Source organism: Pelmatolapia mariae, linkage group LG5, assembly GCF_036321145.2.
Source record: "Pelmatolapia mariae isolate MD_Pm_ZW linkage group LG5, Pm_UMD_F_2, whole genome shotgun sequence".
NCBI lineage: Eukaryota > Metazoa > Chordata > Actinopteri > Cichliformes > Cichlidae > Pelmatolapia > Pelmatolapia mariae.
Window position 1 is genome coordinate 5404908 of NC_086231.1, and position 72089 is coordinate 5476996.

The 72089-nt window shown below is 39.3% G+C and overlaps 2 protein-coding genes across 2 annotated transcripts; one reads left to right on the forward strand and one right to left on the reverse strand.

The window, feature by feature from the left end:
• The first annotated feature begins 761 nt into the window (after window positions 1-761).
• On the forward strand, window positions 762-31102 carry LOC134627391 (serine hydroxymethyltransferase, mitochondrial). Its single transcript, XM_063473431.1, has 12 exons — window positions 762-839; window positions 10085-10276; window positions 12557-12633; window positions 16716-16916; window positions 17147-17228; window positions 20091-20213; window positions 26163-26302; window positions 26425-26587; window positions 26795-26894; window positions 28764-28919; window positions 29551-29658; window positions 29916-31102. The coding sequence occupies exons 1-12, from the start codon at window positions 807-809 to the stop codon at window positions 30041-30043; spliced, it is 1503 nt and encodes a 500-aa protein (XP_063329501.1). The 5' UTR covers window positions 762-806; the 3' UTR covers window positions 30044-31102.
• Window positions 31103-49750: 18648 nt separating this feature from the next.
• Window positions 49751-58447, reverse strand: LOC134627392 (cytochrome c oxidase subunit NDUFA4). The gene is made up of 4 exons (XM_063473432.1): window positions 58226-58447; window positions 54961-55046; window positions 52602-52665; window positions 49751-49937 (listed from the first exon to the last, which is right to left on the reverse strand). Exons 1-4 carry the CDS (start codon window positions 58265-58267, stop codon window positions 49881-49883), a joined length of 249 nt encoding a protein of 82 aa, XP_063329502.1. The 5' UTR covers window positions 58268-58447; the 3' UTR covers window positions 49751-49880.
• Window positions 58448-72089: the final 13642 nt, after the last annotated feature.

Genomic DNA, 72089 nt, shown 5'->3' on the forward strand with positions numbered 1-72089 from the left:
AGATCAGAGACTGTGAATCACAAATTAAAAATTAAGGTTTAACCTTAAAAGGATTGGAATTGTACATTACAATGACCAATTTATTACATGAACTTAAACTTAACTAACTTGCTATATATTACCATGAATCATTAATTAATCACGTTTGACAATTTTTAACCAATTGTATAGAATAAAATATAAGAGGCAAGAGAAAAACTAGAAAGATTCTACCTGACACACTGAATTAAGTTTACCTACATTTTATAGAAATAGTAGTGCCATGTAATTCATTCCAATACATGTATATTTTCAGGGAAATTCTCTTTTAAAAGTCATATATAAAATGTAGTATTTTATATATTTTATGTATTGCTGGTTCAGCTGTGATGAGCACAGAGCACTGTGTCCCTTTCTTTTCTTTAGTTTTTAAGTTGTTTTTATTTCATATTATGTTTTGTATTTTACTATATTGAATTATATGCTTATTATGCTTGTTTATATTCATAGGTTGTGTTCAGTGTTTTTTTCTGTTGTAATTTGACATCAATTAAGGCATCTTATCTTATCTTATCTGATTATTAAATAATTACTTCATGCTTTAGGAGCTGGACTGCAGTGCGACCACACACTCTGGGCACTTCTGTATATGGGCACTGTAGGCACACAGCTAGTTTTTGTGTTTTCTTCAGAGTGGTGAGCCTACATTTCCCATCGAACCTTTCGGTATGACGAAAGTGACTACCCATTTCTCAACAGCCTTTCGTTTCTGTCAGGGGTGTGTGCGCTGATGTACTGCTTCTTCGTCTGGTTTTACACCTGGAAACATGCGGCTATTCGCTCTGAGACAGCTCGCACGGGTAACTGTAATATATTTCTGCGCTATTTTGCCCCTGGGGGTAATGTTTCTTACTGCTGCTTAAGTAAAGTGTACTGTTTATATTTAATAAATAGAGTGCTCAGCAATAAACCGCTAGCTGTTTTCTTTCTGCCCTTTATGCACTGCATTTATGGAAACTTGAGGCTGCCAGCGGTTAAGTTAGGTAATGCAGCTGGTTCCACGTGATGATGCCACAGCGACTGCCACAGCTTACAAGCATAAAAAGTGAATTCATTATTATTATTTTTTTAAGTGTAAATTAATAATGGAGGCACAAGAACCTTGTTTAAACATGAGATGATATTCAGTAAAAACACTTGGAACCGGGATGTGTTATCATGCTTAGAGTTGTTGCGTGTTATACTTGTGTTTGTATGTTTTTGTGCTAGCTTGACAGATGATCACTTTGTAAAAAGAAAGACTGGATGACATCATACTGAACTGTGTATTGTCTACCTTTGGATTAGAATAAGAGAGTAAAGTAATACACACTCTTACAAAATCTAAAACAAGTATATAAAACAAATGAAGTTTTTAAAAAGAAGCTTCTTTTAAAATAAAAACGAAGCACAATAACTCATTAGCAAGTAGTGATGGGAATTCTGTCTCTTTTTAGAGAACCGGCTCTTTCGGCTCGACTCACTAAAAAGAGCCGAACCAGCTCTTCAGGTTGTTCTTTGCTTTAATTAATTTATTATCAACAACAGTAGAAAATTATGCACAAAATGAATTACTAATGTAAAAAAATGTGTTTTTTATTTATATATGTTTATTATATAAATATGCTTTTATTTATTCACTCATTTATTCACTTATTTATTACTCCATAATTTAAAAAATAAATTATAAAAAACAACTCTTTACAATTCTACTTTTAACTATTTAAATTTTCACCTTTTTCCTTTTAAACAAATTTAAAGTTAAATAACACAAAACACTACAAACCACAACACAATAAAATATAAATTAATATGCAAAACAAAAAGAAGATGCCCGTTCTCTGTCATATAGGCCTGGGATGATTTTTTGGGGTGTTTTCCTGCTTGGAATTGCATACATAGGATTCAGTGCATGAATAAACTTTCTGAATCCTTTAACATCCACAACTGATAATAGTCAGAAATCAAGTGCAATCATTTTTGCCAGGTCTTTATCAATTGAGTTCTGTCTTGCTGGGGTCACAGACTTCTGCAAAAACTGTCTAATAGAGCTGTGGGTTGGTTTAGATGGTTGTGGTGGTATACTGCAAGATGCTGTAGATTCATCTGCAGCAGCAACGGTTGCAGTAGACACACTGGCACCTTCATTAATATCACACTTAACTGACTGCGTTTTGTCTTCCCCTTGCACTGATGGGTGGACAGTTCTCAGGTGCCTGTGCAGGTTGTTTGTGGAGCTGGCTCTATATGATAACCTTTTCTTGCAGAATCTACACTCTGCCTATGTATCGTTAGTAAAATTGAAATGGTTCCAGGTTTTGCTTCTCCTCTTGGTGTCACTCATTTTCATTACTATACCTTTCTATACCTAATGTTGGCCCTGGCTTGTTATTGCCCCTGGCTCTCTTTGGCTACATCCACACTAATGCGTTTTTGTTTGAAAGCGCATTGTTTTCTCTCCGTTTTGGCCTCCCGTCCACACTGAGATGGCGTTTTCGCTCAAGGAAAACGCAGCCTTTTGAAAACACTCTCGAAAACGCATACATTTGAAAATGGTGCTTTCGCATCACAGTGTGGACAGTGAAAATGGAGAATTTTTGAAAACAATGACGCATTTTAGTCATTTTAGTCAAGTGACCAATTAAACTAAGATAGCGGAGGGCATTATACAGCAGTTGATTTGTTTGCTCTCAATTTTGACAGCCCTATTAAAGATTAATATCAGTTTGTACATGCTTCCAATAGCTTTTCTTCAAATTTTTTAATTCGCACTCGCTTTTACAACTTTGTACTTTTGTGTTACTTGCAGCAATAACTCCACCTCATTGTTAGTCCATTTAAAAAACTTGGTGCTTTTCCTCGACATTTTCAAAAAGCCGGAAAGTAAATAAACGGCAGACAGAAATGAGGCAGGTCGAATCGTCTTGCGTTTCACGCATGCGCAGTACTGGAACATAAGCGTTTTCGGCTGTTTCAATGTGGACGCACAACTCTGTGAAAACGACTGAAAACGATAGTGTGGACGCGGAGCGTTTTCAGGCACTTTGTCGCCCTCTCCCTCCTGCTCTGTTTCTGTGCTACTGCGAGTGTAACTACAGCCCTTCCTCCTTCTGCTCAGCAAAGATAAGGTTGCTTGCGCCCCTCCCCCCTCTGCTCAGCGCAAACTCAAGGCTCACGTGCGGCGTAAAGCAAAAAAAAAGTGAGAGAGAGAGGGTGAGAGAAAGAAAAAAAGAAACACGGCTCCGTCGTTCACTTCAAAGATCTGGCTCTAAGAGCCGTTTCGTTCGCAACCGACACATCACTATTAGCAAGTCAAACTTTGTTGCAAACCACCAGATTTGGCTTTGTTTTTATTTCTTCTGAAGTATTAGATTCATATCAGCATGCTTTAAAAATGAAAAAAACAAAACAGTGTATTCAAAGTTGGTACAGTATTTGTGGGAAGTCAGAACTGTTGGGACCTAGCAATTATATCTACATTATATCTATATATCAACAATTATATCATATGAAATCATGAATCATATGAAAAACTATCTCAGTTAAGCCCTGATGGCCTAGTTTTGTAAAGTTTTGTTCGCATGATATCTTGGCCTGCTGGAAGCAGTGAACAGGGGCATGGTTAGGTTGGAGTTGGATAGAGTAAAACGCAAAAGCACTTAATGTAAGTACAGTCTTAGATCATTTAGTCTGATAATAAATAACTGTAAATATTTTAGATGTTTATTGATTGCCATTCCTGCTGACAAAGGGTTTATGAAGTCAAGTAAAGACCTGATTCTGAAATATTAGGATGCCAAAAAATACCAAAGAGTGCCTCATTGTGTGATAGGAGTTGCAAGTCAGCTCTGCCAGAACTACCTGACATGTGAGAACTTGCCTGTGGATTGCTTAACCACATTCTTCACCAATTAATTTACAAGGAAACAAAGCTACAGCTGCTGTTAGCTGTAAATGTTAGTTACATTCAGAAAACTCATGATCTGAAATTGTGTGTGAGAATGCAACACATTTCATTTAAAGTACAGTTGGATTATTGAAGAATGTGTTTAACAATTTCAAATGGCTCTTAAATACATGCAGTAATTTTGCAGGCAAACATCTTCCATTAGATTGTGCTTCAATCCTAATATTTAGTTACTTTTGGATTAGTCAATAAGTCTGATTTCTTCTCCCCTGCCTCCTAGGCACCGGGACATATCACACATATTTGCACATTGGCATCAAACCTTGTTTCTGGGTATAATAAGGACAGGCACACTCCAGATTGAGCTTTTAAAAAAACACAACATTTTCCCAAATTTAAATGATCACATCTTTGAAAGAGCAACCTGTGAGTGACAGTCATGGAATTTGAATTTTGTAATTAACATTATTTTCAGATTTGATTTTCATCAGTTCGGGTTTTGCAAAGTGAGACGTGAGGTGTAGAGACAATAAGAAGATTGTTTGTGAAAACATTGGAGAGTGCTGCTGTTCGCACAGACTGTAGACTGAATCGTGTACATCAAACTTTTTTTTATAACCAATGGTTTTTGTGAGAGCTAGAGGTCATGTTGAACTAAACGTAGCTCAAACATCTAAACTTTTTGGGTTTGCTTTGCTGAACACTTGAAAATCTTTAGTTGTCAGCAAGGGATGTGGCCTCCTACAGATTTACTGATATGGCCGAAGGCCTTTAACAACTCGACCAGTAGGAAGGTCATCTTATCAGTGATGTAACCAAGAAACTGACATCAATTTACCAAATGAAACTTTAAGAAAAAACATTCTTTGTAAACTCTAGAGATATTTGTGTGGGAAAATCCCATTGGATCAGCAGTTTCTGAAACACTCAGACCAGCCCATCTGGCACCAACAACCAAGCCAAGCTCAAAGTCATTTAAATCACCTTTCTGCCTCGTTCTGATGCTCAGTTTGAACTTCAGCATGTTGTGTTGATTGTAAATAGGTAAATGGCCTGTATTTGTATAGCGCTTTACTTAGTCCCTAAGGACCCCAAAGCGCTTTACACTACATCCAGTCATTCACCCATTCACACACACATTCACACACTGGTGATGGCAAGCTACATTGTAGCCACAGCTGCCCTGGGGCGCACTGACTCCCATTCATATATGACTAAACATATATGTTTAGTCAGGTCTACTACAATTGCTAGACAACCTTTTTTTAATTTATTAGTATTTATTGTGAATTAAATGAAGAAAACATTTTAAAGTCGACATTCTCTCCTTTTAATTTCGGTAGAATCACAACTAGTGCATAGCTTTTCATTTTGACAGATTTACATTAATCGGATTAAGTTGTTGGACAGGATTAGCTGTATTGATAAGGTCCAAAGTAGCTTTTAGCTGTCCAAAAAATGATTCAAAAGATTTAAAAGCTAGGATGACTTGAACAAAAACATATTTCACACTGTAGACCTGATAGAGTTTATGAGCGGGATTTCAGAGGACGAAAGGCAATGAACCAGCCTTGAACCCAAAAGTGTTAGCAGTACAGTCCACAGCATGTGTCCGAGGCACTAGGAAACCATCTTTAAGAAGTGCAGTGCAAAGATTACAGCATAAATGTGCCGTTCCACTGCCTACGCCTCCTGAAGATTGCCTTTGTTGCCAGCATCGCTTAAGTCTCTGATTGTCACCCTGACAATCCTTTGATCCGAATGGAGTGTAGTCGTCTTGACTGTGCCTCTGTCCCTTTACGCCTCCTCGCCCCGTCCAGATTTTAGTCTAGATTTCCAGTCTAGTGTCATCCAGAGTGTATCACAGGGCAATTTGTAATGGGCAGCCCTGCTATTAGTCAGTGACAGAGGAAGAGGCAACTCTGTGTCAAACTGACGGATGCTGCTGCGCTGTTGACACTTCTTCTCTGCAACCTTAAATATCTGTTCTTCTGTAGGCTCACCCAGGACTGCAGCTATCGATTAGTTTAGTGATCGAGGATCGATTATTCTCTGAGTTAATTACATGATCGAATAAGAAATACTTCTGTTTTGTTAATGAGCTATAGTAAATATTAAGAAAAGAAAAAAAAGACAGCTCTTTTGGAAATGAACTGCTCATTGGTTTCCATTTTAGAGATTAATTTTGATAATTCAACTGCATACAGCATGTGGCATAAAAAAGCTAAACACTGTCACTGAAGTTCTATCTTTTAAATAAAATATTTCCTAAATGCATAAATAACTAAATTATCATAAGTACAGTAATGTCCTAAAATGTACTAAAAATGTACTAAAATGAGGCTTACATACAACCTGAACTAAGAGGTCAAATAAAATAACCCTGTCTTTTTGGAAGACTTCCTTACATTATTCAGAGGCAAAAAAAAAGAGTTCTGACAGTGCTGTATTTCCTAGATGATGTACATAGATACATACATTTTTTTTTCGGGGGGGGGGGGGGGGGTTGTGCGTGTGTCCGAGTTATTAAATGTAGTAATGAATAAAGGAGAAGGTGTGGTTTTAAGCCTTTAGAGGAACAAGCTGTGGCTGGAATGAAGTGAGGAAATCAGCATTGTCTGAGGTTTGCACTATGCTTCGATGCAACATTTCCTGCTGCGGAAAACAGCACTGAGTCAGTGAGTTCTGCTAGCCTATGTATATATTTTTACTGGCCTGCGGGTTGAAAAAAGCTTTTATTTTTATATTTTTAAATATTAATATAATTTAATCAGTATAAAAGCAAAATAATGTTACTAAAGCTTTGAAATAAATATGATCTAGTACATCCCATGCCCCCCTTTAGACTCACCCCTGCTCGCTGCATGTATCACTGCAATAGAAAAATGGGATGGATGGAGAGATAGATAGATAGATAGATAGATAGTTGTTCCAACACCAACACAAGGATATCAGATCGTGCGCACAGTGATTAGTTCTTATTTAGTGTTTGGTTTGTGCAAACACTACTGCTTAGTTGTCCCCGCCCCTTTTGTCCTCCTGTTTCCCCTCCGCTTCCCCTCCAGCGAGGAGTTAAACAGTTTGATGGCGTGTGGAACAAAGGAGTTTTTAAGTCTGTTGGTCCCAGACTTGGGGAGAAGCAACCTGTCGCTGAGCAGACTTCTCTGGTTATTAGTGACCAACATTGTCCATAATGTCTAGCAGTTTTTTGCTGCAGTGGATAGGAGCAGCTACAAAAACTTTTTTTCAACATATTGGATCTTGTAAAACAGGTTGTTCGATGCAGGACTCCTCCCCGGGTTTTTAACAGAAATGCTTTTAATGGTGATTAAAGTATCAGGTTCTGCTTCTCAGTACGGCTCCGCCTCTTTGTTCTTCGACGTGTGTATATGTGTGTGTGTGTGTGTGTGTGTGTGGACAGACTCTACATTAAACTACAACAGCGTCATCTTCACTGCTGCTGTTGTGTTATCAGTTTTTTGTTGGAAAACCCAGGGCAAAAAATTTGCGTTGAGGATTTTTTTTTTATAATCGAGTTATTTGAGTTACTCGAATCGTTGCAACCTATTTTCACCACTCTAATCCCATGTGTGTGTTTGTGTGTTTTTCTGGGTTGATTGTTGTTTGGTATAGCTGCTGATGGACAGCAGTCATCTGTAAAATTGACTCTCCTCAGGAGCTGCTTCAGGAAACGGGCAAAAACAATACAGAAGTAGGATTAATGAAATGATTTTCTTCCTTCCCTTTTCTTCTGCTTCGCAATTGTACTTTGAGCACAGATGTTTGACAGGGAAGGCAGAATGCCAACAATTACCTTATCATTGTCACGCAGATGTAGTGCATCTGTGACTCTGCCATTATTTTGTGCTCAGCACACAGGTTGACGCGGCCTATCCCGCCCCTTTTCTCACAGCAGAGTTTTCATCAAGTTCACCTTCAAACGACAGCGTAATCTGTCGCCTAAAAATAGTCCCGCTGTGACATATTTGGTGCTTGTATCTTGGCTCTCGCTTCTCTTGGATCAGTTTATTTTGTGTTTATTAATTAATCTCCCATAATGATCAAGGCTGAGAAATGAAGCAGGGAAACAGAGAGAAACACAACAGGGAGTAACCTGTCTTTTGGCTGTTTAAGCTCAGAGCTTTCCCATTTGGACACTGTGAAATTCATATCGATGACAAGAGGAACTAACAAAAATGCCACACAAGTGTTACTTGGTTGAGAGTGCTTAGCGGCGTAGGGTGACAGGATAGTGCGGGGAAAGGATGAAGGTGAAGGTGAAGAGGAGAAAGGAGAGGCAGCCTTGTCTGTTTTTCAGTCTTCAGTAACCCTGTAGCCACTCAGTTTGGGGTTTTTCTGCCACTGCGTTTCCTGGTGTTGGTGTGCCACAGTCGAAAAAGAGACAGCAAAGGACAGTTCCCGTCAAGGTTTAATGACCCGTGTGATTTTTTTGGCGAGAAATGTGTCCTCAGAGGCAGCTCGACCTGTCTCCCAGGCCCTGTCTTTTCCAGGATCCTGGGGAGGGAAATCTCCACCATCATAAATGCTACTGGTGACAGAAGGCCAGGGTAGAGACTATTAGAAATCAGTCATTAGTGTGCCAGTTGGCTCCCCTGGCGTGTCACCATTGTCTCTTTTACCACACTGGGGAGCAGAGGAAGAAGCAGAGTAGACAACCACAATGAAGGTGATAAACTATCTTTAGGGTATTTTATTTTATTTTTTTAAAGGGTGTATTGAATTATACTATAGCTAGACCTTTTTATATTTTAGAGATTATTTAGAATGAGAATATATAGATCTTAAAGCCTGTGAAAAGCTACACTGGTAAATGTTATAAAGCCATTTCAAATGATTAAAAAGCCGAACTTAATTTACACTGCATGGAATAAGCATAATTACACGTTTTTCATATGGGTGTCCTTAAAGAGTCCTAAGTATTGTGTTAATTGCTTTTTAATGGTGCTATTAAAGGGAGGCTGTCCCTCACGCCCCAGCACACCTGTACAGATGATAACTATAGGTTTGTAGTGGGGCGATTGATCTCAGCACAGAGTCATCATCATCATATTGCTGATTAAATGAAGAGAATGAGCCAATTTGTTTTGAGTGCAATCAACCTGTCAACATTTTATTTAACCTTACAGCTCTCCCACACAGTGCTTCTTTTTTGATTGAGAGTTATAATGGGAATCCACTTAAATAGAACACAAACCTTTTTTTGTGTGTATTCAGAGGTTTTCTGATGGTCCAAGCACCGTGTCGGTGGTGTGTCATACTAACAAAGAAAAGTGGGATCAGGATTCACTTTAGAAAAGAGCCAGTGAAAATTGTATGGAGTCTGCACTCTCACACGATCAAGCATTGCAGCAGAGGAAGAACTCGCCAGCCCCAGTCCAGATTAGATAAGCAGGAAGTGCTGAATCTGTTCTCTATATGCCTCCTTCTGGTACACTGAGGCTGTAAAAGTCGGTCCCAGTTTGTAGAAGTGCTGATAGAGGCATAATTGAACAACCATGCTGATTATTGATATCACGAAAACACGCCAGCTTCTAATTATACCAGACTGCGTTAGAGTGTAAGGGAAGCACAGTAGTTGAAAGGAGGCAAATGTCTCCTAATTTGTACAGGACAAATTAGGATGACACTTTAAATATATGAAATGATCAAATAAAGACTTTAGAGAATTGATGTTCTTTGTAATAGGACAGCTAGCAGCAACGTGGTGACCAAAAACTAAAAAATGTCCATGAAAATTCAGCAACTTTAGGAGATGACAGGGACTTAACTGAACCATGATCTGTGGCTACCAAGTCAAACTAATTTGATTTCTCAACTTTAAGATGATAAGCTTTCAGCAGACTACAAAGAGAACGACATGATTAGGTGGGAAATATACAAAAGTTTTACCTGGAAATCCAATACAACCATCTGTTAGCTGCAGGATGATTGACACACACACACACACACACAAGCACACTCTCACACTCTGGCAACTCATGTTAGTCCTTATGACCCAGTTTGGTGCAATGACACAGTTTTAGAAAACATTTCTACTGTAACTGCGATATCTGTGTAAAGCTGACAAACTCTAAATCAAACCTTTTTTCCTTTCTGTATCGTCTTTCCTCATATTCCCAACTCGTCTTCCACCCACAGCCGCTGTGCCAGCGAGTCCCTTCTTGTCTCAGTGCACGTGCCCACCAGTCTCACGCTGCCACCCGTGCAGCGGATGAAGATCGTCCTTGGACGGGTCAGGAGAGCCTGGCTCAGGATGACCCCGAGATGTGGTATCTGCTGCAGAAGGAGAAGGACAGGCAGTGCCGTGGTTTGGAGCTCATTGCATCTGAGGTACTAGGAGCCAGATTAAGTGGCGCAAAATAGAATGTGAGCGCAATCTCCGAATTTTGCTTGTGGTTGCAGTTAGTTTTCCAATCATAGACATGAGTTTGTTTAAATATCAAGTGTGAAAAAATAGCATTCAACATCAGCGCAACTGGCAGTAAATTGCAAACATTAGTAAATCAGTTTGTTCTCTGAGAAAGGAACTCCCAGAAATGTAAATGCAGCAGGGTCAGTCGCAAAAATCTCTGAGTTCCCATCTCTTACACACTGTAATCTCTTTGTAAATATGAAAGAATTTTTGTTTATACTAAAACCCAGTTTGAACTGGTGCAACTTGCTAGTAAATCTATATAGAAACCTACATTGAAAGTCAGAATATGTCAGCGCACACTTTTTATGTTAATGTATAAATGATTTTTGTTTCCTCTCTTCATTTTGATTGAAGCGGATGGTTATTTGAAATATATAAGCCATGATTACCACCTTAAAACACTCAGTTGAGAACAGGCGATTGAATTTTTCCCAGTCCTTTAAAACTGTTGTCATGGAGCTGTAAGGCGACAGACTCACTTGTTAAAAAAAACTTATTTTTAAAAGGGTTTAGTCAGTCAGACACTCGTTCCACTTTTTTGTATTGATTCAATTGTCTTTCTTTTTTTAATCAAAGATGGTCAGTGTAAGCAGTTATTCAGTGTCTCAGAGAGCTGACATGTTAGCAGTGCAACTGTCTGAGAATAACTAATCTCCTCTGATTAATGAATTAATGCGCTGACTTTGGGCTATTTATTCTAGTTATTTTACGTGTTACTGCTGGCTGGAAAAGTGAGGGAAAAGCCTTTGAGGTCTTGTGATAGATGTGCACACCAAATCCAACACATGATCGTGGGTATAGCATTTGAAATTCACACTCTGCCAAAGTATTTATTCTTGAATCCTCTTGCTGTCTGCATTAATGTTGTATACCTCTAAATGTTCTGTTTTAAATATTTCCATTGGCCTTTGAAGCTTCTAAAACTGAACTTTTGTCTCACACATACAACTCATAAACTGATGTCATGATCTCTGACAGGAATAAATTCATATCCAGCTTGCTGTTAATTCTTTATTCACTCACTGAGGAACTGTACACAGTAGGCTGGAAGTCATTCAAACTCGACTTCTTTAATAGTTAAAACACTTATAAGAAACTCTGCTTGTTGTAAGCGAGACTAGCTCAGTTATCAGAAAGATTCAGGCAGCTCTTTGTTTTCATTCCAAGGCTGGATGGACTGAAATGAAAAATTTTACTATTCAGAAGAGCAGACGAGGTTTTATCTTCTGCTGTTCCTTCTCTCTCCTCCTGTTTCTTCTTCGCCACAGTAGTTGTTCAGTGGAGTATGTCAGCCCCCTCTCAACACAAAGCCTGACCACTCTAGTGTGAGATAAAGCTGATATCTTCATTCTGCCTCCTCCCCAGCTCACTCTGCAAGTCACATCACAGTACAGCTCAGACAGACATTCCTTCGATGAGAAGACGTACAGTTTTGCACACACACACACACTGACACTAAGAAGCAAATGCGTTTCCTTTCTAATATATGCACAGTAGTTGGCATGACAGACGGATGCAGTAGAAAGCTGTTACTGGAGCTGTTATCTGCCTTGATCTCCTCTTGGCTCACAGGTGAAGCATTTGCATAACAATACACCACCACCACCACCCCATTCAGAGAGGCAGAATTCAGACTATATTTGTCTGTGTTCATTTTATGTCAGATCCTGTTACTGACCAGTGTGACGATATACAAAAGAGTTATGCTACACAGTCAGGGCTGCATCACTCAGATTTTACGATTTTGGTCAAGCTCTACTGTATTGCAGTAATTGCAGATTTAAAAAAAGGCAAAGGAACGCATCTACTGACATCATCAGTCAATGAGTCCAGCCAATAAATTTCATCTTCGCAAACTGAAAAGATACAAAGGAAACAGTACACTTTTTTTCCTCTAACAATAATGACTAAAATTTGTTTGTCTCTCAGTGCGTCTCAACGATCCCGATGTAATTCAGCATGTGCAGAAACATTTATTGCATTATCTTGTATCCTCCAGCTGCAAGGGGATAATCATTGTGAAGTGCAGAGTGTTAGTCTATGGAAGTCCAGAGGTTCAATACTGTAATGATTGCCTCTAGCCGGAGGGGGATTTCTCACTATCACTTAACAGACTTTAATTTGCTGTCGTTGTCCCTTCTGTCTACTCGTGCCATTGATCTGAGTGTGTGTCCGCTTGTGTGTTCTCATTGCAGAATTTCTGCAGCCGAGCAGCTCAGGAAGTTCTTGGCTCCTGTCTTACCAACAAATATTCACGCAACCCTGTCATAAAGTAAGTTTTTATTCAGCCACACCTCTGTTTGTTTTCACTATTAATATTATGTGCTTGAGGATATTTGTTACAGACATGCACAAACACACACTGGTACATACCAGGTATATAATCCACAGCCTCTGCCTTTTCAAAGAAAATTCCTGAGGGGTTATATTTGAAGAATTTAGTGCCGGGCTGATAGTTGCATGTTTTCTATTTTCAGTTTAGTTCTGTTATTTCCTTCAGATAAGTCGCATTTATCAGCAGCAACCAGAAAGATGACATGTTTTGAAATTCTTCTCATTTGATGCCTTTGATTCCTGGAATACAATCCTACCACAAATCTCTCTCCCACTGACTGTGTTTTTAATTTTTGTTTTTTCCCCCCCGACATCCCACTCATCTGTTGTTTTTTTCTCCCACTTTTAATGTAATGAAACAAAAGGATGATCTCATTGAGTGAGTGGTTTGTAAAGTAGCCATCTGTTGCACCTTCATCTGTAATTCCACTGAAAAGGTTTGATTTTCACCGGAGATGCCTCAGATCTGCTGTGGAAGTTTTGGGTCTAGGTTGGTGTAGATCTTTCTTGACTAAAATTACTGTTTGTGAAAATGTGTGAACATATTTTAAAGGGGCTGTAGTCTAAACAGTTTTACAGCGATGTACCAAATGACAATGCAAAATTAGTGCTTTACTTAGAGGGTTTGCTTGTACTGATGACTCTAGACTATGGAGAACATTTGTGTCCATAATGTACACCTGTCATAGTGTTGGTTTTTACCAATATGTTCTACCTGCTCAATCCCAAGCAACAGACAAATAGATAGCAAGTAGCTGGTGATTGCTGTTGGCTATATAGGCAGTTCCCATCAGGCTGTAACAAAAATAGATTTAAAAGACTGAACAGACTGGTATAGCTAATCTGATGAATGATAATTTCATTTTGTATTTGCATGGAATGCAGTTAACAGCAGTTCACCACATTGGCTTGGCCGTTGTGTTCACGGCATTGTTCTGCTGGCCAAAAATGAACCATCTCTGGTTTAAGGGACCAACCAGATAGTGAATACAGATAAAGCATGTCATGCATGCTTTATCTGTTGCCACGTCTCTGTTTGACTGAGACATGGCAACAGCCCAATGACTTTTCGTCGCTCAACGACTCCACCACCCAGGGGTTTGTTTACACCTGTCAACCTCGTAAGTCCGGCCGTGGTGGAGGTCTCGCGGTAATCTATCGCGAGAACTGGAAAGTCACGCCGTTATCTGTACCTGTCTACAGTTCCTTTGAATCCATTGTTTTTCAACTGTCAGGACCTGTTCCAACTGTCATAGCTGTTATTTACCGCCCTCCAAAGTCTAATTCTGTCTTCATAAGTGACTTTGTTGATCTGCTGACTCACATAGCTACTGTTTCCCCTAATATCATACTCTTGGGAGACTTCAATATTCATATGGATAACAGTGATCATCCTTTCACCAAAGACTTCTCTTCCTCCCTCGATAGTTTTGGCTTTAAACAACACATAAACTTTCCTACTCATACTAAGGGCCATACTTTGGACCTAGTTTGTTGCTCTGGACTTACTCCTTTTAACTGCAAAGCTGATGAACTGCTAATTTCTGACCACTTGCTTCTTTCTTTCAATATCAAAATGACCTTTTCTATAATCAAGAACCTTCATACCATTTCTTTTCGGAATATTAAGAAAATCAATCCTGATACTCTTTCTTTTGCTTTCTCTAGTCATTTGCATTTTCATAACCTGCTCACCCAAGAGGACTTAGTTTCCTATTATAACTCTAGTCTCAATAGTATTCTAAACTCTGTTGCCCCACTCAAAACCAAATCTGTATCTTTCTCTCAGTCAGCACCCTGGTTTACAGCTGAACTCAGACTCCTGAAAGCAAAAGGACGACGACTTGAGCGCCTTTATAAGAAAACTGGTCTGAATATCCACAAGGAAATGTTTAATAATCATATTATGTATTATAAGGAGTGTATTTATCAAACAAAATCTGCTTACTACTCCACCATTATCTGTTCAAAAGATGACTCAACCAAGATACTGTTTTCACTGTTCAACTCTTCTTTCAGGTCACCAGATTTTTTACCTGCTCACCTTTACTCATCTTCCTTCTGTGATTCTTTAATGTCATTTTTCATTGAGAAAATTCACAAAATACACCAAGACCTGGTTTCCGATGTTCCATTTAGCTCTTCCTGTGTAATTCCTCTCCCATCACACTGTTTTTCTGCTTTCCAGCTCCCCTCGGCTACTGATATTTCAGATTTCATCTGTAAGTCAAAACCTTCTACTTGTCAGCTAGACCCCATTCCTACAGTTTTGGTTAAGGCATGTTTACCTTCTCTGCTTCCCTTCATATCTGCTATCATCTGCTCTTCACTTACCACTGGAACTGTTCCTGCTTCCCTCAAAATTGCCGCCATCACTCCAATATTAAAAAAAAACTGGTCTAGATCCCAATAATTTTGAGAATTCTCGGCCTATTTCCAATCTGCCATTCCTTTCTAAAATTCTTGAGAAAATAGTTGCCACGCAACTTCACTCACATTTAACTAATAATAATCTGTATGAACAGTTCCAGTCTGGCTTTCGCCCCTCCCAGAGCACTGAAACAGCACTTGTAAAAATAACTAATGATCTTCTTATGGCAGCTGACTCCGGTTTACTTTCCATTCTTATTCTCCTCGATCTGAGCGCTGCCTTCGACACTATCTCTCACTCCATTCTTCTCAGTAGGCTAGCCTCCATCGGTCTCTCCCATGCTCCATTAGCCTGGTTTAAATCATACCTATCTGATCGCACTCAGTTCATTCAACTCAAATCCTTTACTTCTCAGCCCTTTCCTCTGACCACTGGCGTGCCCCAGGGATCTGTCCTGGGGCCCCTTCTTTTCATTATCTACCTTCTACCGCTTGGACACATTCTCCGTAAATACAATATCCATTTACACTGTTATGCCGATGACACCCAGCTTTATCTGTCCACTAAACCTAATTCTGCTCTTCCCCCATCCTCCCTCACCCTCTGCTTAGCTGAACTAAATTCATGGTTCTCTTCTAATTTTCTCAAACTCAATAGTAATAAATCCGAGCTCCTCTTGGTCGGCACTAAATCAACATTATCCAGAACTAACAGTTTCTCTATTACTGTCAATAACTTGCCGGTCTTCGTTTCTTCCTCTGTGAAAAGTTTGGGTGTCATCCTCGACAGTACTTTATCTTTCAATTCACACATTAATAATGTCACTCGGTCTGCATATTTTCAATTGCGCAACATTAATCGTCTCCGTCCTTTTCTCACCCCACATGCCACTGCCATTCTTGTCCATAGCCTTGTTACTTCCCGGATTGATTATTGTAATTCACTTCTTTTTGGTCTTATTCAAAAATCCATCCACAAGCTTCAACGCGTCCAGGACTCTGCTGCCCGTATCATCACCAGGACCCCTTCTGTCCACCACATCACTCCTGTCCTGCAGCAGCTTCATTGGCTCCCGGTCAAATATCGTATCAATTTCAAAATACTCTTGTACACATTTAAAGCTATTCATCATCTCTCTCCTCCATATCTCTCTGATCTGGTTAACATCACCACTCCATCTCGTTGTCTCAGATCTTCTTCTTCCCTGTCACTCTCTGTCCCCTCCCCCCGTCTTGTCACCATGGGGAGCAGGGCTTTCAGCTGCTCTGCTCCACGACTCTGGAATTCCCTACCTCCTGATTTAAGAAATATCTCTACCTTCTCTCTCTTTAAGTCCCAACTCAAAACCCACTTGTTCAAAATAGCCTATCCTACATAACCTCTCCATTCGACTATTTTAAATTTGTTTATATCCTATGCTTTTATGATTGTGTAAACTCCTTGCTTTTATGTTGCTTTTTACTCTATTGTGTACAGTGACCTTGAGTGTTTTGAAAGGCGCTTTCAAATAAAATGTATTATTATTATTAACACAGCTTACACTTAGTTCTTTTCCCATCCTCAAGCACTCGTCTTTGTACCAGGAAGTCACAATGACATACCAATAGCACATGGACATTAGATGAATTGAAACAAATTTTCCATTACAGGTCTCATGGTGGAGGAGGAGTGGTTGACCAAATTGAGCTGCTCTGTCAGAAGCGAGCTCTGGAGGCCTTTGACCTGGATCCAGCTCAGTGGGGCGTCAACGTCGAACCGTACTCTGGCTCTCCTGCCAACTTTGCCACTTACACCGCTGTACTCAATCCCCACGATCGTATCATGGGCCTGGACGTATCTGATGGTGGACAGTTAGTATTCACTGTTGCTTTATTTTCATTGTTGGTCCTGTTTTTTCTTCATCCACACACTTTTAAAACCACCCAAGTTGTTGGTCAACTGTAGTGTGTCACTTCCCTTTTTTAGTTTCCTACAAATTTGATATTCATATTGAATAAAATTTTGTGAAAAGGTTTACAAACAGAGTCTTTGAGCTTCCATATTTTATTCTTTATGTATATATTGTTTTTTCTCACTCCAGTCTGTCTCACGGCTACATGTCTGATGTGAAAAGAATCTCTGCAACCTCAATCTATTTTGAGACAATGCCTTACAAGCTAAATCTAAGTAGAAAAACCTTCTACTAATATCTACTGACACCTGTTGATTAGGGCTGTTTGATAGGATGATACATATTGGATATGAAAACATCGTTTCATTTTACGCTATCGTTTGTTTTGTGGTGTCGCAAAATAAGCTGTTTACGGCAATATTTTTTCATCGTTTTGATAGTCACTGTAGTGGCTATTTAAAATAACCACACTATGGACGGACAAGCGACTGTTTTTACGCGTACTTTCGTTAGCAACAACAACGGTAAAATCATCGTGTGGTTCCGCCGTCCGCTTGTTTATTTTCTACATAAACCTTTCACAATAAAGCTCAAGATCCCGTTGAGACTTTTCAAAATACACTGAAATGATATACATTATTCTCAAACATCAAATTTCAGAATATGCGTCAAACAAATTACCTGAAATAAAAACATAAGGTAACTATAAATGGCGCTTACAGTCACCACATGGATGCAGGCACAGAGAATACCAGCATGGCCAGTGAAGATGAGGCAGAACCAGGTAGCTCCAAACAGAAGGACCAGTCAAAACAAATCAAGGACCTTATTCCTAAACGAGGGGCTACCTCTGTAGCATGGACATGGTTTGGTTATGAAAAGTCTGACACGGATCAGAAAACATGGGGGAGGCAAACCTCTTCAACCACCTACGCAAGAATCAAATGAAAGAGTATGGAGAGAGTTTACAGATGAGAAGCAAAAAAGAGCCTTCAGGTGCTCAAAATAAACCTTAGACTCAAACGTTAGAACAGGCTTTTCCCCACAGCACACCATGTAATAAATACAAAGAAAATGGCAGCTGTTACAAATTATGTCTAAAAATGTATAGTTTAATGCGTCAGTCAAAACACTCGACTTCAGGTACACGACGCCCAGCTGAAAACACTTCACACAAGTCTAGTTGCCTGGGATTCACTGAATTTACAGAAAATGCACTATTTTGCGATATATATCGTTATCGGGATAAGAAATATCATATCGGGATATGAGATTTTAGTCATATCGCACAGCCCTACTATTTATACCAGTGTAGAACGATTCGCTTTTTGGGGGTAGAGTATGAAAACTCTACCCCCAATCAGATATACTGATGTATTTTCGATGTCTTACCAACGTCAGTGTGAGAAGTCTTCCAAAAGCCAATAAGCCAGCAATTGTTAAGACAGTCAAGCTTTCAGTATGTTAGAGTAAGATGTTTATAACAGGTTCAGTGCTGTCCTTGCAAATTGTATTTTCTGAAACACATTGCACAAGGCCGAAACACACACACCTTTTTTTGCTAGGAGTTCTTCTTATAATAGAATTTAAACTTAAAATAATACTGTAATATTGACTACTGCTACATTACAGTAAATGTACACTGAGCAATAAGCCACGTCTTATATTGCTGTCATAATATTGGCAGTTATGCTGACAGTGTTGGCCAGCTTGTGTTCATCAAATGTGAACACCTGGAATAACTAAATTATATTTTAATCTTTTTACATGTCTTGTTCTTTCAGTGTTACTCTTTTTGTTTAAAATTATTAACTTATTCATTGAAAGAAACACAAAGAGCAAGAAATGTAAAGACACTGATAGCCTTTTAGAAAATCTTGTTTGTTTCCCTGCCCCCAGAGGGAAGACATGAGGCAGTGTGGCTAGGGATTTAGTGTCTAACTTCACAAAACTTAAACGCAACAGACACTTGCTGGCAGCTGTTTGCTGATACAGGGCAATTCGCAAGTTTATAGTCAATATATGGTCACCGTGTAGTCCTGCTGCTATACTTGTAACACATTCAAAGTATTTTCCACCTGCACCAGCATCTGTTAAGTTAGGTTGCATCTGATTTAACAATTGATTTTTTTAAATTAACATAAAGTTATGATCACTCGACTATATTTAGTGTAGAATATTTTATTTCTGGGGTCATAGTTGCGTGGCAGTATTGGTAGCAGCTGATGGATGGTCATGAGAGTCTGTGTGTCCAGACCTGCTGATGTATGGGCAAGCAGGACCCCTCTGTGAGAAAGATAATGGGAAATCGACAAGCTGGCCAGCACTACTGGCTCTGTCTTCACAATGAGCAGGTTGATGGAGTGAGGGGGCATCCATAGATGTGCTCTGGAGATGGGAGATTATCGGGTTGTCTAAATAAAGCTTTCCTTCCTCCTTTTCTCTCTTTTTTTTCTTGTCTCTGTCTGCCTTATTCACCATTGTTTTTGTCCCTCACTTTGTTTTTCGGCTGCATTCTGGTGTCTTTCACTGCCTCTCTTTTCTGATGCTTAAAGGTGGACTAGAGGGGCAAAACTTCACTATGAGGCATCAGGCATATCGGTCACTGGACAGGGTGAGCCTGGCTCCATTTCATGTGACTTCAAATTGCATTTACTGGAAAAAATGGATTGTCTAATGTGTTTCTTACATTGTTCATTTTAATAAAAGGGGGCAGAGAGGGTCTCGAAACCAACCTGATCTGTTCAGGTTCATTGCACCAGCATAGCAGGTCCCTGAATGGTTAAATTAGGATAAGTAGGGGTGCATTACTGCAATTGCTCCATCTTCTTCCATGATATGATAGGTGTAAATGCCTCCTTTAGATAAATTCCTTCCCCTTTTAAGGTAGCCAAAGTACTTCAAATACAGCTGCTTCAAATGAGCTTCAAATGGAAAAAATCTCTCTTCCGTGTAGATATGTTTGCTCTTGATACTCAGATATCTGACAGTTTTTTGATCTTTACATATTCCTTTTTTCTCCTGACCCTTACATTCCCTCTAATATTCTCATATTCTTCTTCCACTTTCTCTTTATTCTTTCACACTCTTCCTTCATCTTCTCTGTTTCCTCAATCTGTCTCCCTTTCTGCAGATTGCAACAGGACTTATAGACTACGACCAGATGGAGATGACGGCCAAGCTGTTCCGGCCCAAGCTCATCATCGCTGGCACCAGTGCCTATGCCCGGCTCATTGACTATGCCCGCATCAAGAAGGTGCACGGAGAACTCTCTGCATTCACAGCTCACCCCGTTATCACCCCGCCTTTTTCCATTCTTTGCATTGTAATGCCAAACACACCAGCTTCCCATACCGACAGGTCAGATCTCGCCAGCATTACTTCAAACTGTGTCTTTGCTAATTTCGTCCGACAGAAATGGAGACTCGTCTGCTCTAAATAAAGAGCATTCACTTTGAAGCTTCAACATTTTCCAAACACAAACTAATTTCAGGGTCATTACACACTTTACACACAGCTGCTTTCTTCTTCTGTTGACTACTCAACTCACACTGAGTCACAAGTACTCAGTAGGAACTTTTAACCACACACTTCACTGTTCTCTTTGACGGTGCACAAGAGGCCCCTTTATCTGTTTTGTTATACCCACCCGCTGATTCACTTCATTCACTCCATGACTGTTTCCCTTTGTTGCAGAGCTCCACTTTAGCTAGTACCATCAGATGGAGTGTCCCACCATTACAGAGCTGTGTTTTTATTAAGCACCATAACTACTTTGCCACTAGGCCTGAAGAGGGGCCATATTTTCCCCCTGGCATGTCTCTGTGCAACTGTTCTCTGTTTTATGGCAGAATCTGTTAGGCAGACTTCACATTTTTAGGCGGGGGTGAGCTACCTAGATTGTAGAGTTGTTCATTTTTTGTGTGTTTTTTTTTTCTTTTACTATCGGTATTCATCAACTGCCGCGCTTCACCCTCTTGTGTTCTTTACCCTCTTTCCTTTTAATCTAATAAACGTGCAGATCCAGTTCAGATATGAGAGGAAGAGAGATTGTCACGATAATGCATATTAATTGGAGCACTAAAAAGATTGTTTACTGCTCTGATCATTCGCCAGCGAGTCATTTGCATGTTAGCGAGCTATTTATTGTTTGTGCCTTTTTCAATAAATGCTGGCAAGAGACAGCAAGGATTTATTGAATTGCGTTATAATATTTCAGGCCTCTGAAGACTGCTGAAGAATGTAATTACACCAGCTCTCATTTGAAATGTCTTTCCTTAGAGAACATGGGTACCGTTAACAGATGGAGTTAGTCCTCAAATCTTAACTGTGGGGGGGGGTAAATGTAAATGTAGTGCCAAGACATTGTATCTGAAAAACATTTTACATGCATACACAATGTAATTTATCGATATTTGAGCAGTGTCAAAAACTCACTAAAGCCTAGGTGCTAAGTTTGAGCTTTATCAGGGCTTGGGTGTCTTCATTAAGTCACTTATTTTTGGAAAAGACGTAACCGCCTGGCAGAGTCCACGGTGAGTTTAGGGGTCATATTTAATATGTCTGCAGTAAAGTCCAACTGAGCACTGTGAGCAGAGAACTTTACAGATGGCAGAGATCAGTAGGAATTTATTTTAATTTATTTATTTAATTCTTATCATAAGAGCAAATCATAAGTGTTTACAATTTTTAAACATGGTGAGCACTGATTTGTTCCAAAACATAAAAAGACCCCCCCCCCCCACAAAAAAAAAAAGGCCCATGAAAGAAATGCTAAGTAAGATTACGCTGAGTAACAGAAGCTAGTGGAACAGAGGCTTGTCCAGATGGGACATCATAGCTTCGGCTCTCTTTTGAACTTTTTTTCTGAACTCAGTACTGTGTCACCTTAAAGCAGGGGACGGTGTCTAAGAAAGGCCAAAAACCTTACACTGCAAATCTAATCCAGATGGAAAAGAGAATATATTTTCACCTCATAGTTTTCGGGCTAATCCTGGAGGCTCAGTGATTTTAATTTAAAGCTTTTGTAAAGCACAGTGAACTGCACCCGATTCAGAATACTTTATTAATCTCTAAGGAAATTGTCTTAAAAAATGACTTGGATAGTTAGCTATAGATGATTTTCTCAGTATTATTGTAGGTTCTTTGCCTAATAATATAAACATTCAAGATTCAAAGCGTTTATTGTCATGTGTACAAAGTAAGCATTTCTCTGTACAATGAAATTCTTTCTCTGCTGTCCACAAACAGATGCCAGTTAATATGTACAATAGAACTAGAACAGATAAAACACAAATAGTATAAATAAATAAATGGAGACAAAAAATAGTATTAAATAGATTTGTGTGCATTGAGGCCACTGGTTTAATTTGGGGCTATATAAATAAAACTGAATGGAATTTCACATTTTTTGTTAGTTTTCGTTGTAAACATTTCACCCATTAAAGTATAAAAACTCAAAGTTCAATTTTGAAAATGTAAAATCCATGGATGAAACTTTACAGTCAGTTCGACCATTCAGACATTTTACACAGCAAATCGCCAAAACTGTTTTCAGTAAGCAGTTCTTCATTCATCCATTTCAATCTAATCTAATAAATAGATCAAATTAAAAAGAAAATTTAATACAGAAAATAATATTCTTGCACACAAGCTTCTTCATAGATACCAAACCGCATGTGAAGGTTATTTCTGAGACTGGTAGAACTTTATTTTTTATTTAGCCTGTTGTTTGCTGGGTCGTTACTTCTACAGACCTCGGTTTGAATTTTGAGCATGTCCTTCATTTTTTTTGTTAGGTTGAAATTTAATATTTTGATTTATTCTTTAGACTCTTTAAACTCTTATATTGTGCAAGAGTCTTGAGTGCCCCATAATTTTTCTAAATTTTGCATAAGACAGGCCAGATTTTCACCTAGTTTTCTTTTATGAAGGTGTTTCAAAGTTGTTCTTTGGACATTGGCTGCTCTTTATTTTATGTCCTGTCTTTGAACATTGTTTCAAGCTAAATTATTGGACCAGTTTTAACTTGATAGATGTGCATGGGTGTGTAACTTATCAGCTGTTTGGGATGGGTCTTTGGGAATATGAACAGACAAAGCAATCTCATGGTGCCTTCCCAAAAACGGGACCTGTACTACTATATGAGTAGTAGCAATGTTCCCTCTAATTTTTCATGTGTCTGAGCGAACACACAAGCTCCCTGAGCGGTCCCTTGGACCACTGTGAGCAACAGCAGACGTGTGCACTGTGGTCACGCCAGCATCGAATCCATCCAAGTTACATGGTTTATTAAAATAATCAAATTACAGCATTTACATTTATGTTAAACTACTTTTAATTAACTGCTTTAGCCCACTTACAATGAAAATTTAAAAAAATCTTGTTCATGACCTGTGTAGTATGTTAACACTATTGGAAGTTAAAAAAAAAAAAAAAAATATATATATATATATATATATATATATATATATATATATATATATATATATATATATATATATATATGTGTGTGCTATATATATGTGAGAGTGCTTTCTAGCGTTTTTCTTTTTACCATTTTTTCTGCAGTAAATATAAACAACGATAGTATTCAGGAAGAAAACCAAACATTGCATATATTTTTTATCATAACTCTGGTTTTACGTGGCCTATCAACACAATTTAAAAACTGGTATAAAGTCCACACTTTTTCCGTAATTGTTCCGTCTGTCCTGCTCACATCTCCAATGGTTGTACATGTTGTCATTAACGTGGCTTCACTCCACATCAGCCACGCCGCTTTGCTAGCTAAAACACCGGTGTCGGCACATAAGGACGCTGTCATAGCCTGTCAACGACATTGATTAGCTGTGTATATACGAATGTGAATCGCATCATTGGCTGGATTATGGGATAAGGTGGAATCGTTCTAATCCCATACGGGAGCAGCCAGTCACTTACTGACTAACACTGCAAAACAGAATTGTTAAAGTATTAATTTTAATTTCAATTCAGGTTGGATTTTTTTTTGTACGCAGCGCAGATTTTCTGTGCGCAGAGACCGTGCCAGCAGTGCGCAATTGCGCACGCGCGCAGCTTAGAGAGAACGTTGAGTAGTAGTATATTTAAGGTTTTCCTACTTCATATTCAGTTTTTGTTGTTACTGTTATAGCTCATCACTCATCCAAGTGACTTCTTGAATGAGTGATGAATGTTTCTCTCACTGAAAACGCTACATCCAGATGAACAGAATCAACTTTTTGGGATTTCCTTACCTGGATGACTGGGCATGCATCAAGACACAGTCGGAGCTTGTTTAAATTTAAAATTGACTACTACATTGATTTAACGTAACAGTAACTGAAAGGTTGGAAACTTTTGGGGGGACCAGCACTGTATCTGTTGTTGCATCTGGAGTGTCCATTTCACAGTGCAGTATTATAAAAGGAATCAGACACATGTGAGGTACAAGTATTAACGGCAGGCAACTTTTTGCTTTGACTACTAAGCAACCATGCATAACTGTGATCGTTACTGCAATGAATGTTTGTTTATTTCCAAAGCCAATGCATACAGTATTTAGCATGCGCAGATTGTCTCTATATGTGCAGTAGATGCAACGGCAGTACCAAAGCTTTGGTTCCCTCTCCTGCAGTATAGAAGTGTTTCACTGAGACTTAAAAATTTTGAACAGAGCCCAACATATTTCTGTTATATTTCATAGTGGCACATACATTGTTTTTGCTATCATGGTGCTCTCATGGTCCTTTGATATCACATCTAAAATACACTCTTCTCTGACAGGACCAACCTATAATCAATTTGCGTTTAAATTTCGAGTTTCATTTTTGAATTTAAAAAACATTGCAGTGCCATGCTTTCGTATTCAGAAACATCATTCAGTAATAACTATAGAATGCAAGCATCAGTTCAGTGTGCACAACCTCTGTTGGTATATTTATAGAAACCCTGATCAATGCGAAAACATGCATGGCTGTATGTGTAGAAAGCTGTAATGAATCAACTTCAATTAGAACTGCGCCCCCTGGTGGATGCTTAAGACATTACCACTGGTTTTCATAAATGCTGCTTGGGGGCGTTAACATTCCTGGCAGGGGGGATATCATTACAGTCACGGATCAATTGGTCAGGAATCCACTAGGTATCCATCATGGTCCTGTCAGCAATGAGGATGCTATTTTAAGTGGCTGTATCTAAATGGTAAATGGGCTGGTCCTTCTATAGCGCTTTTCTACTCTACCTGAGCACTCAAAGCACTTTACACAACTTGTTCATTCACACAAGCACTTTTTCTAAGCTGTTACTAACTGCTTCCTTTATAACATTCACACACACATTCATTCTCCAATGGAGTATTCATACTTCATACTCTGATAGGAGAGCAACATGGGGGTTAGTATCTTGCCCAACTGGAGCAGACCTGGGATCGAACCACCAACCTTGCGGTTAGTAGGTGAAACTTTATTAAGTAAAACTTTGTTATTTTCACAGTAGAGGATGTGCAAATATTAAGGGTGTAACTATTGCACTGTGTACTGTGTATTAGATGGAGGAGTTGTACAGTGAGACTGACTCCCTGTGTCTTTCAGTGGTGCATTTGGGTGATCTTAGTCTCTCACTTAACACTGCTCCTGTGACTGGTCAGCACAGATGAGTGGGTGGGAGGTATTGTCCAGCATTGTCCTTACTTTCAACAAAATTCGGCTCTCCGACACCACCTTAAGGGAGTCCAGCTCCATCCCCACAACATTATTGTCCTTTCAGATCAGTTTATTGAATTTGTTGGCATCTGTGACCCTCAACCTGCTGCCCCACCATGCAACAGCATAGAGGATGGCAGCGGCCACAACAGACTCATAGAAAATTCTGAGCATTTCTGACAGATCTTAAAAGACCTCAGCCGCCTCAGAAAATACAGACGACTCTGGCCCTTCTTGTAGAGTGCAGTGGTGTTTTTAACCCAGTCCAGTTTATTGCCGGTGTGTATTCCCAGGTATTTATAGTCCTCCACAATGTCCACATCGACCTCCAGTATTGAAACAGGGGTCACATGTTTCCTGATCCTCATAAAGTCCACAATCAATTCTTTGGTCTTTGTCATATTGATCTTGTATTGAAAAAAATGGAACTTTCCTGCCACATGTGTATACATGTTTGTCTTAATTTTATAACTGTTCCCTCATCCTGCCCCTTTTTCTTCCAGCTGTGCACCAACATCAGTGCCTACCTGCTTGCTGACATGGCTCATATTAGTGGCCTGGTGGCAGCCAAAGCCATCCCCTCGCCCTTTGAACATGCTGACCTGGTCACCTCCACCACGCACAAGTCCCTCCGTGGAGCAAGGTAAGGTCAAACTGTAAGAGACACGGGTGGGAACAAAAATGAAATTACTGAGAAGCAAACCTGGTTTGGTTTTTAGAGAATAGTAAAAGTGCTTCATCAGTAAAAGATTCTGTTCTGTCCAGGGCTGGTCTCATCTTCTATCGAAAGGGTGTTCGCTCAGTTGACAAAAAGGGAAAGGAAATCATGTACGACCTCGAGGACAGGGTCAACTTTTCCATCTTCCCCTCCCTGCAGGGTGGACCTCATAACCATGCCATTGGTGGTGTAGCAGTGGCGCTCAGACAGGTCTGCACAACCTTAAGAACATGTTGCATAAACTTCAGTCAGCAGAGGGGAAGTAATCTGTTCTGTCACAAGATGCATATAACATTAGTTTTTGTTAATAAAACTTTAGACATGATGCAGTTACATCATACAGTTTCTTGATGTCTGTATCTATTTTTGATAGCCAAATGATAAACTTACTGTATGGTTTTGGTTCTGTGTGTCCAGGCACAGTCTCCCCTGTTTAAGAAGTATATTGACCAGGTGCTAAAGAATGCCAAGGCTATGGCTGCAGCTCTTCTCAGCAAAGGCTACACTCTGGTATCAGGTAATCTAGTGTGCATTTACTTCATTTAATTCTTTATTTTCCAAGTCACAGACTCGGCACAGAGCATTTAACACTGAAAATTCACATAAAATGTCCTGTAACAAAATGCAAATTACACAGCAAGAAAAAAAGCACAAATCCATTTAAATTCATGATGTGCAAATAGGCTAATGTCGCTGTGCCTGCCTTGTCAGTCAAGAAAATAAAATCAGATGAAAGTGGTCACTTTGCGGTTGTGAGCAAATGCTTGAATCTTGTACTGAATCCAATACGCTGGCCTCAGCTGTTTTTTGATGTATAGCCTTCAATTGATACTCTAAAAAATACAGACTTGTCCTGTGCTTACTCTGCAGTGTGTACATACACCCTTCTTTAATCCCTTAGTAAATGTTTTAGCCAAATAACTGGAAAGAGTGGAAGACCGTACCAGTAAAACACATATTCAGTGCTTTTACAAAGCCTATACAAATTTAGGTTGACTTAGTTTCAACTGCTAAAGACAATTCCTGTCTGACTTTCCTGATTAAGTTCCCTTCAGGTGACAAACTATCACAGAGACTAATAATATCTTATCTTATAACGTTTGGATGACTCTTAAAATCTCTGTAAACTGGAAGTGGAATTTAATTAGTTAACATCTCCCAGTTGCATTTTCTCAGTACAAAGCTAGAATAAGTTCATACGATCTAATTACTAGGAGTTACACTTTACAACTACCTTCCATAGTCTCAGCTAATGGAGAGCGTCATTACTAAAGTGGGAAGAGGCCTAAAATGTTCTTGTTCCGCCACAGGTTATAAATAACGCTGTCAGTTCCTAAATGTTGTCTAATTAGCAGTATTCTTCAGACATAATGTGTGCTTAAGAAAACAAACAAGCAAAAAAAAGAAAGAAAACGCAGTCCAGAACACACTTGGCCTGTGATTTACTCTATCCCATTAATCTACTCACTGTCATTCTCTTTGGGAGTGATTTTTGAGATTTATGTTGTAGAGTTCTCTATTTTAATGGTCAGCCATCTTGAAAATTGAACTCTGTACATTATGAACTTGTAAATGATAATTCCAGAGTAGTAGAATTACACACAGTTGCACATGGGCTACTCTGATAGATTTTCATAATGTTTGACTATTAAATGAAGTGCTGTGGAGAGCTGCCTTTGTATAGTTGATGTAAGGAGCACCAAGATAAAAAAGCATCAGTATAAAAGTCTTCTTGTCCATAACCAACAAATTTGTGAACTAACGAGCAAATCCTGCAGCCCAGGCAAGGTAAACTAGCTGACAGGTTGTGTAATGACTTATTCATGTTTTTAAAGAAAGCAACATTATCAGGTACATCCATTGATACTCTGAACACATAATTATCCACTCATTTCCTAAATAACAGCAATTTAGTGAGTCCTCACTTAAAAAAAAGAAAGACAACAAAAGGAAAACAAAAAATATATATATTTTCAGAGACTTCTCGGAGCAAACTGCCTCACACAGTCATCCAGCAGCTCAGATTATTGTGGGTTTTTTGGTTTATTATGTCTAGAATAAAGATATTTATAATACCTTTGGTGGTTGTCACTATTATTGGTTAGACTTTTACGTGTCCTGCTTAAAAAAGTGCATTTTGACGGCCTGTATTCCAGGAACATGTGCATTTACTCTTGTGGAAGCTAACGGGGATCCAAATAAATGATCTATTTGTCTCCTTCACACTTAAATCTCATTAAATGAACAAAATCTAATTTGGCTTTTTTGGTTTCAGCGTTGTGAAATGTATAAATAGCATGAATCAGATAAGCACATAAAAGAGGAGAAAATGTCAAGCAGTACTCCTTCTTAAGCTAAATCTAATATCTGTATTTAAAAATTCCAGGTGGGACCGACACCCACTTGGTCCTCGTGGACCTGCGGCCCAGGGGTATTGACGGGGCTCGGACTGAGAGGTTACTTGAGCTTGCGTCAATCTCCACCAATAAGAGTGCCTGCCCTGGAGACAAGAGCGCCCTGACGCCTGGTGGCCTCAGACTAGGTAAGAAGTAGCTTCACATCACACTGTGTTTGGCCGAACACACACCAGGGGTGTTGTGAAACCATGCGCTTCCCTGTATATTCATTTTGAATGTTAAAAGAAACCGATCAGTTGTTCAGCAGTGTTATAAAGTTTTTTTTGTCAGATTTATTTTACATTCACCACCTTCTTCAATTAATCTGTGTTGCTTTTTTAAAAATGTAGTTCTGCATATGGAAATTAGTCAGCCACAAATTAAGCCACAAGCACTGAGCTGTTCATGATTAATTAAACTTGTTTGGCTTTTTAATCAGCTTCCAGGAAGTTCAAGAGCTTCTCATCTACACTCCCTCATTTTTAGCATTATCTTAAGGCAATATTTCTTACCTGTAATCCAATGCACTGCACTTATTACTTTCTCTTTTGTCCTGCACCACAGCAGCTATTAGTATTTGTGTAGTTGAATCTGTATAGATTAATTACTGACCTTTTAAGAAGCTCCAAGTCTATACTATTTTTAAAAACTATATGGCCAAATTAGCAGAAAAAAGCAAGAACAGGAATTAAAAAAACTTAAAACTGGAAAAGCACAAAAGGAAGTATATAGTTTATAGTCGTATTTCAAGCTGAGTGATGTGTTCTTCTCTGTCAGGTGCTCCAGCCCTGACCTCGAGACAGTTCAAAGAAGCCAACTTTGTGCAAGTTGTCGAGTTCATGGATGAGGGTTTCAAGATTGCCTTGGATGTCAAGAAAAAGACAGGTGAGCCTGCTGTGAGGAGGGAGGCAGATTAATCTGTAGCTCAGTGGATGCCTAAAACATGTTTAAATTCTTTTTTCCAAAGCACAGTTTGAAACTGTTCATTATTAACTGTAATAGCATTAGTGAATTTATAAAGTAAAACATAGTGTACAGTCTTTAAAATTGCTGCATGAGAGAAGACAAAATGCCCGGTGGTAGTGAAACAGGAAGCTAAGAATAAACATCTGAGCATTTCTCTTTTCTGTTGTTGTTTGCAGGAAAGCTCCAGGACTTCAAGAACTTCCTTCTTCAGGACCCAGAAACGGTGGCTCGCATCGCAGATCTGCGCCACCGTGTTGAAGCTTTTGCCAGGCCCTTTCCCATGCCAGGGTTCCCCGACCATTAGCCCATCCACTGTGGACCCACGGGTCTGTCACAGCCAGATGGCAGAGAGCCGGCTGGGCAGAAGTGTGGATGGAGTGAAATGTGACCGGTGCCTGTGAGCTGAAATGGCTTGAGTTCACTTTTTCAATCATATACGGGAAACAATTTTTATACTGCTTTGCAGTCACGAGTCAGTCATCTGTTTGGGTGAAAACATAGCTTCCATTTTGAGTTAAAGAAACAATCAAATGTGACAGATTTTCTAGAGCAGAACAACATATTTTCTATTGTGTGTGTGAAGATTTTCTTCTTCATATCATTTTGTAATAAAAGTGTGTGTGGAAGAAATAATTAGCAAAAGTCGGTGTCACAATGTTTGTGATCTCAATGAAAAAAAAAAATCATACTGGATATGTTTACTCATGGACCAGGTAATCTATTACACTGGGGTGGCTGTAGCAGGTCACCTACTAACCGGAAGGTTGGTGTTTCGATCCCTGTCTGCTCCAGTCTGCATACCAAATATCTTTGGCTGGGCAGCCTTGGGTAAGATACGAACACCAAATTGCTCTATATCAGAGTATGAATGCATGTGAATGTTAAATAGAAAGAACATAGAAAAAAAGTGCTTGTGCGAAGTGCTATATAAGAACCAGTCAGTTTACCATTTACCCTTTAATGTGTGTACCTGCTCTCATCACTGAAAAGCACAAGGCTAGTGGCAATTCTGGTATTCTATGGCGAATGCTAAAAGGTGCCAGGCAATACGCACAGGGCCCACTGGAGGATGTCAGGCCCCAGCCACATTCATGAAGTCTGTTTCTTAATCTTTGGTCAGAGACATTCACACTAGTGGCCTGCTGGAGGCCCTTTCTGTTCTCATGTGCTCATTCTGCTCCTCCACAGTGCACATGGTTTCAACAAATGCAAATAAACTGTCTACATCACAACTCAGTCAAAAAAATTTTTACTATAGTGTTCATAAGTCTCTGAATTTTTTTAATTGACAACTGCTGTACACAAAGGTTTGAACCAACCTCTTTCATGTTTGTGTTAATTTTATTAGTGCCATTCTAATAAACCCCAGTTATGAAAGTATGGTCTGTGTTGTGTAATTCTGTTATATTGTTATGTTTAACGTATTTGCAGAGGATTAAAACAGAAATCTTAAGGTTTGAAAAACTAATTTAGTCAAAATATATAGAAAAAAATGTGAATGCATGCATCTATTTGATATTGACATAAAATTGTTGGTGGCATTTACCTGGCAGAGTTTGCAGATGAAAGTTTCCTAAACAGTATAGATTCTAAGTTTCTACAGCTCCACTTACATGCATACTCATATAATTACACTTGAATTTTTTTTAAATTTCATGCTACCTCATTTCTGGTTTTCAAGAAGAAAACTTTTTACAAACCATTTTACAAAAAAAAGTGCTGGTTTATAAAATAAGTATGAAAAAGTTTTTCCTTATAACATTTTTTTGCACTTTGGTTGGTTTTCCACTTAGTGCGGAAATCACAAGTCAGCCTCTTACACTCACTGGCCATTTGGTTGGTACGCCTCACAGTAACATTTCCTCAGGACAAACCATAAATTAAAAACTCTCATCTCATTTAATATGTGCATCTGTTCACTCGTTCTTTTGTCCCTGAAAGCTACGCTTATTTCAATCTCATAGCAAGGTGTCTCTGAGGGCGTGGCCGTCTAACCTTAACACTGATTGGAGCAGGGTGACTTGAGAGGCCGCCAACTTTTTTTCTGGTGGTTTGCGCATGCCCATTGTAGATAACATTCATGTCTTTGACAGTAAACTAAGGGAAACCAAGACAGCGAGGCAAGCTGCCACTGGCCCTGCTTTCACAGCTCTGAGATCAGTTACGATCTGCGCTTCCTTCCAAGCTCCAGCTAGCATTAGCAAGTAAATGAGTTTCTGGGATTTATCATTGTACCAGATAGGTTTCTTCCTGTTAACCATCCTTGGTCAACATCTTGACCATGATATAGAGAAGATAGAGTTTGAAAAAGTTGTACTTCATTGTCAGTACATTAACAATCAAAACTCAGAGGACTGCCGTTCACTGGATATATTTCTTTTAAATCCCAGATATGATTGTGTTAGAAAATCCCAGTATATCAGTTGTTTCCAAAACACTCAGACCAGCCCTTCTGGAACAAACAACCACATTCAGAGTCAGCTCGGTCAGAACGCCAGCAGATTATCTTGACCATGTCAACGTGCCTAAATACAATAGTTGCTGCCAAGAAAATGTTTGCACTAGCAGGTGAGTCTATCATAGTGGCTGGAAAATGTACTGCAATTTGCTAAAAGGACAGTTTTAGAGCTGGTTCCTTCATGTGGCACACTGCCCTTGCTTCAATGCTCCTTTTTTATACTTAAATTGTTATGCCCCGCCCACTGTTCGGCTGTTCTCTTAGCTGCTGACTGCTTAACAGTGGGTGTGAACACCTGGCACTCATTTACCATGAAAGTAAGCAAACTTGCTTAAAGTTGTTTTTGGTTTTATAATTGTTACTTTCATAAACATAAATACTTTTCCTTTGCACCGGACAACTCACGCCTTTCCCACTCTATGAAAAAGGTTCATCTGCTAATGTCAGTTGGCTGCATCCACAGGTAGGTTTTTGTTTGCTGCTTGTGCTAATATGTCCACCAGAGACTGAAGTCTTTTCTCTATTTACTGCTACTGCCTTATATTGTAACATCTAACCACTGCATGCAATAGAATCCATCAATTTTTTAAAACGTTTGCATGAGGTTGTTTTCTCTTGCTGAGCTGTTTGTATGACGATACCAGTTAGCTAATTTGCATAAAGTAGAATGGCATTTGGGACTATTTTTGTACCAGTGTTGGGCTGAGTTGTTTAGCATTTCCCTGTAGACAGGGTGCTGTTGTTTTGGAGGTTTGCTATAGGCTTGCTATCAGTGTCAGAAAATATTGGCATTGAAAAGTGAATATTAAATGCAAACATATTTCACTTAATTTCAGGAGTAGGACAAGAAAAAGTATTTCAGTGGAACCAGTGTTTTTCAGCCTTTGCCACTGTCCCCCGTTAGGTTATCAGCTGTTTTGTGTTGATTATTCATGTCATATCGATGAAGACATTTTTATTGTCATTTTAATTAAATTAATACGAACACCTGTGGCAGTGTTTAGATGTGTCTGAATCTTTTCAGAGCTGTGGACTGGTCCTTGTGCAGCGACTCATCACAGACCATTTGGCCTCAGCAGGATTTACAGAGATGCATTAAAGCTGGCGCCGGGATTGTATTTTTGTGGAGGAGTCTTTTGTTTGCGTGAACATGTGTTGTGCCAGGTTCCTGCTTACAGGACTGATAAAGTCAGAGTCCCTGATATTTCAGCTATGCGTGTTATGTGATGTGCAGATATGCATATTAAATCTGTGGATTTACACGTCTGAGCATGAGGTGGCACATTCAAGTTGGTTTCAATGTGTGACAAGAAACACTTCTTTAAAGTCATTAATGTAAAATATGTCATGGTTTCTGGGTCTTGAACCCAAGGCTTTGTGTTTCTCTGTGGATTTAGTGAGTCCTTTTGCTTTGAGGATCACTTGTGTTAATTTGGCTTCAGGCTTCTATATTTCTTTGCTATTTATTATATCCTCTGTTTGTATTCTAGTTCATCTTTTTGGTTATGCAATATTTAGTTATCGTCGTTTGTGATCCCTTTCTGTGTTCCCAGTCATGCCCCCCTTTCTGTCTGGTCTCTCTGTCTCCTGTTTGCATGGTTGTCTGGTTTCCTCTTTCATTCTGTTACTTCTATCTGGTTACTGTGCTTGTTTATCACCTGTATCAAGTTCATAAGTCTTAGTCTGGGTCTCAGTGTATGTGATAGTTCCTGTTTTATTTTGATAGTCCCTGTTTTATTTTGATAGTCCTGTGTTTCATGTGCTTCGTTCTGAGTTTTAGCTTCTCTGTCTAGTTGATTGACTTAATTTGTTACAGCTGTGTTCCCTGGTGCACCCCCCCCCCCCCCCCCTCCATTACCTGGTGTACCCCCCCCCCCCTCCATTACCTGGTGTGTATTTATTTTAGGAGTCTCTGCTGTTCTTCACATGGTAGTGTGTTCCATTGCCCTGTTTTTCTCTAAGTTAATTCCTTGTTCCTCAGATGCTTTTGGTTTTGTTTTCCTTTGGAATACCAGCACAAACTGTGATCTTGTCCTGCTTGTTGAATTGTGCATTAGGATCCACACTACTGAACCGTGACAAAATAGAATTTACTAAGGGTACATTTATGTCATATTTTCCTTTACTTTGAATTTAAACGATAACAGCTGATTGTGCGTTGTTGAATATGTAAGTTAAACAATTTGAAATGTTGTTTGTTGGAAAATCTGAACATTTTATTGTGTATCAGCCAGCCACGACAATAAAACCAGTGAGAGGTGAAATAAGTAGCATTGATTATTTTGTGATAACGACGTGTCTTTAGAGGTGGGATAATGAATAAAGCTTTGTTTGGGTTTTTTGAGTCTAAGATGGCTGCAAGAGGCTCTGGGTTTGCCGTTCAGGTGGGGAACATTGTTTCCTGGCATTTATGCTGATACATGGCCCCTGAACACAGCTTCAGTATTCTTTGATTTCAGTGGTCTAATCTGTCCTGTTATGCTGCCGAAACAGCAGTTATGGGGAAGCACAGGTGAAATAAGCTTATAGGTCTTAAGGTAGCAGGTAATGTTGCTCTTCACAAGTCTTGGTAAGTCTATGCCATGCCAGCGAGTTATTTTTGAAGCAGAAAGCTGACCTGCCAAATATTAGGCAGGTGCTTTTAACAAGCAGACTGATTTGTAGGAATCATGAAAAGCAAATTGTGCCTGTACCTTACTTGTCTCCAGATGATGTGTGTGACAAAATATGACTATAGTAATGTACTGTGTCAGTTTTTAGTGCTCAGAGTAGAAAAGCAGTATAGAAACATTGTACCTACAGGAGCTGCTCCACCATGGAAGCCCATGACACAAAGCTCTGAGTACAGAGGTTTTGTGTTGAGGTTAATGCTAGAAGTTTGAAGGTCTGCAGTTACTGAGACAGCAGAGTGTTGGTCACTTTTGTTGGAGCACTCAGAAAACCTTAATCTGCCAATTTATGGGGTCTCGAATTCAGTGAGTGACAGTAATTCACACCTGCAGTTATAAATATATTCAGGTATAGTTTGGGATTATAAATTTTGTTGGTATGCACTCAGGTGGTCTCCATTCTGTGGTCATGGTATTTTTCTTCTATGAGGTTGTTATTACTTAATGCCTACGAAGCCGAGGTTACCTGCTGTGCACTACAGCTACATAAAGAGTGATGTGTTTGGCTACTGACACCAGTAACTATTCCTCTGCAACCAAAATTAAACTCAGTTTTACATCAGAAAATACTTAAAACAACACTGCACACCTGCATAGTAGCTTTTGGAAACTGCTTTACATGCGCACACGCGCGCACACGCACACACAAACAACTTGGTGAGCAACCTTTCAGTCAGCATTAATGGTTCCGTCCTTAAAAAAAAAAAGTATTTGTTTTTTTTTGTTGGACGTCTTACGTAACGCAGCTTGCTCTTAATCCCTTGCAGGAGTTACCACAATATTTTCATTGTTCCATTCTGTAGAAGCACAACAGATGAGTGATATGTTTTACCAGCAGAACAGATCATAAAACCACTCTGTAAAAGGAATGAGTTCACAAGCAAGAAAAAGTGCAATGAAAAAGTACTCTTCAGTTGTAATTGTCATAATCGTACACAGTATTACCCATCTGGTACATTTCCTCATAATGTCGGTCATATATCATAGCCTTAAAACTCCCTCTGATCTGCCCTCTGCTGTAAAAACAGAAGCATACACACACACACACACACACACACACACACACACATGCACACAGTTTAAAATGAAAAGATGATAAAATTAAATTCCCTCGGTAGCTGATCTGACAATAAATCATGTCCTTTTAATGAGGAGAGGGATAAATGACAGTGTCAGCAATTAATTAGAAATGCATCTTCAGCCTGTCATGTCTGTGGGGCTGTGTGTGTGCTTGCGTGCGTGCGTGCGTGTGTGAGAGAGAGAGAAAAAGAGAGAGAGACGGTATGAGCGTGCCTCACAGTATGCATGAATGTACCTTTGTCACTTCAACACCTGTCGTGATTAAACCTGGCAGAAGTTGATACGACCATAAAATGATCTAAATATAAACAGGAGGAGCTGTCTGTCTGGATGTAACCGTGTTACAAGTCATATTTATACATTCAAGCCACACTAATGCGTTGTAATTATTCCATGAGTGCTCCTCATAGTGTCAGTGGCATCACATCAGAGCACATGGATGATGCTGGTCTGTACAGTAATCCTAATCCGGCTCCTAATCCTTTCATGCTACCTCACATGCTGCCGCTGCTAGTGCTGATAATCACAGTCAAACGTGACCCTTCATCGAATCCTCTGCACCAACAGTGCACAACCTAACAATACTAAAAAACAAAGTCCTGCATAGCATGGAGTTTATAATCATTCTACCAGCTGGAACTGCCTGTACCTAACAAACGTGAAACACAGATTTAGACATGAGTGGAAACAACCTGCAGTCATATCAGACACCTTTTTAAAGTAAGCTGAGGCAACTTTTTTTTGATCAGTGCTACGAGTAACAATTACAAGAGAATCATAGCTGCAGGTCATATCTGCTTTTTTTTTTCTTCTTCTTATTTTTTACAGATGACATCATATCAACCAGCTCCTGCTCCACTGAGTCCTTCTCTGCTATTTTCCTGATCTCTTATAAAGAACATATGAGTTTGGCCCCAAGCTAAATGGAATAAAAGTTGATTCCTTTTAGCTAATTCGAGGGCCTTAGGTAATTAAGTTTGGCCCTTCAGGGTGTTTCAAGGATTAGGGTTAAATCTAAAGGTGGTTCTGCTTTTGCCATCAGGGCCCCTAGACTTTGGAACAGCATACCAAAGGAAATGAAGCTGCATAATCATTGACTTCCTTTAAATCACTTCTTAAAATACATTTTTATAAGCTTTAGTTAATGTGATCTGTTTTTCTTTTTGACTTCTGCTGTGTCCACTTGCAAATGATAGTCATATGATATAGTAACAACTAGAGATGGCACGATACCACTTTTTTATGTCCGATACCGATATCATAAATTTGGATATCTGCCAATACCGATATAAATCTGATATAGCGTATTTTATAATCAATAAAATGTTTTTTTTTTTTAAATATCTTGCTGCATTTTGTATAAGTTCATACTCAAGTTAAAAAACAAAACTAAAGCTATTCTGTTATACCTGTATGCAAAAAATACACTACACCCAAACTATTTCATAGATCAGCAATACTGATCAATCTAATAAACTTAAACCTACTCCATCCTTAAAGAGTACTTAGGTTGCTTAATATTTCCACTAACTAATAGGGTTGCCAACTCCCAGCAAAAAGTTTTGCTGGGAGTTTGCTGAGTCTAGCAAAGGCAAAACTTTGCTAGACCCGCCCCTGCACAGTTACCAGCCGTCAGCTACATAGAAAAGGATCCTGGTGTAGAAAGTAGTATTAAATAAATTCTAACAAAAGCTTATCAAGCTTAAACGTGCTGCTGTTGTTTATCCGCTGGTTTCCTCTTTCTGGCGCAAAGTGGGCGATAAACAAACAAGAGAGACGGACTCGCGACAGAAAAGCCCATCAGCTGATCATTGATCAGTTTCATGATTGAAGTAGCAGCAGGAGAGGGAGAGAATGAGAGGCAGTTGCTCCCAGCATTCGCTGGGAATGTTTTACAAACATTCAGAGATGAACTTACACACTTTCTTTACTTCTCTGGGATAACTTTAAATGCCGGTTTGGAAGCACGTGGCGAGGCTCCAAATGCTCAACCAGACCGCCGAGAGGTCTCGCATGCCACAGCCGCTCTATCACGAGATGCATACTCCTCCGACCTGCTAAGGTTATGAGCTGGGTTATGTTATGTTGCAAGTTTTGTGAGGTGCTTTTGTGATATTGAATGGATCGGATTACATTTTTTTTATTTCTCTCCGATATCCGATCCAGTAATTTAGGTCAGTATCGGACCGATACGTAATATCGGATCGGTTCATCTCTAGTAACAACATAAAAAAACAACCTATACAGTTGTTAACCTATAGCCAATTATAATAATGGGTCATTCCATATTAGTTAGTACAACCTACTAAAGGTATGTCATTGAAGTGTTTTAGGCCAAACTGTGACTTTAGGACTATGGAATTTCAAAAGTGTAATTGAAATTCTGCATAAAATTGTGGGAGCTTGAATTTGCTTGAAAATTTGACAGTACAGCCTACACTAGAATTTTTGAAAAGCTGTTGAAATTTGTAGCACAGATCACCATATATGACGTGTACCAGGGCTCGCAAAATCGCTAGCCCGACGTCGACGGGCGGGGCTGAGATAGATTTTGGTCGCCCGACCGGAGATATCGCTAGCTCCCGGATGTCGGGCTAGCGATTTTGCGAGCCCTGTGTATCCTGTACAATAAAATGGTACTTTGAGACCATTCATCTGATTTGAGTATTACAAAGACATTAACCTAGGAAACTGGTGGGGAAAAAAGAGTATGCTGCGAAAACATTGTAATTTAAAAAAAAAAAAAAGAAAATTCCATCTAACAATTTCAATTTCACTTTCATTGAAAGATTTGGTGTCTGGTAGTAGTGCTGGGCGATATGGAAAAAATATTTATCACGATATGAATTATTTTATATCACGATAACGATATATATCACGATATACGACCTGACCTGTGGTCATCTAGAAAGTACGCAGTCTGTAAACAGCCAGTGCCCACGGTGCAGTCTTTGTTTTGAGTTACCGTAAAGTATGTCGCAAATCCGGGTGCACGTACAGCAGCACCAGCTCGCAAACCACGAGACGGAGTTTCTTTGCAAAAAATATCATTTTTTTTTATACTTTATTTTTTCTTGCATAAAGTTAAGAGCATGTGTAGTGAGAAGACAACACTAATATATTTGCCACAGCCTATTTAACCCTTTAAGACCTACCATAGAACCAAGTCCGCCAGAGCTTATCTTTACATTTTACATGCTGTAGTGCCATTTGTGGGAGCATTTAAAGTTTCCATATATCAATACAACCGTTATAGCCCAAATTTTAATAATATGTATGCATTAAGTCCATAGTAACTACATAAATTGCAAAAACTTGTAGTGCAATAAACTACAAAAAAATTGAAAATCGTTTTTGTTTTGTTTTTTACATATATTTCTAGTTAAAAAAAAATTTAAGAGGTGTATCCCTCAAAACTGTAAATACAAAAGTTTCCAACCACGAGAAATTTATTTTGAGTGTCTTCATAGTTTTATTTTTGAGATACACTAATTTTTATATACTACAGGGAAAAATGAAAATAAATATTATAATGCATCAAAATAAACTATTTCCAACAGTGTAATTTGAGTTCTAAGCATCCCAGAAACGATACAGAAAAGCATAAAGTCAAACATGTCTTTTAAAAACACCAACATAGGCTTATAAGGCCCTTTTGCGAAAATGACGTCACTTCCGGTTTCGGGCAGGTAATGGCGGACATGCGATAGTTCGCGCTGACGTATATGCCAACGTAGGAAGTCTTATGAACGTCGGCAAAGCGTGTTTCTGGAATATTATCTTTTTGTTGCTGCAAGTTTGGAATATTATGTTTTTGTTGCTGCAAGTGCTTCTTATGCAATTTTTGCAAAGTTATATGTGGAAGGAAACCGTGACCTTGGACAAGCTAATGGAATAAGATGTAAGTACAACTCCTCCGGTTTCACATGCAAAAAAAAAATTATTGCGCTACCTTATGTGGTTCCAGTTCTACAGGGACTTAAAAATAGTTAGGTAAAACGGAGTGTGCCTGGTCCGACCGGTTGTAAAGGGTTAATTATATATTTTATGTAATAATTTATAAAATTTGGGTTAGTACGATATAAACGATAGAAGACAAATGGCACGATAGACACTTTTCTATCGTCCACACGATATATATCGTCATATCGCCCAGCACTATCTGGTAGTATCAAAACTTATGAAAGTGTTCTGTGTCACTTTCCCAATTTGAATATTTGAGTTATATTTTTGTTTACAGGCAATAACAAAAGCCTCCATCTCAGTGGCTGGCCACCCAGCTGGCCTCCTGATTGGCTTCACCTCAGTCATTGGCCTCCTGACTGACCAGTTTTTCTGTTTGTTTGGACTTGGACATATTGTTCTGTTTTTTGGTTCTGTTCTACGTTCCATTTGTGGTCTGTCCCCACATTATCCTGTGTGTGTATATTTTGTCTCATGTTTCCCTTTGTCGCATTGTCCCTCTAGGCTGCGTTGCTCTTGCACTGTTCTCTGTGAGTTCCAGGTTCCCTTGTGTGAACCTAGTTCATAAGTTCCTGCTTCCTGCCTTGTCCAGATTATTTTGTAATATGTATTTTGCACTTGGCTAAATTATATATGCACTCGTACTGTGGTGGCCCCGAGAGGTTAAATGTACTGCAATATACAGTAAGCAAAAAAACAATGGAAGCAAAAACACAACAGAAATAGAAAAAACCCCACAAGTTAAAGAACCTTCCGCTTCTTTTAAGCGTGTCTCAGTGCAATCCTTTGCATTTTTTATTTTTATTTTTGTCACTTCCACAGCTGGTCCTTCACATTATTGTGTCTGTAGAAGCACTTCTGTTGTGTTTTGTGATCCTTTTTTTTTCTACTTATTTTCTACTTTTCTAATTTCGTTGTTTTATTTAGCATCTTTTGTGTATTTTGATTTGCTAGTGCGTTCTTAAGTTGCAGTCTGTTTGACCTCTCAGGGCCAACATAAAGTAATAGTCTTTTGCTGCAGAAATAATAAAACACCACAAGAGATAAAATGCATGTAGTGAAATAAAATTATAGTATCTTTTTGTACATCAAAGCATCAAGATAAAGGAAATCAGAGATGGTCAAGCTGTAAGCATTTGGTCAATTGACACTGAATGACCCTGATGACAATACAGTGAAAAATCTGAAAGGCTCCTCAGTGCACTGAATTGGTGCTGTATTAATTAGGAGTAAAACTGTGTTATTTATTTTTTCAGAAAACAGATACAAAGGATCAGTTGAACTAGTCTAAAAAGCAAGGCAGAGAGTGACTTCCTCTTCATGTAACGTCTGTTCCTGTGTCGGTGTAGGCAGTGAGTGCTCTCTAAGTGAGCCAGTTACACTTATTTTACACACACATTTTCTCCTTTTTACCTTGACCTTAAATAAACAAATATTTTCCCACACCTGCAGCAGGGAGCCAGTAATTGAAACCTGTTTTTGTTTGTTTTTGTTTTCACCCTTACCGCAGTGGAAGCTGTTCTCATTCCTAAAGCGAAGAGGGATTCAAGGAGCCAGACTGCCAATGCAGCATAATTCTTTGTCCTGCTTTTCACACAGTGTGAGCTATTCTCATACACCATATTATAAAGTTGCTGCTGGCATATTCAGAGTTTCATATAGGGCGGATGTTACCTGTGCATTGTCGTATTTTTGGTGGGATGTGCCATTGTCTGTTTTCTCTTTTCAGCTTTGCTCACAAGCAGCTCGACTGTGTTGTAGTTTTGTGATGTTATAAAGGTCAGCTCTGCACACTTCTCAATAACACATCATTGTAGGCGATGTTCTTATAACACAGTAAAGAGTGGAATACAAAATCATGTGTATATATCACCAGCTGATGCATGTGAATAACATGCTTAAAGGTTTAACTGTATTGGTTCCTTTACATTAAAATAATATCCTGTTTTTGTTTATTTTTACAGGGAAGGCTTTCTTTGCCTTTAGACAAAATTATTTCAAAACATTGTGTCTCTATAAAAACTTAGTTTATTTAATAATACTCAATCTTACTGGCATTGTTTTGTGAAGTTGATAAATACAACTTCTTTCACCGAGACTTCTTTTTACTGATGATAGTCATATGAAAACTCAGTATACGCTGTATGAAAACTCTGTATAAATTGATCAGCCACAACATTAAAGTCAATGACACCTGGAAATAAACATTCAGTTCTTGAAGTGGATCTTCATCTGTATCTGTGCAGCTCTGGTTAGAGCGATCAAACATCTTATTGAGGTTTCAATTGGTGTTTTTTGTTTGCATGTGGGTAGGGCTGGGCGATATGACCTAAAATCCATATTGCAGTATAATTTGAAGCATGTGCAGTAACAATATATATTGCGATATATTCTTTTCTTCTGTAAACCGTATTTTCCGCACTATAAGGCGCACTTAAAATCCTTTAATTTTCTCAAAAATCCACAGTGCGCCTTATAATCTGGTGCACCTTATGTATGAATTCTGGTTGTGCTTACTGACCTTGAACTGATTTTATGTGGTACACAGCGCTAAAAAAATCTGTCAATCTTTTAGTACAACTTTGGTAAGCTACGAAGCTGCACCGCTTGATGGAGTGTCGGAGCATTATGGCTACCGTAGTCAGGAGCCTCGGGGAGTAATCTGGGTCCAAAACTCCGTTTGCTTCAGCTCCCAAAGTCTAACGAACACTGTGGCATCACTGAGAGTTAAAAACTGTCTAAATTCTTTAATCTTTAATAAAATAGTCAGTTTTGCTGCTTTACCAGGTGTAACAATTAATTTTAACATCCAAGCATCCGAAGTTAGCAGGAAGTTAGCTTGCTAGCTTCCACCTAAACATGATATAGCATGTTCTGACTGAGAGATTTCTGAAAAAATTAAAACGGCTCTGCTATCACTTCCAACATAAATGAAGACAGAAAACTAAACAGCAGTGACGTTTGTAGGGTTACTGAAGTTGGACTAGGTGGTATATAATGATGTGCTACGTGATCACTAGCGACATAGCTATCTTAGCATAATTTAAACACAGTGAAGCTGGAGGATACACACTAACTTTTTTCCACTCGATAAAAGGAGGGTTCCCGATGGTTAGGGACAAATGCAATCGCATGGCAGGATGCTGTAAACGGACCAAACTTCAGTCAGGAGAACAACTGAGATAATCCAGCCACAATACGAGGTTAGTCATTAATATACTGCAACAACATGGGAATAGAGCAGCTGCGTGAGAATTCAACATTAATGAATCAATGGTACAGAAGTGGAGGAAGCACAGTTTTTTGCCTTTCCTCATATTCCAAAACGTGCTTTTTATCTCTTCGCTATTACTGTCGACTGGCATAATTTGCAGATGATATTTTTCTGCTTAACATCCAACTGCTTAAATCCAAACCAGGTGCATATGACCGACGTCACACCGGTCTTCTGTATGAGCACTTCCTCCTCCTCCCTATGCTAGCAGCCGCTGCAATGCTTTCGACCAAAACAGACGCAGCTTGATGACACCATCAACATGCGCTGTCACAGTAGAGCGGTATTGTCAAAATCTCTACCGTTGGCCAAATTCATATCGTTTGTACCGTATACCGTTTATACTGCCCACCCCTACATGTGGGTAGTACCTACCAAAAGTAAAATGGCAGAAGAGAGAACATCCTATGAGCCAACAACAGAGTCATGGGTAGCCAACATTCCAACAAACATGTTGCACCTTGGTGCGTATGAGAATGTCCATGCTGACCCTTGTCCAGCACCAGCATCATTGTACCATGTGGGATTGCAAGAATGTGGTGGGATTAAGCATATTTTCACATTTTACAAGGACTGCTGGGTGGAGACCTGAAGAAGAGATGGTATCAGGCTGCTGTGGGGGGAAAAACCAGTAGAGGCACTGCAGTTCAGTCCTACTTCCGGCTAACAGACTGTTGGTTCTTATTATTCCATGGTTGCTCTTTAATCTATGCTGTAAGAATTGTTCAGACATGGTTAGAGGAACATGCCTTCACATGCCCCAGATCTCAATCTCATGGAACATTTTTTTAAATGTGTTGAAAAGGCAAACCTGAAACCTGATCACCCCACCTTAAATGATGTTGATGCCTGGCTGATATCAAAGGAGACATTCAGAACACTATTAATGGCACAAGTGAGACCTAGACAATATCAGGCAGGTGATGTAATTTGACAGTGTATGTGAGCAAACTGCACTTGGGGGTGAGTGATATAGCCTCAAATTTATATCACAATATTTCAAGACACTTTGCCGTAATGATTTTCTGATAATATAGAAATGTAACCACCACAGTTTCCACTACAATTCCATAACTTCCTCCCACTGTTTGCTCTTCCTGTTGTATGAAGTGCAGTTTGTTTACATCTGGGTTGTAGATCACCAGTTAATTGTTATTATCTATAAGCTAGCATCCCTCCTTTCATGGTTGGTCATAACTTAAAGTGTATTTTTTGCCTCAGGTGGTAAAACAAGTTTGTTGTTTCCACCTTCAGCAGGAGCAGTTTTCTTGCTTATTTTGCAAAGTACTGAGATTTATTAGAGGTTGTTGAAGTGGCTCCTTTTTAGGTCCTAAATTGTCATCAGAGGCTGTTATGAGGCTCTTACTCTCAGACATGCCTGGGTTTGATCGTTTTTGTGCACACTGGGGAACAAAAACGGATGGTATTGCTATAATAATGATATTATTACATAACATTCATGCTGGTATGATTGCAGACGATATGATACTTGTTATAAAGTTGGATGCATTCAAATATTGGTAAAGATCTCTGCTATAAAAAGGTCTGTCAGTAGTTAAATTTAATAAAAATCTGAATTACATAACCCATTGAGAACTCTTATGGACATGCCTGGCCTAACTATATATAAGAACAACATTTATTTAATTTTTAATCTCATTTATATCCATTTTCTATTCACCTTTTGGCCTTTTTTTTTTTTTTTTTTTTTTTTAGAAACTTAAAAAAAAGTAGAAATGCAGCATTTAAACTGACAACCTGTTCCTTTATGAAAGGTCATGAGGGAGAGGAGTTAAAGACAAACATTGGTTTTCTCTTTGATTTTTACACCACTCCAGCTCTGGGAGAAAACATGAAAGGCCTCTCTATCTCTGCTAGATCAGTGGATCTGCCCAGGGCCTCGCAACAACTGCCACATTACCCTCCACCACCACCACCGATGCCTCCTGTTTTGCGGCATGTCCTATTTACTTATTTATTTGTCCCTTCTCCACCCACAACTTACTTCTTATCTCAGCCATTAAAATTAATCCTCATCTAAAAATATCTGCTCAGAGACGATGTAATCGAGGAGGAGATGGTCTTCATAAGTCTCTCTCATTCTGCTTCGCTGATGAGAGCTCTCACATCAACTTATGTGGTGGAAAAGCAGCACTACCTGTTTTTGTGAAGCAGAGATCTTAATCACACGCTGCCATAGTTCATTGCCTTCTGATGTCTGATTGGGGCTGCATGTCTGCATTCATGTTTGCAGTTATGGAAAAGGATTGCCTGGGTTTGTTGACACTGAGTTTTGAAGCCGTATGAATATACTAATTCAGCTCTATAGTCCTCCTTAAATAGCAGTGTTGCCTTGACTTCCGTTGAGTTTGGAAAATAGCTAAAAAGCAGTCAAGGAAAGCGTATTATTAGACTATGAGAGCTTAAAAATGATGTTTGTGAAGGAACAGGGTGCAGGTGATGTTTTTGAAAAGTCATATTTGAAGTAAATAAGGAGGGAGTGAATGGCATCAGAATAGATTATAAAAGGAAGCTTTTACTCCTAATTAGTAAGTTGTTTCATAGTGAGCTGCTCTCGCCTCTGTGTGTTAGTTTTATATTACCACAAAGAGGCATTGCAATCACGGCGACCTGTGAAGCTGTTCAGGTTGGGTAATAACTGTCCCCCCTGTGTGTGTCTGTGTGTGTGACCTTGCGATTATGCCCCAGTGTGATACTTTGGCCCAGCTGATTACCTGTCAGCAGGTTTTGTGCATCTGACACACACACACACACACACACACACACACACACACACACACACAATACCCAGCAACAGACAATACCCACAGGGCAGGTCACCACATTGTTGGAGAAAGCATATTACTGTTTAAAAGCTGCACACACACAGACACACTCACATAAATGGACCCATGCAGGGTCTGGAACATAGATTGTCTATTAAGCAGTGTATTAGAAGAACCCAGGGGTCTGTCATTGAGACAGGTTGTGTGCCATAGAGCGGGATTTTATGTTGTCAGGTGGCCAGTGATACTGAGCGAGGGCGCGCGCACATGTAGACTCACACAGACACAAAACATTCATCATTCAATGAACTCTCCAAGAGGGGAGTATTGTGCCAGCAGGAGACATATTTGTAGAAATGACTGCTTCTGAGTGTCTTTTTCCTGCTCCATACCTTGAAAAAAAAAAAAGAAGTGGTTTTGGTCTTTTACAGACACGCAGTGATCAAACGGTTGAATGATTTGTCTTTGGACGGCATCTTTCTGGGACAGAAACTTGGTTTAAGAGAGCTCAGTGACCCACACAAACATTAGTCTCTCATGATTGATTTCTATTTCTGTCCTCTTTATCTGCAACTTCATTTCTCAGCATGTGTCCATGTGTGGCTTACTTATCCAATCAGCCGCAGATTTGTGAAGTGATGAGCCTAATGTTATTTTTTTGTCTGGAAGTTTGTTTGTTTTTTCAATAGAATATGTAGAAGTTCAATAGAAAAGTCAGCTACAAATATTAGAAGCTAATAGTCTATGTAACAATTTTACACACCTTTTAATTACCGCGTGAATAATTATAGCGTGAGTGGAATTCTGTGTTAAAATTTTCCTATATGTGGATGCTGTTCTTAAAATTTTCTGCTTAATAACTAAATAACCAACCCTGGACCTGATCCTTTTCATAGCAATCCCTGAAATTGAATTAAAGCTGGGTGAAAATATGATCATGTTTCTTTTTAATTCTGACTGGTATTTTTAAGATTTATTTAAATGTAATGTACATCTTCAAATGGACATGGAAAAATTGCCCAATCCCATGTTTGTCAGTACATAAAAGATAGATGTATCTGCCATGACATCAACCACTGGTTTATGAACCGAAGACTCGATTTTGCCTTTCTTTATCACCTGTTTTAGAGTTAAAATAGGAAGGCAACTTCCTGTGACTAGGAAAAATTGGTGGCTGTTCAGTAATTGCATTGATTTTTATTTATTTTTTTCACTGTTGGCGATTATCACAAATAGATGGGGTAACCAACTGGTCACCGGGTCGGCAACCTGTCTCCAGACAATTATGGTCTGACTCAGACTGACTTTTGCAAGCAGTTGCCATCTAATTTATAGATGCAAATGGATTGCTATAGGGCTGGGCGATATACGATATATATCTCGATATTTTTTTTAAAGCCATAAAGTAAGAACAAAAAGAGAGTTCTTAGTCAAAGCTGTGTCCCAGATCTCACACAGGCACTTTTATTAACATACAGCGCAGATGTGCATGAAAAAATTACTCAGAAATAAATTATCAGCATTTATTAAATAATAATGATCCATAAATAAAATAAAACAATCTTGTTTTTGTGCACAACAAAACGCTCACAATTGTGCAGTCAAAATGTAAACTAAAAGACGCTGAGCATAATAACAAAGACAGACAGATTTCGCAGCTGCTCTGTTCCCAAGTTCTACTGCGTGACTGACAGCCTGGAGTTTGAAATCTGCTTCGTAACCGTGTCTCTTACAGGTGCCATTTGTGGTCCTTATACGCACACGATACGGTAATATTACGTTGAAGCACAGTATGCATTACTCCGCAAGGCTCCTGACTATGCTAGCCGTAATGCTCCAACAATCCATCAAGCGGTGCGGCTTCGTAGCTTACCAAAGTCGTACTAAAGCATTTTTGACAGATTGCTGAGTGCTGCGTACCACATAAAATCAGTTCACGGTCAGTAAGCACAACCAGAACTCATACATAAGGCACACTGTCGATTTTTGAGAAAATGAAAGGATTTTAGTGTAAGGTTATAGTCCGAAAAATACGGTATACGAGTTTTGTAAGGTAGTTTGTTTCGGGGCGGGAGGCTGGGAGACTTCGCGGTCTGCGATACAGCACACAGTTTCACACACTCTTCATTTTGCACTTTATGGCGCTGTTGTAAATGGTGAAAATACTAGTAATGCTAGCTGCACGGCGTCAACACGTTAACGAGGTAACCGCTAACGCTAACCGCAACGCGTTGACGCCGTGCAGCCCCACGCACGGGACGATCCGCGGTAACTCGTTAACGGAGATTTGCCATGTTAATACAGTTATGGAGTTAACGTCATTTTAACGAGAGTAACGCTGCAGCACTAAAATAGTAATCTCCAAATGTTTTCTTTTTACCAACCAGCTCTTCTTTGATAGCTGCCATGTCCATCTTGTCGTTGCCTGCAGGTGAAGCGATGGGGGAGGGGGAGTTGTGTTCAGTGAAGGAGAGAGGCGAGGCAGAGTAACGCAGCGTGGAGACAAAAGTGGACGAAAGAGAGGCAAACTTGCGGTTCCACAAGTATAATTATAACGTAACATAGACTATATCAGTATAAACGATATTGTCACATCGCTTATCTCGTATAAAAATATATCGATATATTTAAAAACTCGATATATCGCCCAGTCCTAGATTGCTAACACGTTGCAGTCATTTTTGGTTGATCTGCAACTCCTGTGCAGCATGTCTCTTTGCAGCTGGATCTATTCTGGTTATATTGGGGAATATAACTTTATATAAAGTTATGTTCTATAAAAGCAAGTTGCAGAGCACTTATGTCATTTTGCGGTTAAATTGCCATCCTGCAGTAACCATATCACTACTTATGGAGGAATTTTTGAATGACAGTGAGGTTCTGGCTCGTCTCTGCATATGTTAATAGTTTCTGTTTAATATGATTTTGTGTGTGTGTGTGTGTGTGTGTGTGTGTGTGTGTGTGTGTGTGTGTGTGTGTGTGTGTGTGTGTGTGTGTGTGTGGCGATGGAAACAGATTTGCAACAGAACAGATGACTGATTTCTTACAATTAATTTACAAATTGAACCAATTCAGTTGCAAACTGATAGCCAATTGATAGCAGACTGATTCCATCTTATTGTCTTATAGTGATGGGGTCAGGTGACTGCTATAAAACATCGAGAAGAGTCTCCTCCTGCTGGCCACTAGAAAGAATGCAGGTTTAGGGCACTGGTGTCCACTTTCTTTTTTTTTTTTTCCATCTACTTTTGGCTCCATTGTTTCTCATCTATGAAACCCTGGTGCATAATTAAGTGTATCTTAAATTGCTCATCAGTTTATTATTATTTTTATTGTTATTATTATTATTATAAATAATTCTTGTTGCCATCATAAGGTCTTTGTTTGACAGAAGCTCCCTATTGATGTTATTCGCGTGTGTGTTTTAAGTAGTAGGAAGTTGCTGATCCTGTGTTTTTTGGCGTGTTATTCCATTTCACATATCAACATTGCAAATTTTGATATGTGCAGCTTTAAGAAAATAGGCTGGATCACTTCCAGCCTTAGAGATGATTTTCAGAGTAAGACCCTGACCTTTGACCTCCTGGTTAAAGTGCTCATACAAGAAAGAAAAATTATGAAACTATCACAGATTGATTCGTGCTAATTATTTAAGCCGTTTAAGAAGAAAAAACTTAATGTTTATATTTAAAGTCCACTGAAAGATTTTTTTTTTAATGCTGTGTATGTCAGTTGGACAAACCAACACTTTTTATGACAACACTAAAAATCTAGTCATCTGTCTCATGTGATCTTTGTTTATTTTTGTTCACAGTGTATATTAGAGAGCATCAGAAAGAAGTTTCACATCAGTGAGATAACAGCAGGAGGTCCTGCTAAACTTGGTGCCCCCGGAGTTGCCTGGAGGACCTTTAGAAGTCAGGTCCCTCTTTCTTCAGGTTCTTGTAGTCTGTGTTGATGGCCACAAACTGCGGAAGGAAGGAGGAATACATTTAAATCTGTTTTGCTTAAATTAAATTCATCAGTGTCGTCTTTAGGATAGCATTTTACAAAAAAAGAGGGGAATATAAAAGCCAAATAAAGCCTAGAGGTTTTTGCCCTCTAGTATAAACAAACACTACCATGTACTGTGACCTCTGTCTATTTTTTTTCTTATATTTTCATTCCATTGATGCTTTTAGGACAACAGTTTGCTGTAGGGGTTGGCAGATTATTGCCCTGGCCAAATCATTTTGCTTTAAGTTTTTAAGCCGAGTTCCACATAAAATAAATCAACTTAAAGGCATGGTTCTTTGAGAGGTGGGTATATCACAGCCAATCTGTGCTCTTGAGAAACATGTCTCTCCATTCCACTGTCCAATCAGTGTGCTGTGTAACCAATGAACACTGCAGGTTACTTCACAGATAAGCTCTGTGAAGCAGTTCTGGTGAGTGATCAGAACGTTGTTTCAAGGGAAAGGTAGAAGATATGTTTGTTTTGTTTTTATTTTTTTAGTTAAGGGTGTGAAACTCCCTTGACTTTCGTTCATGGGCTACATGCACCCCAACCATTGTATAAGAGCATATACAAGTATGGAGAAGTGAAAGTGTGTTCTGAAAGTGTTCACATTTTATGAACATCCACTTAGAAAACAGATATAAGACACATTTTTCCACTTTCAGTCACTGCATATTCCTGTAAACAAAAAACGCTGTCATTGTTGTTTGGATTTTTCTTCTACTTTCGACTGCTTCCTTTAGGGTTTGCTACAGTGAAGCATCTGCCTCCATCTCACAACATCTTTAGCATCCTCCTCTGTCACACCAATCCTCTGCTCTTCATTACATCCATGAATCTTCAATCTTCTCTGTGATCTTTCTTTTTCTCCTGACTCAAAGCTCCGTCTTCAGTATCCTTTGTCTAATATACCCACCATCACCTCTCTGCATGTTCAAACCATCTCAGCCTTGGCTCTCTGATTTTTGTCTCCAAACCACTCATCCTGAGCTGTCCCTCTGATGTGCTCACGTCTAATCTTGTCAAACCTCCCATCTCCAGTTTGGTCTCCTGTCTCTTTGTTAGTTACTCCATCTCCATCGCCAAACCTTGCCTTTCACTTCTGCTGTCCTTCTGTACCAAATCCCACCCTTATGCTCTTCTCCACCCACTCCACTCCATCTGCACTCTCTTCTTCACCTCTCTTGTCTGCTGTCCCTTGCTTTGGATGGTTGACCACAGGTATTTAAACTCATGCACCTTCACTACATCTGCTCCTTGCATTTTCAGTGTTACACCTGTTTCCTTCTCATTCTCACACGTATTCTATCTTGCATCTTCTGACTTTAATTCCTCTTGTTTCCAGAGCATACCTCCACATCTCCAGACTCTCTTCCAGCTGCTCCCTACCCTCACTACAATCATGAGGTCATCTGTAAACATCATAGTTCATGGGAACTCCGACCTGACCTCATCTGTCAACCTGTCCATCACCACTGCAAACAAAAATGAGCTAAGAGCCAGTAACTAATGTAATCCCACCCCCTAATTCCTGCTGTGAAGCCATCTGTCACTACCACATATCTCACCACTATCTTTCTTTCCTCATACACATCCTGCACAGCCTTTTTGTCTCTGCATGATCTGGCAAACGTGGCTAATGTAGTATAAGAAGACTATAAAATAGACTGTGCAGCGAGGCCTTTTCCTCAGATAAAATAAACAGTTCTGGAAACATAATCCGTTCTTAACAACTTCGTCCAGAATAAAAAAAAGTTTGCAGTTTGTAAATACCATTAAAATTTTGTGTTGTTCACTGAACACCAAAATGTTCATTCACTGCAAATTGATTAAAATTCCCAATATCAGTTATCATTCTCTGGATTATTAACTGCTACTGGCGTTGGCCCTGATAAAACTAATCAGTCGACCCTTAGTTTGCATATGCCATGGATAATAAATACTGTGCGAGTGCATGTGTGTGTCCTGCACGCTTCTCAGACCTCCAGCCGTGAAATCACTGGCAGTGATTATTTTCTCCACATGTATTTTTCTTGATTGGTCTGCCACTAAAACCCTCACCTCCCCCCTCGTCCCTTCCCTCCTTCTCACTTCACCCTCCTCATTATGATCATTGTTTGGACTTCAGTAGAATTTCGATGTGAGACCTTTGCCTTCCTATCGAGAATTAAACATGCCATGTCCTGACCTTTTGTCTGCAGGGACTTTCATTCCACTAGCATGCAACGCAGCCTTCAAGCCCCAAGAAAACACTCTTTTCTCTGAAAAATATCATCCAAATGTTCTTTAGTGGGTCCTGTCAAGTGGCTGTTTTTCTGCTTTATTTTGGGTCAGTTTTGTTTATATTTTCATTAGTTTGTCTGGAGCTCTGGCCTTGTTCAAGAGGTAAGGCAAATTATTACCAACCACTAAAAGCTCCTGGTTCCATCTGCTTTAATTTGTTATTGAGAGACCCTAATGCATATTTGACATTTTGCCAGAACTGATTTGTCAGAATCTATTTTGGTCATTTTTAAGCTGATGATAAATGTGAGATTTTCAGTGAATGAGTGAAACAATTCCATTCTTGTCTAGATTACTATTCTGGCATGATTGGTGCAAAGGTGGTCTTGGTGTGTGATGGGATTATAGTCACCTTGTATTGGTAGGTTGGGTCGAGCTTGCTCCAGGGCTCCGGGTTGTTGTTCTTATCCCAGAGGCTGCAAATGTGCAGAGATTCATGGCATGCAGGATAAAGAGGAGCAGGACAAAGGAGAACAAAGACAGAACATAAGCATAAAGTAAGGCAGGTACAGAGAAAAAGACTTAAACAAGGGTAACAGACCATGATGCAACAAATAACAAGGGAAAGAAAGACAGAGCAACAGAAGGACGGAGACAAAAGGAGATAAATATGTGGATGCCGAATGGAGACAGAAGTTGGGGGGAGAAGAGAGAGTGATTATGAGATAAGGTGAACTCATCCCAGTGACTTGGCAGTTCTCCTCTGTTCATTAACCAAAGTCTGGATTTCACAGCACTCCTCTGTGACTGTCCATCCCTCCTCCTCCTCCCCTCCGGCAACACGTCACACCGCCAAAGCACAAACAAAGAGACAGAGAGACCGATGGCAGAGAAAGCATATCTCCCCTCCTCGCTTTCCATTACCACCAACAGTAGTGTCTGCAGCTGGTGATGAGGTCAGGCTTTATGGCTGACCCTCAGAACAAGTGGGTTTGTGTAGCTCAAAGTAGGACACGAGCAGTGAACATTTACTGTATGTGAGCGGTCACCGAGTTCAGTGCGGTTAGTGCAGTTCTAAAGTGTGACAGTTTAATGCTGCTACCTGATTAAATTGTCTTATTTTTAGCGTTTACGCTTTGTTTTGATACTCGTATTGAAATCAGTGCATACTTACAGTTCTGTGGCAGTGTTTTCAGCACCACAGGGCAAAATATCCTTTTGATTTTAGAGTTGGAAATAAACACAAGCCATCCAGCAAATAGGCATTAACCATACAAAGTCGGTGCTTAAGAACTTGCTTTTTGGCAAATGCTCTTTTGTATTCAGCTGAGAGAGTTTGTAGTCTTGATTAAGGTAATTTCAGACAATTTTGTTCAATCACTTCAAGTTCTAAGATACTTTAAACTTGCATGGATAGCATGTTTGAACATGTGTGGGTGGATTTTAATGATGCTGCAGTGAGGAGAACTTCTGTTTTGTTTAATAGGCCATGTTGTGTCGTGAACTCTGCTTTGGATTATTGTCTTATAGAAGCTTTTACTGGATCGGTGGAGGCTTGAGTGAGTCCTTTTATCTTGAAAGTTTAATTGTCTAAGACTCATGTTAGAAGGAACTGGGCAGTTAGAGTTGAATTTGGGTATTTTGTGGCTGTGACTAAGTGAAAGAATAATATCTCTGGTCTTTGAACTTTGTTAATTTAGAGGCTGCATGAGGAGGGGCTCTTTAGGTCTGTTGGCTTACAGGTTTCATAGTTGTTAAAACCAAAGTAATTCCAAGTTTGACCAGCTCTCCAATGGTTGCGAGCTGATGGTGACTAGATGGAAAAGTCAAAACTCCAACAACACTGGTCGTATGTAGAACAACTGTTTTACCTGACCAACAGATGGCTTGTGTCCTTCATCAGGCTTGAAGATGACTCTGATCCTGATATTTTAATCCACTATTCCTTCCAGCTGTGGAGTGTTTCCTATGTGACACACATTATTTGTTTTATTTGTCTACCCTTCAGACACTGATTTTTGTAATGATCATGTGGGATTTATTAGATTTTGGACTGTGAAAATTAAAAGCATGAAGACATTGTCAATCGTAGTTTGGCTTCAACAAGTAGCTGAGACGGGAGTAAATTTCAGCTACTGAATCGTTTGTCATGAAATTTGGAGAAGCATGGGCAAAGATGGTACCTGCTAAATGTTGTTTCTGATCTTTTATCACTTTATTTCAAATTGTGATATGGAACATTGGCTTTGGTAGAAGATGGACTCTGAGTGTCTGACTATGTCGCAGTAATTTGGGCCTAATTTTCAGATCCTTGGTGGTTAAGAACCTCTTTGTTGTTTTCGCCACAATTTTTACCAATTTTTGAATACTTAGCTGACTGAATTATTCTCGACCTTTTTAGGGGTCTTATCAAATCCATAATGACTTTAAGAGAGTTCAGCAGCAGAAAGTAGTAGCGAATTAACATTTAAAGAGAAGCAGGGGTTAAATTTGGTTCTTTTTACTTTAGAAATTAACACATCTATACAAGTGACATTGATAGCATTTTATGTGTTCCATCCACTTGCTGAAAATAGAGTATGTCATGTCAGCAGAGACCCAGATCAAAACTGGGACCAGCTATTAAAACCAAACTGTCCAGGCAGTTGTTATAAATGATGAAATTGATATCAAGCTTTAATCAGCCAACGTTTCAAAACCTGTAAACTCACATTAGCAACAGCAAAGTGGAAGAATCCTACGGTGTGCAGACAAACAATATGAAAACTTACGTGACATGCGGCCCTCTTGCCAGACGGATCAGGTAGAGAGCGGCCCCTGTGATGCCCAGAGTCATGAAGAAAAATTGAGGGATTAACTGAGGAAAGGACAGTAGAGGAGAGGAGGGATGCATTAGTCCCAGAGCACAGAGACAGAAGGTGGTAAACAAACACATTCCATCAAGTGGTTGGCTGTGATATGTACCATGAACATACGCCCGTGTGAAATACACACACATATACTGGTAGTTGTTATTCCTGTTTTTCCTCTCCCTGCCCTCCTCCATATGCATGAGACCCAGGCCATGTGTGAGGCAGCTCACTGTCAGCCTGGGTTGAACGGGCAAGGACGCAGTGAAAGAGAGAGCTGCCGCGTCTGTGTGTGCCAGCCTCTCCTCCTATAACGCTATACCTGTCACAGTGAGCGACAGCAACACACACACACACTGAGGCGGAGGCACACCTAACGCATACACTCACACAAATGTGCACAAAAATGAGCTTACACACCCAGTGGGTGCTCTCAGACGCACAGTCATGAATGTGTTTATGCAGACACATTTATCTGATATCCTGAGAGGTGATGATGATGGGATTTAAAAATTTAAAAAGTACATTAAGGGGAAGGGGGGAAAATGTGATGTCATCCTAAACACCCAAAGCTTAGGTGTGACAATCCTTTCACCATGGAACATCTATTTATCAACACTACATAGGCATAAATTTCCTGTCTATTTTACCGTTTGATACTGTGTATACAAGATGGAAAGGGAGAGTCACACCACTGGCGAACAGCTGTTCGCAGCCCACACAGATCTAGTCAAGCTGTAGAGAGATGACAGTTTGATCAGGTTGAACTGAAGGATGTCTCTGCTCAGCTGTATCTCGACATCTGTCTTCTGTCTGATTGCGTTGCCACTTGCCTTGTTGTTGATTAGGAGAAAGTCTGGTGATGATAAAACTTTGATATTTTCTACCTTAAAGCATAGACTATATGATAGATAGACTTGGGAAGTTATTGCAGAAGTGCTTTTAAAAGGGCTTTAGTTAGCAGGATTTGACAGTTCTGGTTTCAAAATGAAGTGCAGTTGTATAAAAGTCTGAGAAAACAAATCCAGTGCTGACTCGATTTGTGATCTCAGTAAAGACTTTCATGGTTTCAGGTACTAGTTTTAAGTTTTAAATCCAAATATCAGTAGAACTGATACCAAAGCCGGCAGCCGGTATCGTATTGATATTTTCTTTCTATCCTGCAAGTCCAGTATGTATCTCACAGAACTGTAAAAAATAAATCTTTCTGAAATGAAAAACTATACCTATGCACTATGAAAAATGTCACAAAAAATATTTTGTGTTGACTGTCACGCCTATTTTGTTTACAGCCTATAGAACATTTAAAGAACAGAAGACGGCCACATTAAAATTCCAGGTCTCCAAAAAAAAAAGTTTTAAATACATGAAAAGCTGAAAGGTGTTTTGTTGTATCAACTAATTATTGCGGAAAGCAAAAATCACAGTGATTTAGTGGTCATTAAAGTGTGTTCAGCATTTGCAAATTGATGATGATTCATCTCATAAATCATGACACACTGCTCTCCCCTACATAAGCTGCCTTTATAGGTTAAAAGTATTGGTGTCATTAAAAATCAGGAGTGACATCACCGTGGCTACGCTCTCGTTTTCATTCAGAGCATTTTATAGACTTTTGGTCCTCATGTCCATGAGTCAAAATGAAATTTGAATAGTTTTGCAGCCAGCAGTTAGTTAATACAAATGGTAATCTGCAGATTATTTTCCTGCTTGTGTTATTAATATTTTTGTCTTAATTAATGTTAAATATCACCCAGAATCCAAGGTGCCAATTAACCAAATATCATAATAATTAAGAAATTATGCACTAACATGAAACTAGTCGTCTGCAAGCGTTATCAATTAAGATTAAATGATTTCTCACCTTTCTTTGTAATCCTTGTCAACACGTTGTCAAATGTGCTTCATCATAATTTTCTTCATATTTCTTGTTTGATCATCAATAGCCTGAAACCTAAAGATGCTGATTTGCATTTGTAAGCTAACGAGCTGAAACCAGTGAGTCTTTACAGTTTTTTTTGTTTTTTGTTTTTTTTTTTCACAACTGAGCGTCAGTAGGATTGTAGTCTGTTTTAGTTGATGAGTAGATGAAAACAGACTTTTTTCTTGTGTATCTAGAACATGTTGTCTTACTCGTGTACTGCACAGTGTGCCCACGCTGCATGTTTTTTGTTTGCTTTTTCTCCAAGTAAGATCTCGATGAACTTGGCATAACCTTGAAAAAAGGTTCACGTTGTGCGCTGCACACACACTGTATCTTACTGCAGATGCCTCGCTTAGATCATCACTGAAGCGGCAGCACATATAAACACAAACAAAGCAGGTCAGCTTTGATCGCTGACACTCAAACAAACACCAAGAAAATAATGAAGACTGTCGTGTGCCGGGAGCTGTCCAATCCCCGGTGCTGATCTCTTCATGTCGAGCCACGCAGCAGAGGGTTTCACCTTTCACCATCAGCCTGACCGATATAGGAAATGTTTTATGCTCGCTGGGGTTCGATACTGACGCTGCCCTTATTACTTTTCTGGTGCACTGCCAAGCCAGCAACGTCAATCCTCAAATTTGGGTCAGCCCAGCACAGCTTTGAAGCAGAAAAAAAAGACAGCTTCTGTGTCTTTCTTCTGCTTTCATTTTATTATGTTGGTAAAGCAAATTAAGATGCCAGCGTAATTATACACTGCCACAGTACTTGTTTCAAACAAGTCAATCAGGAAAGGAGTTATAATTGTCGTAACAAAAGAATCCAGACTTTAAGGTCCACTTATTAGTTTTCTGAAGCTTTCTGTAATCACTGAGCTGTCATCGTGAAATTGAAAGGGACTCAGTTACTAATTAATAACATTAGTATTTCTTGTAGACAGTATTTTACTGCATTTTTAAGACATAAGTTGTAGTTGCAAATTGGTATTTTAGTGCCACGCTTTAAGCTGCACAGTAACATATTGCTCTTAGCGGCGTCGAGCCAGTGTTGCACATTTTTCATGCCATTTATACGGTTGACTTCAAACGTATCTTCTTTTATCATTCTTCGCTGTCATGTTTTCAGTTTTGTGTCTCTTTTTCAGTGACTTGGAGTTTAGAAGTGCAACTGTTAGCAAACACCAGTCTAAAATTACAGTCAGCTGTTTAGGCCTTGTTTATAAATCTCTGACTATATAAAGGACAAAAGAATGACGGAACCTACCCCTGGATGTTTCTTCGCATGTTGAAACATGGTTTTAATCATCTTTATAAGTCTTCCACAAACAAATCCACCAAAAAAAAAAAGAAAAACTGACAGTTAAAGGCTGATGAAGATATCCATATGAGACTCTCTCTCTGCAGATTATTACAAAGAGGTGCTTGCTAGCTTAAGTACAGTATGTTGGCCAGTGTGGCGAAACCTGTTGCCAGTCTATCCCGTCTCTCCACCCCCCCCTCCCTCATGTTGGATAAATGAGAGGGTCAGAGGCGAGTGGGAGGAGGGGAGCAGAGCGGGAGAGACAGTCCTAATCCACATAATGACATCTGTTGAGGACACTGTATGTTTCCACTGAGGCTCACTGAGTACTCTGTGTCCTAAAGTGTTTTGTTGTACAACAACAAAACTGCAGATTCTGAACACTTTTTTTTTTTTTTTTGATGCAACAGATATAGACATTTACCCAGACATTTCCTCCTGAAGGTGCAGCAGTAGTGCTGCTATAATGGATTCATGTTTAGACAGCACACCAACAATACAGCCATTGTGCTGGCTAGTTTCACAATATATTGTCATTTCTGAAATGATGAGCCACTATTTTTATGGGTAGCCATTACTCTTAAACTGTAAAATCATCCCTCAGTGGCCATAAAATTGTGCTGCTTTTGCAGAGCACCTTGTTCTGTGCGAAGAGGAGAGAAGAAACAGCAGAATCCAACACGTCCCTCGGGTCGAGACCTTTGTCCCAGACATGATAATGGCAATTGATTAGTCGGCGATGCAGCACTTGCAGACCTTACAGGTTTCCTAACAGCATTTTCCGACCTAATTTAATTAACATCAAAATGCTATGCACTGCAAAATGTACAGGTCATTACAATTGCCTACTTAAGGTGCTATTTATCATGCGATACAGCAAAGTGGTTGCATTTTAAGCCACATTAGTGTCATCATTGTAATGCCAGACTAATATGTTGGTCAGTGGATCTACCGCTATGGTCCATAAAGAAGCATCTCGGCACTGTTTTATATCAGTTATAACTTAGACCACCCTCATGAGGTTGGTTTGAGATGTCCAGATAATTAATTTTTTGATTTCAGTGAAATTTAATAGAAACATTCATAATTGCCAGATGATTTACTTTGAAATAGTGTTTCTGGTCAACACAGATTTGAAAGGACAAGCATGAGTTTTTGTTCGGATGTTAACAGTAGGCCTGGATCCACATTAGTTCATTCAGGCCTAAAAGGTAGCTTTCCAAAACACAGGTTAATTGCTGATTACTAAAACCTGGACTACGGAGTTCTGGACTTAACCTCCTAAGACCCGAACTCTTCCACGGCATGCATTTTTAATTTGTCTTTGATATTTGGGCTGATTGGGACCTGATGGATGTAAAAACAAAGAATTGCCAGATTTTTTTACCTAATTTTTGTTTCTAAGAAAAATGAGAGCCACATATGAGGATATTCATATAAAATTTCGATAGAACAGTAGCAGTATAATGTCCTCGTAAGTGGATATCAGGCCCTTGTAGAGCAAAATTGAGTATTTTGGTCTAAATAACCCAAAATGTGATGTCCACATATGTGGACGCCAGGTCCTAGGAGGTTAAAACCACCTGTGCTAATCTGAATGAGCTGGACTGAGGCTGGACCGAGTTCCACTCTAAAAGCTTAAAACCATTTGGAACAGAAAAGGCAATGAAAACGATGGCAGCAGATAAGAGACTGCTCTGAAAAAACTATAGAAATCTATAGAAGAATACGTTGATTTCAGGTAACATTTGTTGGCTTCCTCTTGTTACTTTTTTGTAAAATCACTGAGATGACATGATAGTAGAGGTTCTGCAAATATGTTGAGGAAGAATATAACGATGAATTTAAAAAAAACTGCTGCTGATTTATCAAGAGTCTAAAACGGATGAAGGACCTACAAATAAAGACAGAGAATCAGCAGCCTTGAAGAACATGCCAGGTGATGACTATCAGATCAGGCATCATATGCACTTACACTAAGTATATGAAAACTTTCAACTTTTAAAATAGAAAAAGAAAATGCTAACTTTCAGTTGCTTCTGTGTCATCTGATATGAAATATGTTCTACTTTTAACTAATTCTACAAAATCATCTCTGTATGCAACTCATTAATACATCTGGATTATTAGACTACTGCCGCGGGAGTTTGGCATCCACACTGCTGAAGGTAAAACAGCTGTTGTGATAATGACAATGCAGCATCTTTAACGAATAAGAACTCATTTAATCAAATTGCATAAAAATGTCTCGCTTCTGTCAGGAAGAGTTTTTCTGGCTGGTGATGCTCACTGATTGTCATTAATATAGTTCAAGTAACTCATTGATCTTCTTTGACAAATGACGTTAATCTAAAATTAAACGTAACTCCTGGAGGTTTAATTTAGTCCTGGAGTAGCTCCAATCTTTCTTCAGGAAATCTGTTTAAATAATCCAGGACTAGGTTAAGTCTAGGTAAAGGATGTCAAACATAAGGCCTGGGGGCCAGAATCGGCCTGCATTGTAGAGAAACTGAGACTTTCTGTTTAAATTATTTTTTTCTTCTTTTTCTGATATTAAAATATGTCAGGAATTAAATGTTTAGTTAAATGTCTTTATACTGACAGAAAGTTCAGCTTTACTGGTCCAGCCCTCTTACGATACTACTTCAAGCCACAACTAAGAAAGCTGGTTTAAGTGTCTTCTGATTTAACACCAGTCTGGGAAACCACCCCATTATTTATTTTTTTTCTTACTCAAGTCCAAGTACTCAAATTGAGCTCGATGGGCCCTTTGTCTCAAAATTAGCTGAATGCTTGCAGCGTTGAAGGTTTTCTAAGCATCGGGTGTAGAATTGGAAAACTGAGCTGTGTTTCTCCTTTAATTCATCTATAGTATAAATATTATAGCTGCCGTACTTCACCAGCCACAGGGTTGTTCACCTGTCTTTTCATCCATCCTATTTATGTGAATGTGATTTATCTTGAGGGGAATTTCTTCAAATGTAGATTTTTGGTGGACATGGGTCAGGGTAACTGAGACCTCAAAGCCATCCTGATTTTTTTTTCTTATTTATATTATGTCTGAGACAAACATCCACTTGGACTCAAGGCTGGCCTGATGATAATTTGGTGGTTAAAGGTCAAGAACACTGTGACACACTATTCAAAAACATTTTTCTGTTGATTATTCAATGCAATAACTCAAGAACAGAATGAGAGTTGGAACCTGGTTGGAGGAAGCATACAGATGTTATTCTAGTTTTAATTTGTCCTGAAATTTTATATCAGTGCATCTAAAAGAAACAAGGATAACAGATCCTTCCATCCACGTGTCACGACTTGACTTGGACGCTGCATACTTTTACATGTGCCCCCATTTCCTGAACTTAACTTGTTTACTGCATCAAAGTTGTGAAATATCTGGGATTGATTTATGCTCTTGTGCTTTCGTCCTGGAGTCTTGTGAGTCACCCTAAGTTGTTTTACCTGATGCTTGTCAGTGGAAAAGAATGCTATTTCTGTATACCACATGACAAAGGTAATGGGTGCAATTTTTCACCCAGCAAGGATAGAGAGATTGATGAAGGTTGATGGGGAAGGAAAGGTGTTGAACAAAAAGAGGTTGGGGGGGGGGGGGGGGAAATGAGATGCATTAAGACGAAAGAGGTGAGAGAAAAAGTCAATACATACTCCCCCTCCCTTATCAGTCTCTTCCATTGTTCCCCCTAACAGATTGCAAGCCGAGTGTTTATAATAAGAGACCAACTGCAATATCCAAATGTTTCTCACTGGTGATATGTAGCTAAGAGAATGGGTGGCTTTTAATGAGATTTTCTTTGTAAGAATGGATACACTGGGCTGGGTCTGTCTCCAGTTTTGACCCTCCCCAATGCTGGATGTGAATCTTGTGTCTGTGTTTCTAGAAAAATGGCAAAAAGAAAAAATTCTTTTTGTAGGGAAAAATACTGGTACATAAGTTCTTCATAACTGCTGTCTCTTTGTTGCAAAAATAAAAGGTTAAAGTCCCAGTCATAAAAGACTAGAGGTGTGGGTAATCATGTGGCAACCAACCATTATGAGGGAAAAATATGTATTTCTTGACCAGTTGGCAAGTGGTTGCTGAAAGATGATGGAAGCTCCTGTGTATTTTCCATGGAAGAGTCCAACTTTTCTGCAGCAACTGAGCTGTAGGAACCATGAAAAGTGCAACACAAACTGGAAATGGAGAATTTTACTTTCAAAGCAAAAGTTGGAGCTTTTACTATAAAGGCAAAAAAAAAGGTAAAAAAACATGTTTTTTTTGTTTTGTTTTTTTTTTAATGAGAAATCTCCAAGCAACCATAGGAATCACAAGGAGAATGCAGTACGCTCTTTGCAACCTGACAATGGACTGTAATCTCCAAGAATCACATCCCTATTGGTCAGGGAATGTGCTTTTTTTTTTTTTTTTTTTTTTTTTTTTTTCCCCCCTCATGATTGGCGGTTCCCCATCTGGGAACCGCCAATCATTCATCATTCACTCTCCTCCATGTGTGGTGAGATAGATGTTAGACTGCCTTATGTGCAGTAGATGTACGCTGGCTGGCTGGCCACGCCATTAAAAACACTGACAGGTTAAGTGAAAAACATGAATCATTTCATTTACCTGGATGTCATTTTGACACAAACCTCCAAACTTCAACATAGCTGCACACTGACAGTAACTGCAGATAATCCCGCAGCGAGATAGTGCGATACGGTGCAAGGCATTATCAGCTTAGGTATGGTTGGAGGAACCCGAGCAAAAAGTCCAAGACACTGACCCAGCCTGCAAACTCCCATGGCCTAAAGGATTAACTAAAAACACCACGCTAAGCTTCTTTGGAGTAAAGGGGTCCTACACAACATTAACCACATGGTTATAATGTTGTTGTCGAGCCGTGTATGTATGTGAATCATGTATATTAAAACAAGTATATATGTGCGATCAGTCTGGTTAGATATGAAACTGGAGCAAAAATGAAGCCATGCATCTGTTCAAATTTGAAGTGGAACATCTACAATGTCAAAAAAAAAAAGGGGGAAAAAAAGAAAGTTTGTCATGTAATAAATTGTCCCATCATTTTACAGATGGTTTAATATATTTGGAAACTCACTACTTTTCTCAGTGCTTTGCTCTCTCCACCGCTGCCTCTCACAAACAAACACACTTGGAGAAATACACACCATACTGCGGTAAGGTCATGTAACTTGACGCACGCTCGAAATCCACCTCGTGACCTGGCACACACTCAGAACCCCTATAAATTTTCAACATGTTTTCCTTTCATTTCTCTGAGTGTAGAGGGCAGTCATGAGTCACAAGTGACACATTCAGGGAACGTGCGAGCCTTTTCCAAACTATAAGCCTGAACATGTACAAATAAGTGGCGACCCGTACATGTGATCCCTGCAGGATAGTGTCCGAATAATAGATGGCTGTGTTAGTGATTCCTCTCCTGTGATTGTAGCACATTATTGAACAGAGATTGACTGTGACACTGTTTATTTAAAAATTTGACCTATTTCCAGTACTGCGATGCCGCTATTGAATTTTACACATAGGAAAGTGAGGCAGACGCTCTACTCTAATGCATATAATTTACATTGAATGCACTCTGTGATAATAATGTTAGCTTTCTAGTTTCATTTTGCAACTCTTTTCCCCTTAAAGCTCTCTCATGAATAATTGTAATTAACAGTTACTTTTACCTGATGTAATGTCAAAGGGTAAATATTCCTGACATTCTAGATTTTCAGCATAGTGCAGTGTCACATAGTTGTGTGAAACCCAAAAGAAAATTTCTGTTCTTTTCCACACTACAACAACACAAAGAAATGGTGCACCGTAAGATGCTTTATGTTCCGGTGTCATATCTGGGGAAATTAAATTGGATATCAACCAAGAATGTTTGGCTGTCAGAATCATGCACCTAATCCTGTGTGCTTAGATAAAACATAATATGCACATCAAATATTACTTGTTATGGGGGCTAAGGATTACAGTTTTTTTCTCGGGGGGGTCTTTCAGAAAAACCTGTAAAATCTATATTTGTTGACTTTGAGGATCTACTATGCTGAAAAAGTAGCTTGGTTATGTCAAACACAGGCAACTGAATATATTTTCTAAAAACACAAAACTGTTTTTGATTAACACTATTTTTGTTTGCTTTTTCTGTTTTATTCAGGTTCAGTAAGAAGTCACTGACATTCAGATCCTGATGGGTGCATCTGCATACTGCACATCAATGGATATGCAAAGCTCCTCGTGGCAGTTTAACATGTTGGAGTACTGTGAGTTTCTGCAGTGGGATTACCAAGGTTTATATAAACGGAGCCAAACCTCATAGCAGACAGCTGAGACTTCCAACAGAGGTGTGGTGATGGCGGCTCGAGTTCAACCTGGACGCATGTCTACATTTAGTAGTTTTTCTTACTCTTCTTTGGTGCAGTGGCAGGGCTCGCAAAATCGCTAGCCCGACGTCCTAGCGATTTTTCCAGCCGGGCTACCAAAATCTAACTCAGCCCTGCCCGTCGGGCTATCATAGGAAGGAAAAATATATGTCAATGCTTTTGCATTCTTTCACAAACGTAGCTGGGTCATTGGCATCGATGAGCCACTGCCAATATGTGACATATTGAAATCGCGTTTGAATTTGCGCTTGTTTTTTTGCTTTCACTTTGCGATCGCGCGAAGTGTGTATAGAGAGTGGCAGTATTGGTGAGTCGCAGATTAATTGCACACCAATTCCTCTGACATCGACTTATCGCTCATTAGCTTACTATTCAAACGTGACAAGTGAAATCTCCTGCAGCAAGCTTAAACATGTGATAGAGGTTGATTGCGCAAAGAATCGCTGATCGCTATGTAAGTATGTGTGTAAAAGCAGATGGATTTACGCAGGTATTTTAGTTCTGCAGAGCCAAATAAGACAGGTCAGGGTGAAGAAGGGACAGCCAGCCTACCACAAAACGGAAAAGTTATGACAAATCAGACTATGAGGTAAAAAAAGCGCAGCTTTTTTGGTTTTATGGACAAAACAATTTCTGTGGCTGGAATATGACAAGCTAAATAACATAATGTTCTGCCATTTAGTCTCTCTGTTTTAGTGCTGCAATAAACTATCGTGCTTCTAGCGCCATGATAATTTGAACAGGAGACAGTCGGCAATCATCTGCCAGCCTGGGGAAAAATGTGCATTCTGCAACTGGTTTCAGAGTGGTTGTGGGAGGTTACATGCAGCTGCTAGCATGAAACTGGTCACAAAGAGGCATACAATGCTGCACCAAAAAACTAGGTTACTGGGTTACCACAGTCACCTTTATTTTACATGGAAGACGGTGACGTGTCTGGGAACATGCAGTAGAGAAAATGTGAAATGTTTAACTTTAAACTAAAAGTTGTGCCTTTTTGTGTTCATTGCAGCAATAAGGCAGAGCTTTTAATTTGTTAAGCTGTCCATTTCCATTTGTCATCACACTTTTTTGAAGTTAATAACAGCTCTGAGAGAAAATGGGGAGTGTTTCCAAACGCGTTAGTGTCTTCCTGTTTGGTGCAGCACCTTTTCTTTTTTTTACCTGGCCATTCTCAAAACCACTTTACAACCAGTCAGGGAAAACACAGTTTTCCCAAATGACCTGTGGTTGCCAGGCAATCGTTGACCAGTCTGTAGGTCTTCGTGACTGAGGCTTAACCCAGTTCATATCACTGCTGTTTGTCTCAGGTTGGGATATTATACTTTTGGGATATTATGTATCAGTAATTAAAATTTTGTTATGGACTTACTGGTCAGCAGTTAAGTAATAAAAAGATTAGAGTACAGGAATGTCAAAACAACTGCTGAAAGTTTCAAATGGTGCTGGTTCATTTCATTTAAACACATTTGTTTACTATGAGGGATTTTGTTAATTGACTTTGCATCTGAAATATGAGCAAATTTTGGATTAATTGAGGGGAAGTTAATCAACAGCTCAGAGGATTTGCTGTTTTTATATCATGTGTAATAGAAAATTGTCAGAGTTTTGACTGTTGGACAAAAGACAGTCTGTTCTGGGGTGCTGGTTTAGTGCAGTGGGTGAGGCGGTGGCCATGTGCTATGTGGCGAGAATGCACCGGCCCAGGCTCGAGGACCGACCCAGAGAGAGGGGACCTTCGGCTTTCCCCTCTCTCGAAACACTTTGTTGTCTATCTCCACTTATTGTCCAATAAAGCCAAATTTTATAAAACATAATATTTAGATGCAATTTTTTGCCTCTAAAAAAAAAAAAAAAAAAAAAAAAAAAATCTTTTGGGGTAAACACCAGCATTGATAAGAAACCAGTGAGATTTCAGTTCCAGTCACTTTAACATGTGACCTATCTCCACATGTTGGTTGAAATCCGACTTGTGACTTTTATGGAAGCTGTAACTATAACAGCATGATCTTTGCTTCTTTTTAACCATACAGTGAGATGAACTTATTTTTCTTTTTAGTGAAGTCTTGGCCAAGAATTACAAAGCAGAAGATAAGTGGGGAGTACGACATCTGCAGGGAATTATCCATCTGCGAGTGATCTCATTTCAATTTCTAACAGTCAGTGCACATGTAAGAAAGTCATAGTTAGACTGGGGCCATCGTTATTTGTGATTTCTCCGAGCAGAAGGTGGAAGAGAGAGTTCTTCTTAAAGCAGAAGGCATTTCGGCTAATAGCCATGTGTGAATGTAAGCATGAAAAACAACACAATCTGTTTCCAAGTTTTTCATAAAATATACAAGCCACTGCCACTGACAAATTGTTTCAGTACACTGTATAGCACAGCAGGCATGTGCATGCACGCGCGTACACATATCTTGCAACTTAAGAGGCACATCGACAGAAATTACGGGAATTTGTGTTGCCATGGTATGGTGGAGAGCTCGTTTTTATTATTAAGCGGCACAGTAGCGAATTTTAAACCCTCAACTATAAGCAGCACCCCTCTCCCCCTCCCCCCATCCTTACCACTGAGGTTTGGATGGTGGTCACGACTTTGTGTGCCCAAACTGAGTCCCTCGAGTTCTGCAATTGCTTTGATGCATTTTTCAAAAGGGCTGTGACATGAATGCCAAAAACACATAGCTTCCCATTCCTCCACACAGCACACAGTATCCTCACTGTTTCTCCTTTGTCACATTTTCTTTGCTGTACCAAAATCCTTGTAATAATAATAGTTCTGCAGAGACCACCATACTGTACTATACTCTACCTCCCCACAGCCAGCTGACAGAATATTGGCAATGGCGAAGTCCTGTTTGGTACACTTTGGAATGAACCACCCCTTTCCTCCCTTTTCCTTTGCTCTCTTATTCTTGATTTTAGATGTGTGTTTATCCAAATCTATCCAAAAATACATTTGAAATACCTGCATGCTGTTCATTTTATTAACATTAATGTGTCTGATACTTCTAAGCAGTAGGATCTATTTAATATTGCATTGATCATTAACTTGTTATTTACAGTTAATTAATCAAGAGACGAAACTGCTGCATAAAACATATCTGAATTAATTATCTTTATGTAGCTTACAAACCCTGCGCTTAAAGCAATTTAAAAAAATAATAATAAAAAAGACTAATTATCCTACCTGCACAGGACTGACCTGGCTCCAGACCTCTGAATGACGGCTCATATCTCAGATTAAAAAAGCTCTGGTGTGTGCACGCCTCATGATGCTGATTTTCTGCTTACTCAAAAAACGGATCAAGTGTTTAAGAATTTAAAAATATAACAAATAAATAAATCACACATTTCTAATGCGGGGGGGGGGGGGATTTCTATTTAGATGACATAATAACATTTACAGCTTGTGTAATAACAGTTCCTCCACAGAGGAAAATAAGAACAATCTACAGCCTCCTGGACCTAAAAGAAAAGGGGGAGTTCACTGCCCCTTCCACACAATGCTACTGAGGCATGTCAACCAAAACAGCAACATAGCTTTCAGCATTTTAACAAAGGTGGGGCATCCACCCCAGGGGTCTTACCTTTCTTTTTTTTCTTTTTTTCAGACCACTTTTATGAACTCAGCCACAGTGATAGGGCGTGTCAGAGAGTGTCATTGGGGTTCAGGAGAACACTGAAGTAGGCTTTACCCCCTAACCGTGTCTTCTGTGGAGGTCAGCAGCATTCACTCCCCACTGTATAGAGTGTGGGCAGGAAGGACTGCCCCTTCTGAGTCACCTGATGGTTTGCCAAAATTACTTCAAGGCTAACTGAAAGCTGACCTCCACCTTTACCTGAGTCTTTGCTTCAATTACTGCCGGTACCTGTCCCACAAACCACCCAGGCTTGATAAGATTTCTTCCTTAGCTTAATGGCTTCTTTGACCTCTTGTGTCCATCATTTGGGTCTGGGGTTGCCGTCACAACAGGCACCTTATGGAAGCAGATTGGTGCCAGCAGAGCAAGCGCGGGTAGATGAGGTACTTGTTTGTCCCCCAAACTACAGACACAGAGCAAGGGTGATACAAATATACCCATCTACTCCTCTTACTTAGGGTTTCTACAATGTGGGATACACTCCAGCCTCTTTCCAGGAGAGTGGTTGAGCTGTATGTTAAGGTGAATCGGACTATATCTATGCATGCACTTGCTCTTCAGGCTCCTTCCCCAACAAAAAAAGGTGACATTCAAAGCCTAAAGAACCAGTTTCGTCTGCCAGGATTAATCCAACAAAAGCCCCGAAATCGGACAGGTAACACAGCCCTTTAGTCTCTTCTTTACTGGAGTCTTCTGAATCCCACTTTGTCTGGCCCCTCACCAGGAAACACTTTGCAATGGGAGACCCTACCGGGGCAAATGCCCTGGACAACATAGCTGCTGGGATCACTCAGGCGTACAAACCCCTCCACCACAATAATGTGGCGATGAATGAAAGGAAGGAAAAAGTGTCAGATGTGTCCTCAGTTCCCTTGTTCCATTCACACTTCCAAAGAGAAGATGTTTGTAACATTTATTTTGATAAATTTTGCTTTAGCTTGCAGTTTCATCAACAGCATGTATTTAACTCTTATTTTGAGGGTGTTAAGGCAAAAACACCTGAATCAGAGGTGAACAAGGAGGAAAAAGCAAAAGAAATATGTGACTTTACTGCCAAATACTCTCAAAATGTTGAAAATATGCAGTACTAACAAATGCAGCAGTTTCTCTCTTCCATGTGATTGATAAGACTAAAGTTTTTTTTCTTTTTTCCTCTACTGCAGATTCAACATAAAGCACGTTTAGCTTGTCTAGTTTTTGTCAGAGGGGAAAACTTTCCACTAGCATTATGGATTGACTGAAGCGTCATAAATTCTGCCAAATAGCCTAATATCATAATATTAGAGGCAACGTCATATATGAATATGAGAGGAATAATAGCTTTCCCTCCTTCTGTCTGCAGGTCTTGATGAAAACCTAATTTTATTGCCACAATCATAATGGAATTATCTCCAGGTGTGATGAGGGCATTTAATGAAATCATTACAAAGGATTACTTGCTCTTTTTCACGGGCTTATTAAAAGTGCCTTTGTGATAGGAGGCTGGGTGAGAGAGAGGCTGGATTTTTTTTTTTCCTTCTCCACTCTGACTGATTGCATGTTTGTCAGTCTGGCAGTCACACCATTTGTGGCTGGCATAAAAGCCTGCAGGGAGCCACAAGATCTGATTGGGAATCTTGGGGAAAAGCAAAAGCGGGAAAAAAAGGAAAAAGAGGGGGAAAATACATCGGCTTCTGCAGTGTTGTATTGATGTGTTTGAACCATAGGGCTCTCATTTTCATGCCCTCAAAGCACACATAAAAATGGTTTTTCAATAAACGCTACACTTTGATGCATAGTTTATCTGGTGAGGCTATAATAAAGGAGTTTCTTTCTCTCTCTTCCTCTCTGTCCTTGTATTTATGTGAATCCTCCTTTCTTTTCCTTCTCCCTTTCTGACTGTCCTACTTCCTCTTCCTTTCTCCCGCTCTCTGTCTACCCAGTCATGTGACTTCACTTCTGAAGTATTGAACTGTATTTAACCTACCTAGTAAATCCTTTTCCTACATCCCCTGAAGGGAGACGTACACTATGGATGTTCAGTTTAATGAGCAGCACAGGAAAATCACAGTAGTATTGCCATCCATAATTCTCTTTGATTGAGGCTTGAATTGTAAAATCAATGTCTTCTTGTCCCGTGTTTACTTGTAGTTAATATTTCTTTGTATGACAAAGCAACTTTGTTTCTTTCCTCATCAACAAGCGGTCGCCCGGAGATCTGCCATACATCAGTGTTTGATGGAAAGCACACCTCAGATTATTTTTCTTTATTGTTGTTATCAGCATTGCTTTTATGTCCATTCTTCTAAAGTGGCATCTCACAGTATTTTCTTTATATTGGTTCATCTTCTCTTCTTTGATTAGGACAGATGCATGCAGGATAAAAATAAAAGTGCAATTTTGAGTTACTTGTACTTGAGTGTATGAGAAATGTCCATGCCACTTAATATTTGCACCTCACACATTTATCAAACCCCAACTCTCTGATTAGTAGATGACCTGCTCTACCTCATGAGTTACAACCACCCCAAAAAGCATAGTTGAGGCTAACTGAAAAAACAACTATTTTCAATACCATTAAAAATATACAACCCTTGTCTGTTAGATCAAAGTACAGGAGCCAACAGAATTTGTCGTGCACAGCACTGCCACCAGAGGTCAGTCATGAGATTGCATGAAGCAGAGAAGCGTATGGCTTGCAATCAAAGGTTCAAATCCCAATAACGATATGTATTATAATATAGATAAATCAAATGAATTAATAGTTTATATAATAACCAAATGGAATGGACACTTTCTTATATGTTATTATTTTTCTTCTTTTAATTTGGAACTTCTGGGGGAAAATTAGAATGTAAAAATAAAAAATTGTAATTATAAATCATTAAACATTTTTAATGATTACAGGCCCAACACAAAACATTGCTACAAGGGGGAAAATAATTGACCGCCTGCCAAATTTGTAAGTTTGTTCATTTCTTTGTAAGTGAGCAATGTCTAATTTTTATGGTAGTTTCATTTTAATGTAGAGAGACAGAATATCAAACAAAAAAAACCCCACTTACATAAAAGTTATACATTGATTTGCATGTTATTGATTGGTGAAGTCGTCCTGTTCCCGCCATTAAATTCCACAGTGAAATGCCAACTGTCCATGGGTCCACAAGTAGTAACAGCATATTTCAAAAGGCTGATTCTGTTCTGACTGCATGTTTTCTTTCTTGGACATTAATTTCACGATCATTAAAAGAAAACTCACAGCTCATTGTTAGTCAGTGGTGCCATTTTCAGTTATTATAAAAGTATCCTGTTTATAAGGTTGGGGAAACCTGCAGTCAGCTAAGACTGAAGAAGTCACCTGACCTGACCTGATGAGGGACGAAACATTTCTCCCAATCCCACATTAAGATGAACAGAATCGACATTCTGGGATTTCCTTACCTGGAATATTGAGCATGTGTCAAGTATAGTAACACAGTGACAACATTTAAAAATATAATATTTTATTCATAATCAGGCAACTGAATATATTTTCTAAAAACACAAAACTGTTTTTGATCAACACTATTTGTTTGCTTTTTCTGTTTTATTCAGGTTCAGTAAGAAGTCACTGACATTCAGATCCTGATGGTAAAGGTCATTTAAATTGCTTGGTTTCCTGGCAGACACCCAACCTTTAACCACTGTTCAAAAATTTTAAATAGAGTTGAGGTTTGCTGGGCTTTGTGAAAGTCTGGGTCTTCTTCCAGACGTTGGCAAAGAGGTAACACATCTGAAAAACTTACACTAAAACT

What these genes read in the sequence shown, in the direction of transcription:
- LOC134627391 (XM_063473431.1), top strand. Translation starts at nt 807, where the DNA reads ATGCGGCTATTCGCTCTGAGACAGCTCGCACGG. An exon ending in CTCTGAGACAGCTCGCACGG is followed by an intron (nt 840 to 10,084) that starts GTAACTGTAATA and finishes TTCCACCCACAG; the next exon opens with CCGCTGTGCCAGCGAGTCCC. An exon ending in TAGCAGTGGCGCTCAGACAG is followed by an intron (nt 26,588 to 26,794) that starts GTCTGCACAACC and finishes CTGTGTGTCCAG; the next exon opens with GCACAGTCTCCCCTGTTTAA.
- LOC134627392 (XM_063473432.1), bottom strand. Translation starts at nt 58,267, where the DNA reads ATGATTAAAACCATGTTTCAACATGCGAAGAAACATCCAGGG. An exon ending in ATGCGAAGAAACATCCAGGG is followed by an intron (nt 55,047 to 58,225) that starts GTAGGTTCCGTC and finishes TCCTTTCCTCAG; the next exon opens with TTAATCCCTCAATTTTTCTT. An exon ending in ACCCAACCTACCAATACAAG is followed by an intron (nt 49,938 to 52,601) that starts GTGACTATAATC and finishes TTCCTTCCGCAG; the next exon opens with TTTGTGGCCATCAACACAGA.